Below are 72,089 nucleotides of genomic sequence, written 5' to 3' on the forward strand. Positions count from 1 at the left end.
AGGGGAAGTATCATGCATAGATAATGAAGAACACATGGATACAGATAGATAGTGAAAGTGGGTACGTGCACGTGTGCTCGACATCTTTTTATTACCAGAGTCACATATCCAGTGACGTCTGTGGTGGGTGCGTGTGGAGTGAGCGTAAACCAGCCCTCAGAGAATAATTTCTGCTACCATCAACTACAACAGTAATCATTGGATCACACACAGACAATCAATAATAAAAGAATCAATAGTTTGTGCTGCAGTAAGGTAGGGACAGTAGATGTGAAATAATACAGAAAAATATTCTATCGTAAAAGAACAACAACTTGTGGTATACTGAGACACAATCAATAGATCTGAAATAATACACAAAAAGATTGTATCATAAAAGGTCCATCAGTTCTAGTGCACTCAGATTGCCACATCAAAAGCATTCAGCATGTGCACAGCCAGCGATGATGTGTGCTGCGGGTGGGCCATACTAGAAGTAATATCTGTTGCCATCAACACAGCATCATCTGCAATAGCGACTCGATTTGAATTGTGAACACTGCTCTCTGTAGTGTAGGCCAGAGAGAGCGGTCAGCAAGGACCCACAGCTACATAAGGTGGACTTGAGCTACACAGTTTGTCATACGCGAAGCAACAAAAAGCGTGTGCGGAGCCTGCGATGATGCGTATGTGTGGTGCGGACAGAGCGCACAGCAGCAATGTCTTTTCCTACAGGACTACCTCATCTACAATACCAACTCGATCTGAATTGCTGTCTGCAGTATTAATTGAAGACAGTGCTCACACAGACATCCATGAATATTTTTTCTCACTTCCTCTTCACAAAACACAACAACATACATTTCAGAAAACTCTGCAATAAATAAATCAAAACAATTCAAATTCTGATTTCTGCTGTCCACAGTGTAGACTATTCAGTGCTCCTTTGCACTTGCAAGATAAATGTGGTCATTGTAGTAAACCTATAAGACATTAAAAAAAATGTCTTCAAGCAAGTATACTAAAAGGATAATGTGTATATTTCAATAGAAGTTTTAGTTACTTGACTACTGGATTCTATAATTAAACAATCACCACTCGATCTGAATTGTGAGTACTTCTGTCTGCAGTGTAGCCCAGAGGCATTATTCATTAACGCCTCACAGCCACGTACCGTTGAATTCGAAAGCATGGAGTTGGTTGCAGCAGATCGGAGGGGGTACACAGAAATAATCACAAACTTGAACTTCTGACAACCTCAATCATAGAATCAGGACCCCGTTTCACTGTTCGGATCTGCTGTAGCATGGTGTACTCCACCGACTGGTGTCAACCAAGCACAATAATCATTTGCAACAGTTAGCTACGGAAGGACTGAGTCTGATGCACCTCAACGGAGGGAGTTCTATGAAAACCAAGCAGCAGGTAGTATCGGACATCTTCCATTGTGGAATCAAGACACCGTTCCACTATTGGGACCTAGAGTTGGTTGCACCTGATCGGAGGTGGTACTAAGAAATAATCACAGACTTTAACTTCTGACATCCTCAATCATAGAATCAAGACCCTGTTTCACTTTTCGGACCTGCTGTACCGAGGTGTACTCCACCGACTGGTGTCAACCAAGTACAATAATCATGTGCAACAGTTAGCTACGCAAGCACAGAGTCTGATGCACCTCAACGGAGGGAGTTCTATGAAAACCAAGAATCAGGTAATATCAAACATCGTCCATTGTGGGATCAAGGCACTGTTCCACTGTTGGGACCTAGAGTTGGGTGCACCTGATCGAAGGGAGTACCTTCATCTCCACTCTCAGATGCAGTTCTAACATCGTCCATTGTGGGATCAAGACACTGTTCCACTGTTGGGACCTACAGTTGGTTGCACCTGGTCAGAGGGGGTACACAGAAATTATCACAGACTTTAACTTCTGTCACCCTCAATCATAGAATCAAGACCCCGTTTCACTGTTCGGATCTGCTGTACCGCATTGCAATTTCAACGTCATGCATAGCAATGGCTGCTTCATTTTCCAGTATTGGTTGTCCAAGAGGATCGTAACTACATGGACCACTAGTTTGACTATCTTGAGAACTTTAATTACTTATTTCAGCTGTAATAGTCTTTTCCTGTTCAACTTCATCATTCAACATTTTTAAATATATAGGAAAAATTGTACATGCAACGCTATCTTTACATGCATTAAAAGAATCTTCGTAGCAGTCAAAGTCTCCAAGTAATTCAATTTTGCTATGCCATGGTTCAAACAGTTGCAGAAGTGCTAAATAGTCAAATTATCGCTTATCTGAAGTTTCACAACTAACTTTCTTGTAGTTTATGAGATTACCCTTTGCATGTTTTACTAAACAACCATGACATCCAACTACTGCATATTTTCATTCTTTTAAATTCTGTTTAACATTTCTTTTCAAGCTGCAATGTTGAAGTATTTCATACAGACATAGCTGTTCCAGATGTCGACTCCTTTTCGGATAGTATGTGTCCAACATATTAGTTTTAAGAATGTCTGTACTGTCTGGTTCATTTGCTGCTAATTCTTCAATTTCTTCAAATGATTTCAACACTCTATTTCGTTTGCAGGCAAGACCTAAACTTACCCAAATCATTCCTCGTGACTTTGAATATAAACTTGAAGAGCACAAGCGGTCTGAACATTCATACGATCCAATTTCTCGGTGGCAAAGCTTTTGCAAAGTAAAGCTGTACAATTTTTACTAAGGCTTTTCTCTTGTGCAATTTCTTCCCACATTTGTTTCATCTCTGTTTTTTCTGATTTTGTTATGTACAATGTAACATAACGTGCAACAGCAATTAAGTTATCTGCAACATACTGAATGTCCATGTTCACATTCCGCATTTTTAAAATGACTGGATTGTAATCATTGATATACTTTGACACTTCTGTTCTTTTTAAGTTGTAGGTATTATTTGGAGATTTTCGAGTTATTGTGTGCCTTACAGAAGAAAAAAAAGAATTTACTCTTCCTTTACAAATGACTGGACGGGAAAAACCAAACCGACATCTGGTGTAACATTTTCCTTCAGATTTGTATTTTCTTCTGCAATGCTTTCCACAACGGTGACTTTGGAAATGTAAAACTTGCTGTCTCAAGCTTCTATCTCCTTCTTCTCTTGGAATCTCACATGTCACATACTGTTTGATGAAAGACAATACTATTTCATCAGAATAATTTCCAAATTTAGGTGCATCCTTGATCCATAGTAGCATATTTATATGAGGTGCACCTCTTGCTTGATACTCTTTTCTCCAAAAGAAATCGGTAACTTCTCCAAGAAATGGATTCTTTGTATTGCAGATAAAAGACATCATAGCTTGAAACCTATGATTAAAATATCTGCACTCATTTACAGGATCCAATGAACACAGTTCACCACGAGTCTTTATTTCAACATGTTTTATATTGGAATTTGCTTCTCTTAGAGACTCAAGCAAATCTTCCCATGCATACTCTGCACAGCTAAGTGTGACAAACCATGTTGGCGTACCTAAGTTCCGTAACATACACTTGAGTTCTCCATGACGACGATACCAATACTCATTTGTTCCACATTGACATGCCATCAAATTGATTAAGTGTGCTTCTAAATTTTCATCTGTTTCTTGAACTTTCCTCACGAATTCTTTCGCAGAAAGAAGTGATTGATGAACTTAAGTTTAAAGTATGTGGTTCACTGCATACGACAGAGAAGACAGATCACTTTCAAACAAAAGGTGAAATATGTATGAAATACACTGTCGAAATCTAGGATCTTCAGAATATAATCTGAAATTTCAAGTGGTCAAATAGAGAAAGTGGACAAGTCAAGGACTGAAGATATTTATGAACATTACACAATATGTCCTTTGCATTCAAAAGAAGTAATAGGAAGCAGCATTGAGTTATTTGAAATGAAAAAAGCACAGGGACCTCCAATGAGTGTATGGGAGAAAAGCTTGGAAGGTCGTTGTTTTCCACAGCTGTTTCCTACAGGAGAAGGTGGACGGTATGATGATCGACCTGTACGGATTCTAGCTTCAGAATATCGGTCAACAAGATTCATCTTATAAACGTATTACCTGTTCATCCACATGTACAGTCTTGATATAAAAATTGTTCTCTATAAGATATAAGGTAGCCTTTTCAACTTTATTAACATCCACAAATTCTTGCCATATTTTCCGACTCTTTGTCGGTACACCATTTACTAGAATGACTACTGCCTCATTTTCCTTTTTCTCTACAGCAATAGTTTCAATATTGTTCTTAAAATCCAAAGGTAAGCACACCACTCTTCCTTTCAGCCCTCTTTGCAAGTCTGTTGGTGGTAGTTTACCTGTTTTAGGCTCCATCCGAATTATAGTTTGAAAAGGATGAACAGATTGAATTAGAACAGGCTCATATGTATTCAATTCTGCCAGTTCCTCCGGAAAAGCTACTAATTCTAAGTTATTATGTACTGCTCCAGCAGGCATTTTGTTCTCTTCTAATTTGTTGTAACAATATTTACACTACCTAACTCAAATTGACCTTCCACCAACAAGTAAGTTGCTAATTCTACCCACTTAACATTTTTCTCCTTTTCACTTTTCAAATGCAAATAAATATTCCTACTTTGAATTTTATAATGAGAATGTCAACAACAAACACAAACATAGTTTGGTATTTCACAGCACACTACATTAAACTTTCCAATTTATTCTTCAAACTGATCAGTACTAATCACTTTTCCATCTCCTCCAACATCTGTAATTGTCAAACTTTGTCTTACTATGGACTGCCCTTCTGAACGAAAATATTGCATTTCAATATCATCACACTTTTTTTGAACATCTGATGAAGAACCATATAAAAGACTTGTATTCAGTTCACTTAAACATAATGCAGGACTTTTTACATAGTTTCCTTACAAACGTCCGCATTTCTGAATGGTTGTACTGCTAACATCCTCAAGTGATGAAAAACACTTTTACAAACTTTTCTTGAAAGACAAGCCAGAGAATGCCCATACTTGTCCGTATATTTTCTTACATGACATGTATCTAGTCCTTGTAACAATTTAATCTTCTGTTTAATACTTTTCTGAGTATATTCTCATAGCAAATTTCACATTATATCAATGGATTCCTGTCGAATACTACAAATACTACTACAACCCCACTTATACACAGAAGCTTGTGGACGTTTCCCTTGCACTTCCTCAGCTATTAACTGTTCTACACTTTTACCAACCATTTCCTCCTTTGGAAGAGGACAACCATCCTGAACTTCGTAGCAACACCTCCAGTATCAACTGCAAATGGTAAACTATTTTCCTGGAAGTAACTTTCCTCATTAAAAAAGGCTCAGTATGTCTCCAATGTCCACTAAAGATTTTGCAAAGGTTGATTCTGTTCACAAGTCCCTTTTTTCTACTTTTGTCTTTCAACACTTTGACAATTTTATCCAACAGTTTGATTCTCTTCAAAATCAGAATGAATAACTTCTGTTTTAAATTGAAAGCAGTATCCACTATACTTTCAATACACTGCTTCTCTTTGAATTGCAACACTTTCCTTTTATATTTGCAGCATGTTTTCATTAAATTCTGAATCACTCTTGATCAAAAAAGTCTCTGACGAATTTCTTGAAATTGCTTTTGTCTCCGAGTAACAGATACTATTTCTTTATCATGTTTCCTTTTCCTGGTATTTGAAATTAAACTCTGCTTCCCCTTACTTGAAAAATTCTTCTTTTTGCTTGGTGTGATTTTTTTTCATTAAATGTTCGTAATATTTTTTTCACAAATTGTCTTGTACTTTTAGTAGAACAAACTGTTTCTGTACTACTCGCATTTTTTTCTAATTGAAGATCTTTCCTTTTGCTCAAATATATATTTTTCTTCTCTTTTCTTCTTTTTTCACTTCTTCTAGCCATTTACAAAACTTCCACTAACGACTTCCAGACCCAGTGCTGCAACGTGATGGAGCACGACAGAGGAGCACTAGGATGACAAGTAGTGCCATAGAACATCCAGCAAGTATTTATTTAATTATTTACATACACCTTTACAATTTATATGTAACTGCACTACCTCGTACTTTTAACCTCTCCGCCACACCCCACCACACCATAGCACTCTCTCTGCAACCCACCGCAGACAACTTTATAGATAGTATTTAAAAAAATTGTAATCTATGTACTTAGGATGATATTATCAACCAAACGGCACACACATAAATGAACATTATTAGCCTAACAATTATATCTACAACTTCGTAAATATAACACTGCACCCAGGGCTTTAGTGGGGGGGTGTCTGTGGGGGTCTGAGCACCAGCACTTTAGTTTTGGGCGCCTCGAAACAGGTCTTTATGGGGCTCTATTTTCTGGCCTCGCAAAGCTAATCCGTTTTTTTTCTCCTTTATTGCACTGCAGTAAGACTGTGAGAGCATGCACATTGCTCACTACTTAGAAGTGCAGACATCATGCCAGGTGACTTGCATTGTAGGAGAAGGGAAATCCTTTAAAGAGAGCCATTTTCTCTCAGGATTTCTCTTCTCTGTTTGCAACGCAGGAGCAACATCATAGTGGGGTGATTAGCAGACAGACCACCAGGCGCGCCACGCCCATTGCCCCGGACTCACTGAGACAGCTTCCCGGGTGCACACACAGAGCCGCACCCGAGTACTTCACAGGTCTTCAAAAGACCATTTTTTGGTAAATGAGACTCTGTTCTTTTTCACCCCTTTTTAAAGCCCCTATATCTTCACTCTGCCTATTGCTGAAAGAATTAGGCTCCCCCTAAATTTCGCTCTGGTTGTGCCTCTGTAAACGACCACAAGCAGGCAACTCCAGCACAACCCTGCTCTGACCTTACACACTGTCTTGTTTTAGTGCTACGAAAACACACGCTTTGCCTGGCTCATGTAGTTCTCACACACCCTCTTTAATATGAACATGAAAGCTTTGCAATTACTTTTATATTCCTATACTGTGGTTCACATGGAAATATAGAACTGCAGGTTCTCACCACCCCAAATTAGCTCTCTGGTATAATTTCTCAAATGTAAGAAGTACCGGTATTCAGTATCTGTCAGTCACGGCCACTTTAAAACAGTGTTCCTATATACAACTCGACAAAACGTTATGTTTCTAAATTAACGTCTTACACTGAAAAGCTCCTTTACCTTTCTTTCGCTGCATGTACCTTTGTTTAAAACACCACCAGAGAAGGGTGGTGAAGTATGCTCCACAAAGAGCAACTCAAAGCTTTCTTGTTCTTTATAAGAAATATCTGCCTGTCAATGCTTATCGCCAGCCTTTTCGACCCCTTAAGAGGCTGGGTGGATGAGTATAATACGTCGTATTTAGGATTGGGGCGGAGGATGCACGGAAATAATAACGTATAGTTGAATAAAGGGCGAGTGGATGCATGACCAGATGGATCAATGGATAGGTAGATGGATGGATGTATCAATGTATGGATGGAGGGAAGGATGAATGAATGCAGGGACCAGTACTTAGGATAGACGGGTGGGCTGATAGATGCTTAGGATTGGTTCTGGGACAGATGTATCCATGGATATATAGGCGTATCACTGCATGAAGGGCACAGTGCTTACTATAGGTGAGTGGGCTCATAGATGCTTAAGATAAGGGCAGGAACAGATGTATGTATGTATATAAGTAGGAATGTATGCATCAATTAAAAGATGGTTGGATGGTGCAGTGCTTAGGATGGATGGATGCTGGGCTTTAATTGGACCGGGTCTGAGGACCAGCACTTATTTTCAGGGAGCCTCCAAACGGGTCTCTATTGGGCTCTATTTTCGGCCCTCGCAAAGATAGTATTTTTTTGTTTGTTGTTGTACTGCAGTGAGAGCATGCACATCGATGTATGCATGCTCATTTTGCTCACTACTGAGAACTGGAGACATCATGCTAGGTGAGCCACGTTGTAGAATGAAGGGAAATCCTTTAAAGAATGTTTTTCCGAACGTAGGATAATTGGAGGGGATTTTCTAAAGCACACACTACTTATCTTGATTTAGACCACACCCATACCTGCGCAGCCCACACCCCTTTAAGAGGTTTGCCCCCCTTTTAGAGCACCCCCAGTTTTTCCCACTTAGAACCCAGACTATACCATAGTAACAAAGAAACAGTCTAAGCTTCCATTGAAATCTACAATGGCACCAAGTTTCATAATTTGCCATCAACGCTGGCAGCCTTCTACCACAGTGCAAGAGTGTCTATCAGCACAAAGATTTGTTATCCACAGAAATGTTGTGTATTTGTGTAGCTGTCTGCTGGAACACTCATCACCAAAAGGTATTAAAACATGGGAATTTGCCAGAAAAACAAATACCATACCATAAAGCGATTCATAAATGGGCACACTGCCACTACACCACCCTCTTCCCCATCCTTCCTTAACCTTACAAAATCAAAGAAAGAGCCACACCAAACCTAGTAGAGACACTATAGCAATACACAAACTTAATTTTAACAACTGTCTGCCGGAACACTCATGATCAAAGTATATTAAAACATGCAAATTTGCGGGTAAAGCATATACCATGCCATAGGGAGCTTTATAAGTGCTCCCAGTGGTACTACATCACCTTTAGTAGCTGGACATCTGCACGTTACTAAAATCTGTGTTTTAATGACCAACATACCCACCTCCCCACACCAACCCCCGCCCTTGCTTAACCGTATGAAATCAACCAGAAACCCCCACCATTCCTAGTAGCGCTACTATACCCATACACAGGCTTAATTTTAACAGGTGTGTGCCGGAACACTTATCAACAAAAAGTATTCAAACCTGCAAATTGGCGGGTAAAACATAAACCATCCCATAGCACGGTTTATAAATGGACCCAGTGGCACTTGATTACCTTTACTAGCTACACATGTCCACTTAACAAATATCCGTGTTATAATCAGCAACATACCCACCTCCCCCGCCCCCACCCCTGCCCTTGTTTAACCTTACGAAATCAAACAACGAGCCCCAGCACTCCGTTAGCAACACTATAGCCATACATAGACTTAATGTCAACAGGTGTCTGCCGGAACGCTCATCAGCAAAAGCTATTAAAACCTGCAATTTTGCAACTAAAACATACACCATACCATAAGACGGTTTATAAATAGTCGCAGTACCACTACACCACCTCCACACCCACCCTTCCTTAACTTTACGCAATAAAAGAAAGATCCCCAGCAAACGTAGAAGCGCCACTATAGCCATACATTGGCTTAATTTCAACAGATGTCTCCCGAAACGCTCATCAGCAAAACATACTAAAACATGCAAATTTGCGGCTAAAACATATACCATGCCATAGGGTGTTTTATAAGTGCTCCCAGTGGTACTACATCACATTTAGTAGCTCAACATCTGCACGTTACTAAATTCTGTGTTTTACTCACCAACATACCCACCTACCCCACACCCACCACCGCCCTTGCTTAACCGTACGAAATCAAACAGAAACCCCCACCATTCCTAGTAGCGCTACTATACCCATACACAGGGTTAATTTTCACAAGTGTCTGCTGGAACACTTATCAGCAAAAAGTATTCAAACATGCAAATTGGCGGGTAAAACATAAACCATCCCATAGCACGGTTTATAAATGGGCACAGTGGCACTACATTACCTTTACTAGCTACACATGTCCACGTTACAAATGTTCGTGTTATAATCAGCAACATACCCACCGCCCCCACCCCCACCCATGCCCTTGCTTAACCTTACGAAATCAAACAACGAGCCCCACCACTCTTGTTACCGCCACTATAGCCATACATAGACTTAATGTCAACAGATGTCTGCCGGAACGCTAATCAGCAAAAGCTATTAAAACCTGCAATTTTGCAACTCAAACATACACCATACCATAAGACGGTTTATAAATAGTCACAGTACCACTACACCACCTCCACACCCGCCCTTGCTTAACTTTACGCAATAAAAGAAAGAGCCCCAGCAAACGTAGAAGCGCCACTATACCAATACAGAAGCTTAATTTCAACAGATGTCTCCCGAAACGCTCATCAGCAAAACTTATTAAAACATGCAAATTTGCGGCTAAAACATACCCCATGCCATAGGGCACTTTATAAGTGCTCCCAGTGGTACTACATCACCTTTAGTAGCTCGACATCTGCACGTTACTAAATTCTGTGTTTTATTCACCAACATACTCACCTCCCCCACACCTCCCCCACACCCACCCCCGCCCTTGGTTAACCGTACGTAATCAAACAGAAACCCCCACCATTCCCAGTAGCACCACTATATACCGTCCTTTTACTGTATCTATATTAAAGACTTTAAATGGAATGAAAAAATTGACGAGTGTCTCAAAAAATATAGTGAAGGTGAGCACCGGTAAAACCCGGACCACTTCAACACCTACATATATCCAGCACAGGGACACAGCCTAAAAAATAGTATCACTTATAATCACATGTAGTTCTCTAATGTCAAAAAAGTCATACAGAAAATATACCGCACATTTTCATTTCTTTTTTATCTCTCACACATGTATAAAACATCTCTTCTAAAGGAGCACTCCCCAACCACTTCTATTCCATAAGAACAGACAATCATTAATACGTTTACTACCATATATTTTAGTATATCTACCTTTTTATTATTCACTAGTCAGAAACTACTAAAACTATTAACTATACCCAAATGCAAACAAGAAACCATGTTCATATTATATCTCAACCTATGATCAAATGATTCAAACTATGCATACATATAAAAGGAATGTATCACTTTTAATATCTCCTTCTCCTCTCCATGTAATCTCCAAACACTGTAGACGACCTCACAGTACAACAACCTACCTCGATTTACATTCAAATCTACCTCTCAGTGTCAAAAATGAGACCACAACCTGCCCACATAACATTTCTGGGTTTCGTTTTATCGCTTTTAACTTAATAACACATACATCTCCTACCAGCACCCCCCACCCCACTATTTTCACAAAAAGTATAATTTGCAAACGTGGGATATTTTGTTTATCTCGCCCGAATACATTACAATTCCAAATTAACGCTGTACCTCATTTTCAAAGCCATACCGTCCTATAAAGATGACAAACTACACTTCTTCTTTGTGAAAAATTCATACACATATATAAAGTACTTATTTAACAACAGGTCAAATTGTATGCATATTATATAACCAATATCAAACACCACACTTCACTAACACTATATTACTTTGAAATAAAAAATACTTTCAAACTTAAAAACATCACCTCAAATACTTAATCACTACTACAGAACACATAACACACCTTGTTCGTTTCTAACTCACCCTTGTAGTTGGTGTGCAGATTTCGAATGTCACACACGCATGCAATTCTTTCTTTGTCACATAGTACATGTAAAGCACCGATTTCATCAAGAATGGAACCGGGAATGGCACAATTTCTCTGTCGCTCCACACATAGATACATGTAAAGAACAAATCATAATACTTCATTCCTGCAACGACATTCCAAAATTTATCTCCATTGGTTAATTTTGACTTTTCCATTCGAAAAGCTACTTAATATTCCGCGCCACATACAGGTCACAAGTTCAACCTATTTTATGACCACACTTTCTGGAACATTCTACGACACCTAACCATATACTTTTGCAACATTTTATCGAACATTTAACGGCACATGCAGGTTAAAAGTTCACAATAGGGGTCAGTAGTTCATCAGCTTTATCCCCAACTTCAACAGCAACTCAGCTTATGCCCCCAGCGCCATCAGACCCGTAGGAGTCAGTGCTTTCCACTTTACAAATACCGAATTCATTTGATACACACGTATTTACCTTCACTCTCCCTATATAACACCCCCTAAGCACAATACACAAGCTACAATGCTCGAAACAAAAGTTCCTCCGAGTAGGTATAACTACATGCTTACACTACTTAGACAGATGTGGCACAGCGGCCAGAGCACATGACTTCACAGCATATGACACACAGTTTGGGCTCACGCTTTCATCCCGAGTCTGGCAGCACCTCACCTTAGCAGCATGAGGCTCTAGACAGTACCTCACTTATTTTCCGTACCCCAGGACTTTCAGACCAGTACGGGTCAGTAGTTCGTCCTAGTAGGTATAAACACATGCTGACACTACTTCCACAGCTGTAGTGCAGCGGCCACGGCACATGCCTTCACAGCATAAAACACACAGTTTGGGCTCACGCTTTAATCCCGAGTCCCGCACCACCTCATCTTACCAGCATCAGACTCTACACAATACATCACTAAATTTCCGTAGCCCAGCACTTTCACACCGTCACACCGTTAGGGGTGAATACTTTGCTTCGTACCCCCTCTATAGCACACCCTAAATACCCCCTCATCAGTGATGTCATGAGTGATGTCACTGACCATGTCATGAGTGATGTAATATGTGACATCATCAGCAGTGCATTGCGGGCGCGCGAGTTATAGTTAGCTGAACTAACTATAACGGGGGAATTTCAATGGTTTTGTACGAGTGAAAAGTCCAGCTAACTATAACGCCCCTGAAACCTATGGTTTTTTCAGTGAATATATACATGGCACGGGGGTGGGGCCTAGTGGTACAACATGGCAGACATGCTGTAGGCGAACTACCGCAGCCCTTTCCTTAATCCTCCCGATTCTTACTGGAAATGTGCAGCAGATCCCATCCTTCGCCCACGGCTGCCTCCCAGTTGAGGTGGACGCCACCTGGAGCCTGTCTGAGGTGCTTGGCCTCCACGACGGGGAGCAAGGCCCATACCCGCAGGTGGTCGGATGGGCATTGTGGGCCTCGCAGCCGGTGTGAATCCCGGCTGGTGGCCTGAGTGGATGTGCCGCATGCTGGTGGGGGTGGTCTTCCTCCTCCTGGCCACAGTCTGAGGATTGACTCCCGTGCTGTCCTACGGGGCTGTGCAGGTCTACATGGGCAGCTCAGTGACCGACGGCCGTATCGCGCCAGATAGCCCTGAGGGCTGCTGCAGCAAAGGAGTGTGTGGCGGCAAGGTGTGGATCCGATGCTGACCGGGCTGCTGTTACAGAGGACTCGAGCGGGTCCGCGGTGGCGGATTGCCTGGTCCTGGCCTGTTTTTGCCCGATGTGGTCGAATACCACTGGGGTGATGCGACCACGTGGCTGGATGCCCGCAGATCAGCGAGGGAGGTTCCTGGGCCCTTAGCCCGACGGCTACAACGGGGAATGCTGACCTCCAGGGCCTACGCTGTCTGTGCACCATCGTGAGTGCTGCAACCCTAAGTCACTTACCCACAGGTGAGACGCCCGCTGTAGGGGCATACCCCCATGTGCGGCGGCAGCCAGGCTAGGCCCCGGTGTTGCTTGTGGAGGGGGGAGCCTCTCCTGGCCTACACCCCAGTTTATTTCGAGTGATGTGATGGTGGAAAATGAATGCATCTCCTAATTATCCCTGGAATTGATTGCACCTTCTACAGTCGGAGGTCTGTTTTTTTGTTAGTGCTTGGTGTGGGTCCCGAGACTCTTGGATGGGAGGTGCCACACACACAAGAGATAGCCCTCCATTATCCTCCTTTCCCCCCCTTCATCATGACTTAAGATAAACCCCCAGCGGGCCTCACTAAACAGAGCACTATGGCCCGTTTTACTGGAGACGGAGCCCACAGGCGTAATCAGGGAGAACCACCAACCCCCTTCCAGATAATGCCACCCATTTGCTGTGAGTACACAGTCCAGAGATACCCTAGAGTCTAAAATCGGCACGATGGGTTCAGAAGTGACATTATTGCACCAAGACCTTTGCAACGCTGTGGAACGTATAACTGAAGTCGAGTCTAGAGTCTCTAGAGTGGAAGACATGGTATTCACACTCCGAACACAGGTCTCTACTTTTAAGAAATGCAGGTGGAGGATGTGGAGGGACCTGCTGGCAGGAAAAACCTCCGGTTTCTGGGCTTCCCTGAGAATTGCTAAGGTGATGATGTGGGGAAACTCTTAACCTGCTGGCTCACATCCTGGATCCCATCTGACGCCCTATTCCCCTGTTTCATAATCAAATGCGCACACAGGGCCCTGCTTCAGAAACCTCCCTCCGGCACCCGACCACGACTTGTAATTGCCCGGATCCTAAATTTCCATGACCGGGACATCATCCTTAAAAAAGCACGAGCTCAGACAGATCTTCTTACCGCATAAAGATATTCCCGGACTATACCAAACTGATACAGCAACAACGTCAGTGATTTTTAGCCGCCAAGGCCCATCTACGAGATCCGTACATGCTCCTCTTCCCAGCCTGTTTATGAGTGCTGTACAAATCTCGCACCCTGTTTTTTGACACCCTTGAGGAGGTCTTCACATGGACAGATGAACAGAGACACTTGAGGCCACACTCGCCACCGTGATGTGACTCGTATTCCTCATCAGGGGAATGTCACCAATTGCGCAAAAAACAGACAGGGAAACGCAGACAACGATCCAGGTCCACGTGGAGTTCTAAGGCCCGGGAAGGATGTCCTGGAGATAACTCCAGCAGATGAGCGGCCACTGTCCTCGTGTCGACAATCTGGTGGTCCTTCTCATCATGTGTTTTGATGGCTGTAGTCTTTCTGGTCCCTTATTGGGCTGTATGGTTTGAGAGATCTACCCAGGCCATTCAAAGTAATCTAAGATCTGAACTCTCAAAATCTACTAAAAGTAAGCCAGGGTGGTTCGATCGTAAATGTAGTAAGTCGCATGCAGCCTTGATAGCTGCCCTACACAAGACCACGAGAGACCGGGACGCTATCAAAAGCGCTAGGGCAGCGTACAAAAAGTCCCTAAAAGAGTGCAAGGAGGCTATAAGAACTGACCTGTGGCGAGCTTTAAAGCAAGCATCAGACACTAAAGATACAAAAGGCTTCTGGAGGGCAGTGAATGCCCCGTTTCTGGCCCCAAAAAATGCACCTAGTATTGAAATTTCGATTGGGGAAGATCAGTGGATGTCCCATTTTATTGGATTATGCTGTATTCATGATGACACCGCTTACGGCGATTATTCTGGAACAGCTCCACCATGTCTTCTCTCAATTGATATTGATTTCAATATGGATGAGGTCATTTTAGCAATTAAGGCTAGCATAGGTGGAAAAGCCCTGGGCCCAGATAGCATACCAGTGGACCTGTACAAATCTTGCCCCCTGCTGTGGGGCCCATTATTAACCCTGGTCCTACAGGCCTGTTGCACACAAGCTTTCACCCCGACTTGGACGGAATCCATACTTGTCCCCGTTTTTAAGAAGGGTGACCACAACGACCCGGCCTGCTAGAGACCAATCTCGCTGTTGGACTCCTTCGTGAAGGTGGCCGGGCGTGTCATCTTAAATAAACAACAGTTGTTAGGCGAGGGTACTGGTGTTATCTCAGAGTTACAATATGGATTCTGCCAAGGCCTGGGTACTATGGAACATAGTTTGAACCTATGCCTTTTATTGGGGAAATATATACAGGATAAAAGGGGGAGCTTATACCTGTGCTTTGTCGACTTGAGTTTGGCCTTTGATTATGTTAACCATCGGAAGCTGTGGGGTAAATTAGAGGCCATGGGGGTAGAAATCTCTGTTATTAACTTCCTAAAACAGTCCTACCTAGAGGCCCGGGCCAGGGTCCGCTTTGGGAGAACCGGCAAAATTAGCGATAACTTACCTGTCAGGAAGGGGGTAAGGCAGGGTTGCGTGCTAACCCCCCCTCCTATTTACACTTTACATAAATAGTTTGGGGGACACCTTATCCAGGGAATGTTTGGATTTACCTGCTATTGGTAAACGGCCAATTGGCATACTTTTATATGCCGACAATGCAGTCTTGTTAGCCCTTACCCCAATTGGCCTGCAGAGCATTGTCACGAGTTTTGCATCCTATATGTCTAGCTTAGACCTTAATGTAAACATCGCCAAAACGTTTACGATAAAATGTAGCAAGTCCATTACCAAGTGTTGAGATATTTTTATAGCTAATAATAGGCTGGAATTTGCCAAGTTTTTCTCGTACCTGGGCATCGTTTTTGAAAATAGGGGTTTGTGGGTCAATGCAATTAACTTTAAGAAATTGCTCTTCGCCAGAGCTGTAGGAGCCTTGGTAAACTTAGCTAGGAAGTTAGGCAAACGCCCAATTAGCGATCTGTTGATAATCTGTAAAGCCAAGTGCATCTCTGTTGCCCTGTATGGAGCTGGCATTTGGGCTATGCAAATCTAGAGCCTATCCAGAAACTTGAGAATAGATTTTTAAAATATCTTTTAGCTGGCCCAAACAGTACTGCTACGTATATTTGTCACGCCGAACTGGGACTGCCGTATGTGTCCGACTTAATTAAAATCCAGCCAATATTACTATAGCATAAAGTTTGGACCGGCGTTTCTACCGGCCTCAATTGGGATGAGATAAATGATTGCTTGAGTTTACAAGGGGCACCACGTATTCCCTGGCTTGTTTATGTTAAAAAATGTTTTAATGATATAGATCATCCCGAGTATTTTGTCAAACCAGACTGTTTGACCTCAGTTACAAGAAAGGAACGAGTCATTATGTATTAGTCACCTGGAGATGTTAAGACTTTCTTCTAACATTACAAAAACATCAGTCAGTGCCACCCAACTGATCCTGAGCCATCCAGGAATTCAACCTTATTTAACTTTTAATTTGTGTGCTTATGATAAGATGCTTCTGACGCGCCTACGTTTAGGCAACTTTCATATCATGGTCACGTTCCCCCAGATAAACGATTGGTCACATTTTTTGCGCCCATGTCCTTGCGATGATATTTCCCCACAGTCGACAATCCATGTTATATTTTTCTGAAAGTTTGATTTATTAATCAGAAAAAGATGTTTTATACCTATTTTTAAATCACAAGGCCAGAGACATTGTCGACCTGCGTTCATTAAATTGCAATCTCTAGACAATGAAACCTACACTGTTCATACTGCAAAATATTTAAAAGGGGTGGACAGATTTAGGAATTCAGTGCAAGGACCCCTTTTTTTTGTAACTGTTTATGGATTGTAATTAAATTTGGGACGTGTAAGGAAACTAGCATGGTTTCTCTTTTTTTAAATTATTGTTTAAAAAAAATATATCTTGTATCATTTATTTATACGAATAGTTATATTCTGTTTTTAATGTCTTGTGTTTTCATGATGTGCTTTTATGATTTAATTGTTTTAAATCGAATAAAGCGTCATTTGAATTTTTTTGAATTTTGAGAGATCTACCCCAATCCTCTCAAGTTGCCAACATGACATTGGGGAGATTTGGGATCCATTGGACGGCCCCTGCATCTGCTTCCTGTTGAGGTTGGCATAGGGTTCCTTCCACGATAGATACTTTGGCTGATGCGAGGTTTTTGGGAGGGAAGTGGGAAAGGGGTTTGTAAGTTGCTATGTTGATATGGTTTATGTTTCCTCTGACTACGTAATGTGTGCTCCCCCTCAGCAAAGACCTCGCCCCCTGACAGGATATGACATATTGACTCTCTACCTGTATGCCAGACTGTGATACAATGACCCCCTCTGGATGGTTGTGTGTAGTGAGCTGGAATGTTAGGGGACTGCTTGACAAAGTGAAGCGGGTGAAGTACTCCGCCAGGCCAAACGCATTGGGTGCATATATCCTCTTTTTGTAGGAGATCCATCTCATGGTAACTAAGACTCTCTGTTTAGCTCCTTGTTATGTTATGTTATGTTAAGAGATTTTATATAGCGCACGAATCACCCGGGGGCATCTCAGCGCTTGCTTTGATTTGTTTCTGAGAACGGAAAAACAGGAGAGGAGGTGGATCCTCATTATCATTACCGGAGCGAGGAATAGCCAGGTTTTCAATTTTTTCTTAAATGTAGCAAAGGATGGACATTTCCAAATGTCAATTGGAAGCAGGTTCCAATACCGTGGTGCAAGGCTAGAGAACGACTTAGCCCCAGTGCGGGTCCGCCGGATTCTAGGTGTTTTCAGCAATTCCATAGCGTTGGAACGTAGATTTAAGATCGAGGTTTTGTTGGTTAATTTATTGGCCAGATATTTAGGGCCCAAGCCGTTTAGGGCTTTGAACGTGAGGCAGCAGGTCTTAAATTGGGACCGTTTCCTAATAGGTCGCCAATGTAGTTCAGCTAAAATGGGCAGTTAAGGATCATTTGGGCAGCCGTGTTCTGAATGACTTGTAATTTTCTTAACAGGGAAGAGCCGAGTTCGGCCAACAATGCCGGAAAAACTATTACTAAAACCACAGAGATTCAACAAGAAAAAAACATACAACCGTACCTTCTCAGGAATGGCACCAAGAATCTGGAATGCTTTACCATCTGAAACCAGACTTAACCCCTCTATTGTCTCATTCAAAATGGAAGTAAAATCAATTCTCATGGCCAAATTCACCTGATTAAGGCCCATTGTTCTGTGACGAACTAATACAGCGTGGCCATTACCCTGACTAGGACAAGGGACCTACTAAGCAATCCGGACATCCCCTCTTCCTGTTGTATGTCGCATGAGAATAGCGTCCTATTGTACCTGATCACCTTGCTTTTGTAACATGTTTTGCATATAGATGCTTCAATTTGCCTTTGGTTTATGTATAATACTTGATGTACTGTTAAGCGCTCTGATACCCGCAAGGGTCTTGTCCGCGCTCTATAAAACTTTCAAATAAATAAATAAAAATAAATAAATGCGTTGCCGTAATCAAGGCGGCATATCACCATCGCCTGCACTACTGTTTTCCGGTGTTTCGAGGGAAGATACGGAAGCATCTTTCTCAACAAACGCAGGCTGTAGTAACAGGAGCTGGTGATTCTGGCGATATGGTCTTTCATGGAAAGAGTTTTGTTCAGTGTGAACCCCAGTTTCTTCACGCTTTCCTTCGGGATTGGGGCCGTGCCCAGGTCTTTTGGCCACCATTCTGAAGACCAGGAGAAAGAGGCTTTTCCTACTAGCAGTATCTCCGTCTTGCTCGGGTTCAGCTGAAGGAGGTTCTCTGTCATCCATTTAGAGATGGCAGACATTCCTGCTGCAAAACGTAAGTTTTCAGCCGGGCGTTAGGATTGATTTTAAAAATGAGTTGCGTATCGTCCGCGTATGAAATAATCTCAAATCCACAAGTTTCAGCAATTTTGGCTAGTGGAGACATATAGAGATTAAACAGCGTGGGACTTAAGCAAGATCCCTGAGGAACTCCTTTATCAAGCCCATGTTTGCTTGATCTGAAAGGCCCTAACATAGTTGTTTGGTTTCTTTCTGCCAGGAAGGTTTGAAGCCATTTTAACGCTTGTTCTTGAATGCCACAGTGTCTCAGTCTTTCTGTCAGCTTGGAATGCGACACCGTATCGAATGCCGCGGAGAGATCTAAGAGCACCAGAATGGCTGATCCTCCCGCGTCCATTTCTAACCTCAAGGAATCTGTCACCGCCAAAATTGCGGTTTCAGTGCTGAAGCCTGGTCTAAAACCGGATTGCGATGGATCCAGGTGGTCATTCACTTCAAGGTAGTGGCTCAGCTGTTTATTTATGGCTGCTTCTAAGGATTTTGCCAGCAGCGGGAGTAAAGATACAGGTCGGTAATTTGCGAATGTAAGAGGGTCTGCTGTGGGTTTTTTCAGTAGAGGGCGGACGAAGGCTTCCTTCCAACTCGGTGGGAGAGTGCCTCATTCTATGGAGCTATCCTTAGGCTTATCTACATACCTTTCACACTGGTTTCATTAGGGGCTCTAAAAGGCTGGCTATCCTGATACATATTAGACTCCCCTTCACCCTGGTACAAGCATGAACAGACCCACAGGTCAGATACATGTTTATTAACGGGACCATAGATGGGGATCACATTGTACTGGGTAGTATTTACGCACCGCCACCCCTAAGTCAGGCCTGTGTGGAAAGACTGGTGGGGCTATGGGGTTCCACACCTGAAAGCCTGGCAGTCATAGGCTGAGACTGGAACGATGTAATGTGCCTGAATAGAGATCGATGGCGTGCGTCTAGTGCGAGGCAGACGACCCGGGAGTCCTGGTTGAGGTTCCTGGAAGATCTGGTGGGATGGACGGACATATGGGGAGCCCATCATACCAAAGATACAGGCTTTACCTTTCACTCTGATGTACACAACTCTTTTTCTAGTCTACATTTTCATCCCCTGCGACTATATGCATAGAATATCAAATGCCTCGATTCTGCCCCCGGGCATCGTATTGCTCCCTCGTGGCCATTCAGCTCCGAGCTGATCCGTCTCTACCCCCGTTTCGATGGAGGCTTCCCCTGTGGTATCTACAAGATAGCTCCTATTGGACCCAGATCCAACAAGCCCGAATGGAGTATTTCTCCTTGAATGGGGAGTCTACCCCTCAGTAGGCACTCTATGGGAGGCTATGAAACCTACCATTAGTGGAGTTGATATCAGCTACAGGGCACAGCACGTAGGCGACGCAAACAGAATTTAATTCAAATGAAAGCCTAAATTATGGAACTAGAGTGGCAGGGACATGGAGACGGCAGGGTTGTGGCATGCCGGCAGCTGTGCCTCACACAGTAGCAATATCAGGGGGAACTGATGGAAGAGTTGCAAAGTGCCCAGCTGGCAACTCAAAGCAGAATGTTCTAGTGGGGGGACAAGTCGGGGAGACTGCTAAACAGACACTGCCACCAAGCAACCACACTAGTCCAGCTCCCCTGGGTCTGCGACATGGACGAAGTGGTACTCACTGACCCATCTGCACTAGCGGACAGCTTTGCCACTTTCTATCGGGCTCTATGTAGTGCTAGAGGCACTCTTGTGGTCTGAAACCCTGTGATGACCTTTGACTACCATTATTTTAATTGACTTTGGTGTGTTATTTTACCCTATCCTGAATGTACGACGTCCTGCATATGCGTTGCTTCTCTTAAATGTTTCTTTCTTGTAATCTCGCAGTCTTTCAGTGGAAGCTGTCACGGAGTAGGACAGCCTTGCCAAGAACAAAACGTGTGGGATGTGCATTTGAAAGCATGAGAGGGAGATGGAGGTGTGGAATGTACTTTTTGGCCACAAAAGTGGTGTTGTGAGCAGTGATGTACAAATGTCCTCGGTGTTGTACATTGAGAGATGAAGTATGTGATGCTATAGGACATTGAGAGATGAAGTATGTGAATCTATAAGCAGTAGTGCACAAATGTGCATTGTGTGGTACATTGATGGGTATTATGAAGTTCTTACTATTGGCTTTGACATGGCCTGTTTCATCCTGTTTTCTGACTGCTTGGCTTCAGCTTTTCTGCGTGCACAGCAACGCTTGCAAGTTGTTTGGGTTAATCACATACAAGGATTGGTTTGTGAGATATTGTTTTAGGCTTTTGTGAGCTTCGCCAAGATAAAGGCTGGAACATGCGAGATTGGAGAGGGAACGTGAGAACTCCTTCCTGCCATTGGAATGCTTTCTAGGAAGCTGGCCAGTTCTGGTATGATTCCTCTGGCACGAGGGCAGGTTTCTCTCAAACCTTCTAGTGTGTTTTGAGATTATAAAGCTGATGGTTGTTGACTTTGAGACCGGAATTTTGGAATCCAAACTTGGAATGACGTGTCTACTTCGAGACAGAAGCCTGGCTGCTGAGCTCTTAACCCTGGCTGTGTGAATCCCCCGGTCAAGAGAGGGCTAAGGTGCAGATACAGTGTTTGCGCCAGGTGAAGTGTTGAGTTTTGATTATTGCCATTGTGATGGTTGGCCAGTGGCTTTGATCATTTGAGGTGTTTTCTTTGTGATGTGTGAGTGAGTTGAGGTGCACATCCAAAGTAATCATTTGATGTCTCTAGTGTATATACATCTTTCTGATCTCTTGCAGGACGTCCAGTATATTTGCTTGAGACTTATCTCATATTATTTGCTGCTTGTTTAGTCATCAGTATTATTCATGCATTTAACTGCTGCATTTCCCAAGTGTGTTATTATTGCTTGCCTATAAAAATATATATCTCTATATACATTTGCATTTGGCTTCTGGGAAAGCCATTCTGTTAGAGAGCATTGTGTAAAATAAAACCCCAAGCCTTATTTTAAAAGAGAGAGAGTCTTTGCATTTTGTAAAATAAAACCCTTTTCTAAAGGTGTTTGTATTGTGTTATGTCTCCTGCTTCGCCCTGTGGGTTTGAGCTACCGTGTGGAAGATTCTGTATTTTCTTCAGAGGCGAAAGCAAGACACTCTATACGCTTCAAAGGAAGCAATTAGTGCCTCTCAGATTGAGCAATTTTTCAATGACATACCCCCAAGAACCGTTTTGGGGGAGGACTGAGAGTCTTAGGAAGCCCCTCTGATGCTGGAAGAACTGACAATGGCATTGTCAGCACTAAAGCCCAGGAAAGCACCGGGTCCCAACCGGTTTCCAGGTGAGTTTTACAAAGTTGTTCTGGTGGCGGTCCGTGAGGCTTGCCTGCCTCCAGATTGGCAACTTACCAAAATCGTTGTCTTTTTTAAACCGGGACGTCCCCCGGAATGCCAAACTTGATACCGTGCTATCTCCTTTCTAAATATAGAAGCAAAGCTGCTGACTAAGACCCTGGCTAATTGGCTCCAGCCTTATCTGTCTGCCTTGGTGCACCCAGATCAGGTGGGCTTCATGCCCCACCGGGCAACATCCCACGACATTGAACAGGTCGCCGCCTTGCTGTTAGCTGACATTATTAAGGTGTTTGATTCGGTTAGCAGTACATACCTCTTCATACTCCTAAAACATCTGAATTTTGGACCACGCTTTCTGACATACATTCAATTACACTGTAATGATTTAATGGCTACAGTGTGCGTGGCTGGCAGTGTCTCTTCAGCATTTCTTATTGGTCGTGTCCCCCATCTCTCCTTTTGTTTGCGCTGGTTCAAATGGATACCTTGGTCTGCGGAGATCTCTGACCGCATTGCCCTGTATGCCGACGGTGTCTTATTCTTTATGGATCCCCATAGATTGGGCCCAAAGATCCTACAGATTATGCGGATCTCTGGGGAAATGTCAGGCCTTTACATGAACGTGGGTAAATCTCTAATATGGCCGCTACGGGGGACGCTGGGTGATGGTCGGTGGGCCATGGACATACTGGGAACTGAGGTGGGTCTAAGATATCTGGAAGTTTTCTTGTCTGATACATAGGGGATATCATGGGAGCACAATTTCACCCCTACTGTGGTAAATAATTTAATTACCGGGACTTAATTTGATACAGAAACATAATAAAATAGCTCAGTAAATAAGAGGCAGAATCCGTGGTATTAGAGGTTCGGAATGGGCTTTATTCCAATGGTCGATTATAATCGGTTGCTCCAAGTTCCATCACCACGAAGGTTCAGGAAGTGAAGTAAATACATTATTGATAATTATTCACTTTTATACAATAGGCATTACAGTGAGGCCAATGCAAGAGGCGTAACAATTGATAGCAAAGATAACATTTCACATGCGTAGCTGAAGGAGGCGTAATTGGGTGTAACAAGGAAAACGTCATTGGTTATGATGTCACATATGGGTGGACCTATGAAATAATTTCGCAATGTCAGCAGAAATACTTGGCAGGGATGCGCGCGCAGCAGTATGACGTGTGATTGACGTGCAACTAGGGGGTGAAGGGGACTTGACATTTAACTCTACATGTGGCGACCGAAGTCTGGAGGGTCAAGTCAACCTAATCCCCAAATCATATCTAACATCCTATGTTTAAAGAACCATGTTATCCAAAAGAGAGGTCTCTTAGAGTAGAATCTTATTCTATACTGACTATACTGACTGTTAGTGCGTGTACAAGCGTCTAAGTGTCTACACTAGATGCGAGGGCAGGAATCTTCCATAGTAACAGGGCTATGAATTACTTGCATGAAGACAGAGAAGCCGGGCCTTTGCTCGGTAGCTGGAAGAATGTTTACTGAAACTACTAGACAGGAATGCATCGGGCAGGGAACGGAGCAGATAATTTCGAAGGTAAAATACAGTTTCTTGGCAGGCAACAGGCTGATGTCAGGCTTCGTGAGCCGCGCAGGGAATGAGACAAAGTTCATGGTCACAGATGCAGGCTCAGACTGGAGCTTCAGAGGCAGAAAGCAAGAAAAGCTTGATGACAGAATCAGGGCCTACTTGCCTGGACTGTAAAATGGCATAAGTGAACCATATAAAGCCGGTGGCCTTTCATACTTAGGAATGGAATATCCGGCCTATTCATGGCGGATCTGAAAGAGGACATGTTGACGGTGGACGCACATGGGTTTGCGTCTTCATAACTGGAACTGGAGGGAGCATACATGTACTTGTGATTCATACATGAAACCGTTGGGGTCCAAGATAGGGGACATAACTGATCAGAAAAATCCATATTTCCACATTCCCTCCTTGTCCCCTACTTGCCCGTCAAGAGATATCAATCTTCATCAATCCATTGATCTGTTCATATAGCATCATTTGTTCTTCTTTTTTCTTCTGGGACGAATGAAATCTTGGTGATGGGACACACGATGTGGCACACAGACCACAAATCGCTGGTCCACATTGTAGGCATAGACAGCAACTGAATAGTATGAGAAAGCCAATACCTAGGAAGGATAGGACCTTCCATCCAAAGGTAGATAATACATTCCAAAACCAACCGGACCAAGTCCAGGTGCCTGGATTCTGGTGTATCTGGCTTACAATCTTATGAACGCGAGTTATGGCTTTATATACAGATGGCGAATTTTCTGGTATGAAAATGCAACAACTTGATCAGATGACCCTACAAGCTCCGCCCCTATCGGCCAGGATGACGTCAAGGACAAGACAATTTTGAAGCACAACAATCCGCATAGCAGACTGCTCTTCTGTTAAATTGCCTAAGGCGGAAATAGTTTCGTTCACTACTGCTTCAAGGGTTCTGGTTAATCTACGTATCAGCTTACTATTAGTAACTGTACCTATATAGGGAAAGAGACCTTTATTGAAATCTGTGTATTTTTCCCATGCTGTTTCAGTGTAATCGACAATTGGGAGATCTCTCCTTACTCTAGTATATACTAAATGAGTATTTCTGTGATAATCAGGAGGAGCTAGAAAAACAGGCGGCAAAAGAAATCCAATGTAGCAGGTACCATCCCAATCTAGAGGCAAACGTACATATGCCGTCTGACCACATATGAAATAGGAATGGCGGGAAGCTCTAAATGTAGACTTGCCTTGATCACTAAATTCTACTACAGTGGTGCATCTACTATGGCCCATATGTATGGAACCATTCTTTCTTACACATAATTCACCTTTTACTGGAAATATTGACATAGCGGGCAAAATTGGAGTAGCTTCGGATTCGACATTTAGGATCATAAGATTAAGCGTAAAATTACCTAATCCATACACTTCATTTTCTAGATCAGTTCCTGTTCTCTGGGGAAATCCCTCCTTGTTAGGATAGCAGACCTTAAGTAAAACTAAATTCAAATTTCCCCATACCCAGTTATCTTGATAAACTGCAGAATTCGAATCTAGGGAATTGATTAAGCTAAACCATGCTCCACAGGAGCCGTTGTGTGTGAACGGGTATGGAAAGAGAGGTAGAATTCCTTTATAATTCTGATAGGGAGGGAGTCGGCCACATATCCAACAATTTGTAGCATTGCTAACCTGATGGGAATGATGTAACATACTAATAAACGTGTTATTGCGCAGCGCAAATCTATAAGACAACTCAAGCGGAGGTAATTCACTAAAAGAATGTTCAGCAGTAACATTATAAACGTGTCTAAAAATAGGATAATATATATGCAACAATATACTTGCAGTAATTATTAAAAGACTTAAGGAAAACAAAATTAATAACGTCACTGTACAATGACTACGCAGTGATTTACAGTACGCCTGTCGTTTCAACATTTTTCGGGTGCATTCTCTATTCAGGTCCAAGGGATACATGTCAGAGACAATTCAACCGCTTCACCTCGGAGAGGACTTAAACAATCAAATTGCTTGACTGATTGGATCTGAGTTTTAGTTTATAAAATTCGGAATTACTCTTTTCAACAAAAGGAAGTTTTGAGTCAATGGGTGAGGACACACAAGGTGTGGTGTTTACGTCCGATGGTAGTCCATGAAATTTCTTGATATGACTTGAATGAATCCAGCCTTTTCTGCCCTCGATCTTCACGGCTGTCCTTGTGGTGAGCAAGACCAATTTCGGTGACTTCCACCTAGGATCCAGCTGAGTCTTTCGATCAAAGTTCCTCACTAAAACGAGATCCCCCGGAATTACGTCATGGGGTTTCACCTCAGTGTTGTCAGGAAAAGCTGCAGCTACCTGTGAACGACAAGATTGTAGTGCAGACATCAAGGAAGCCAGGTAATCTGTCAGCATATTACAGTCAATATCAGTTATTTTGCGTGGTATAGGTGTCCCCCACATATTTGGTGGTCTGCCGAAGATCACTTCATACGGGGATAGCCCTGTTCGAGAGTGTGCTACCATTCTTGTGTAAAAGAGTGCAACTGGTAACGCTACTACCCAGTCGACACCTTTCTCTCTGCATATTTTGGACAATCTAATTTTCAGGGTCTGATTATGTCTTTCTACGAGACCTGCTGCTTCGGGGTGTCGGACACAGTGGAATTTCCACTGATAGCCTAACAAAAGTGAAACGTGTTTCATTAATTCGGATGAGAACGGCTGGCCGTTATCTGAGTAGACAACACGTGGTAAACCGTATCGTGGGAAGAATTCTCGAACTAACTGTTTGGCAGTAGTCGGGGCCGTGTAATCTGAAACCGGGTATGCCTCCGTCCAACGGGAAAGAGCACAAACAACTACGAGAACATATTTGAATCCTCGACATCGTTCCATCTGGATATAATCCATCTGGAGGACTTCAAAAGGGTGATCAGGAGGCTGAAATCCACCCTGTTCTACGGGAACGCTTTTTCCTGGGTTGAACTGACAACAGATCATACAGGTACGAACTTTTTGTTTGGCTGCAGCTCGTAAATGTTTATTGAACCAAATGTGTTGAATGCTGTCTAGCATAGCTTTTTCTCCTAGATGCGCTGGACTATGTACAGTGTTAATTATAACCTGGACCATTGAATCAGGAAGGAACCACACAGACTTTTCCTTCATCAACCATCCTTGATCCGTTTGGATCCCTCCTAATTCAGTCCATTTCTTTACTTCGTCTGGTGTAGCATGTGTCTGTATATCAATTACGTCAAGAGTAGGATCTTTAACCGTCATACAATGTGTTGGCGTCGGGACTATTGTCTTTGTCATGTCGGATGTTTGAGTTTGAGCAGTCTGTTTAGCTGTTCTGTCAGCTAGATCATTGCCTTGAGAAATGATATCAGTAACCTTCGTATGAGCTTTACATTTCATAATTGATATTGCAGTGGGTAGATGTATTGCATCTAATAAGGCATGAATGAGGGGTCCGTGCTGAATGTGGGCACCGTGAGAAGTTAAATAACCTCTCTCTCGCCACAGCACGCCGAAGTCATGTACAACTCCGAATGCATAACGTGAATCAGTGTATATGTTGACTTTTTTATTTGTGGCTTGAATACAGGCTTGTGTCAGAGCGACAAGCTCTGCTGCTTGAGCGGACAAGGTATTTATGCAATTTGTTTCAATGATTTCAGTGTCTGTTGTGACTGCGTAAGCGGCCACTAGTTCTCCTGTACCTTTTCTCATACATGAACCATCTACATACAACGTCAGGTCTGGGTCTGACAATGGGACATCTGTCAAGTCTTGTCTGGGTTTCGTCGTGATTGTAATAACATCAATACAGTCATGAGCTAGTGGGTCTGTTCCATTTACAGGTAAAAGTGTGGCAGGATTCAATGTGTTACAACGTCTGATTTCTATATGTGGCTGAAACAGTGTTAGTTCGTACCCTGTAAGTCTTGCTATAGTCAAATGTTGTGTTTGCGTTCGATTCACAAGAACCTCCACTGCATATGGTACTTGTACTGTCAATGGATGTCCTAACACTATGGCATCGCTTTGTCTGATTGCTAAAGCTGTCGCTGCCACTGATTTCAGGCACGCAGGCAGAGCCTGAGCTACTGGATCTAATGTACTAGAAAAATAAGCACATGGTTTGTGTGCTCCTGCTTGTTCCTGTGTGAGTACTGACAAGGCAGTGCCTTCGCGTTCTGTAACAAAGAGTGTAAACTGTTTACTGTAACATGGTGTTGCTAAAACAGGTGCTTGACATAAGGCTGTCTTTAAGCTTTCAAAAGCTTGTGTATGTTCCTGAGTCCAAGGGAGAACAGTCAATGTGGCTGCCTCCTGTGTTGTCAATTGAATGAGTGGTTTTGCTAGAAATGCATACTGAGGGATCCACTGCCTACAATATGAAGTGAGGCCTATAAAAGCCCGCACCTCCTTTTGTGTCTTGGGTATTGGCATGTTAGCTATTAACTGAATGCGGTCGGGTGTAAGCTGCCTTCCCTCCTTGGACAGCGAGTGTCCAAGATAAACAACTCGCTGGACACAGAATTGCAGCTTAGAAGGGGACACCTTGTGCCCCTTTTCGGCTAGAAATCGTAAAATTGTCAGTGATGCTTTCTCACATTCGGGTTCGCTTCTAGCGGTGATCAGCAGATCATCGACATATTGAAGCAAGGCAGTGTTAACTGGCATGTGGATACTGTCGAGTTCTCGTTTCAGTGCTTGGCTATAGATGCTGGGGCTTTCTGTAAATCCTTGAGGTGCGCGTGAGAATTTGAAGCTACGTCCATTTAAACTAAATCCGAACAAATATTGGCTTTCCGGATCTATTGGGACGCTGAAAAAGGCATTTTTGAGATCAATTACAGTAAAGAATGTTGCTTCGGAATCAATAGCTGTCAGTAATGACGAGATATCTGGGACCACAGGGAATTGTGGCACAATGCATTTGTTCAATTCGCGCAAATCAATAACCAATCGATATACTGGCGGGGCCTTAGGATCTGTTCGTTTAAGAATCGGAATTACCGGTGAATTACATACATTGGAGTCTGTTTCTACAACCACTCCTTGGGCAATGAGCTCGTCAATGATTTGTAGTAAAGCCACTACAGCATCTGGTGGTAACTTGTATTGTCGCATTCGTGGTAGTACCACTCCTGCCTTTAGTGTAACTCGATATGGTGTAATATTCATGCACCCAACATCAGTAGGGCCTTGTGCCCATAGATGTGTAGATAAAGTCTGTAGTCGGGGATCCATGTCTCTAGACACATAGTGACCTTTAAAATCACGTAAAAACAATCTTACTCCTTCCGGAGAACAACATATTATAGCTCCTAGAGCTTTCAGTGTTTTTATACCTAACAAGTTTTCTGGACATGATTTAGTAAGCAATAAATCTGTAGTTCTGGTCAAGGGTCCTATCGTAAGTGGAAGAGGCTGTGATACTTCATTAACAATAGGTTTTCCTGAAAAACCAAGGGAAATATTCTGTGAGCCTGAGAGGGGTGCCCCTGGAACTTCACTACGTTTTATGGTTGTTCGACTTGCCCCGGTATCGAGTAAAAATTTTCTGTCTTGACCTAATAATTCACTATGTACATAAGGTCCTTCTTGGTCTACAGGGATCTCGATAAGGGGTAAGTCAACTTCCCTCTCTAGGCTGTTTCATGCATATCGTTGATAATCAGGATAGTCATACTGTGCGGTCTGGTACAGCTGTCGTGTCGTGGTTTGTGTGGCAGCAACAGGCAGCGCAGGTGCAGCTGGCACAAACTGTATAGACTGTTGCGGAGCTGGCATGGACTGTGCATGCTGCAAGGCTCCTTGTTCATTCTGATCCTGTCTAAGTGGCCGTGGTCTTTCTTTTGTAATACCTGTGGCGATATTACGCTTCAGGACTGGACAATCGTGTACATAATGACCTGGTTGTTTACAATAGTTGCATGTCCCTTTTACAGGTCCTGCTGAATCACCGGAATGTGTCGTACCCTTTTTATGTCCTTCAGCTGGAACTGTCTGGGAGACTAGCATTTTCATTTTTGTGTCTTTCATGCGTCTTTGTTCATGATCTTGTTCCTCTCTAATTCTATTGTGATGATACTGTAACATTTGTAACATTTGTGATGGGGTGTTACCTTGCCAGGTACTCTCGAATTTTAATACTCTATTCTTCACTTGGGGCAAGGAATTTTCAACTAATTTTGTCACAAACAGATGTGGGTATGATTCGCTACTTGCTTTTATGCCACTATTTATACCAAAACATTTTTCAAATCGTGCATAGAAATCACTAGTGTCTTCATCTTGCTTTTGTTTACAGGCTGAAATTGCACCCCAGTCTTCCTTTTTCGTGGTTAATAAACGTGGCAGTACCTGTACTAGTAAACCTGGTAGTGCTTTAGTTTTGTCCCCAAGCCCCGAACCTGGACCTCGGGCCTTTTCTTCATTTTCTAATGCTGTCCAGTCTATCTTTTGGTCTCCCACCTCCCACTCTTTTTCCTTGAGTTTTTCATAAATGCCAGCAGGCATCAATACCTTTAATATGGTCATAATGTCGGGATAGGTATACTCTCCCATGAGTAACATGTCTTTAATTTCTCGGTGGAAACCCGCTGGGTCTTTGTCATGACTGGGTACCACTTTCTTCATTTCTAACAATTCTATTTTCGATATGGGCGTATATACAAATACACGTTTAAACTCATTGTCCTCGCCTTTTATTGGGTGTACTTCTCGTAAGGGATTCTGTCTGTCCATGTAATACGTGGTTCTTTCCTTAATGGGCAGTGAGACATGTCCTGGACATACGAAAAGAATGTACTGCTTTCTTGATTCTAGTATTTCTTTAATTAGCTTAGTACCTGAACCTCTCCATCTATTCGTGAGTAATTCAGTCAATATATCAGGTAAGGGACCAGGGTCTGAATGTTGGCTTTTATATAGTATAAGAAGTTGTTGAATCATATAAATCCCAGCTAAACGCTGTTCATCTGGGGTGAGATTCAAGAATGTGTGTGCTACTGTATCATCATCATACTTTCCGGGACTGTCAACCCAATGAACGGCTGACCTGGCTAATTCTTGTTCATCCATAGAATCGAGAAAATGATAACCCCTTCGTTCTCGCAGTAATTTGTCAGCGGTTTGGAACGAATGCTCGGGGGACCTTATATTTATTATAGGTGTTTGAAAATTCCTGTTATTTTCTAGACATATCGGACGTATCGGGTCAGTAAGACATCTAGTACTTTTACAAGATCTTCCTCTACCTACATAGGCTATGGTTTCTGACTGTCCTGTGGGCAGTCCTGATCCTTCCTCCTCCTCATTTTGTTCAAACTGGTCTACCGCTAATCTCTCTTCGTGTAGGCGTTCTATTTCTTTACGGATCTTTCGGCACATGGCTATTATACAGTTTTGCTTATCATGTCTCCCTTCTGATATATTCTGGCTCCATCTGGTAAGAATTTGCATTGCTTCCGGGTCTACCCCCGGTCGGTCTTGATTTCTGATCACACAATTTATGAGGAAACGTAACAGTTCCCCCTGTATTTCCACTTTCTGGTATTCCATAGCTCTGTTAATACATTCAGAATCTCGCCCTGTTTGGACAAAATGGTATATATTATCTAGATGCATAGTCATTCCTGGTAACTTCCCTAAATACACCGCAGCTCGTCTGATACGTAATGATGCCAGGGTCATTTCGTCCTCTTTTCCGGGCACAGGGTCATATCTACAATCTATAAGAAGTTCCTTAAGCGTACGGGCATTTATGAGTTTGGGGGTACGTGAATGTGCTGACTCTTGAAAGGTAAGTTTATTTATTCTGGGTGGCGTAGAAAAAATGTTGGTAGCACCTCCCGTAGCCCCATCTGGGGTATCGGGCGTGAAAGGATTCGTTGAACGCGATACAGCAACTATAGGTGTGGACACAGCTATGGAAGTAGCTGTAGGAACAGATGTGGAAACAGATGTGCTTGCCGGAACTTGTGTCGGAAATTGTTGCTGTAGAGATATAGATACTGGATCTCGGTGTTGAACCTCCCTGGCAGGTGGTCTATGTGGGGCGGAATTAGCGTACTCGGGAGCTGCGTCATCTAAATATGAGGAAAGAAAAACATCTTCTGCGGTTCTAGGATGCCCCTTGGGATGTACCTTTATTGGAAATAATGGGGGTGGCAAGTCTTTTGGTATCCCCGCAGTAGCCTTAGGTAATCCCTCGGCCAGAAGGGGATACATACCCTTCATAAGGGCATGTCTTTGTCTGTCTACTTGTTCTGATTTCACTCGTGCACCTTCTTCAATTAATAGATTTTCTCGGACTTCATTTGAATTCTCTTTACTCTTCTCTTCCTGTCTACGTGCTTTTTCTGTACGTCTATACGATTCTTTACGCCATAATTCAATGGCGTCTTTCTGTGATTGTCTAGCTTTCTTTTTCCATAATTCTTCCTCTACTTTCACGATGCACTCTGCATCCCAGGTCCCAGCCGCGGGCCACCTCTGACTTTCTGGTAATTCCTTAGTGTAGTCTACCCATAAATCAAGAAATAATATAGCGTCTAAGCCGTGTTTATGATACATGAAGTACCCTGGAGTGTCCCTAGGAGGAATAGGAACAGCTTCTTCGAGTACCCCTTTTCTAGTTGTGATCTGTCTTAATTTCGAAAAGAGCGGCATATTGAGAACTGATCTGATACTTGATCTTGAACAAACTTAATACAGTAATCACAATAATGAACAGTCATTCATACCACAATATGCAGAACGTACTAAAAACATTTAACATTTAACATTTAACTGAGCAACAATGATGATACGATCTAAGGAAACTTAATTACTGAACATAATACTCGGCATTAACTGAATTATTCTGAATTTATATACTAGATATACTAGATGTACTGCTAAACAGTACAGATACACTGCTAAAACAGTGCAGACCGGATTTGTGTACCCAAACCCGTCTGGACCGGCACAACTTATGTGCACGCCAGAACGCCTCCCCAGTAATGGTACTCACCGGGTAGCTCGGAACGGAAGGCCTCGGAAACTGAACTGAACTTGAACCGGACTGGACTCGACTCGAACACTTCGGAAACTGGACTCGACTCGGGACTTCGGAAACTGGTGGGCCTCTGTATACCTCGGATCTTGCTCTCTCAGCTAGGCTCTGGTCGGGATACTTCGCACTTCTCACCGCCTCGTCTGGGTGTTGATCGCAGCCTCAGTCGCCCCCGCTTGACCGGAGGGAGATACAGGAAATCCTGCTGGTACGCATTGTTGTCCGTCCAGCTGTGGCAGGAGACCGGGCCTGCAACGCACCACCGGCGCGTGAGATGAGAAAGTGTCCCTATTCGGGCGCCATTCATGTGGTAAATAATTTAATTACCGGGACTTAATTTGATACAGAAACATAATAAAATAGCTCAGTAAATAAGAGGCAGAATCCGTGGTATTAGAGGTTCGGAATGGGCTTTATTCCAATGGTCGATTATAATCGGTTGCTCCAAGTTCCATCACCACGAAGGTTCAGGAAGTGAAGTACATACATTATTGATAATTATTCACTTTTATACAATAGGCATTACAGTGAGGCCAATGCAAGAGGCGTAACAATTGATAGCAAAGATAACATTTCACATGCGTAGCTGAAGGAGGCGTAATTGGGTGTAACAAGGAAAACGTCATTGGTTATGATGTCACATATGGGTGGACCTATGAAATAATTTCGCAATGTCAGCAGAAATACTTGGCAGGGATGCGCGCGCAGCAGTATGACGTGTGATTGACGTGCAACTAGGGGGTGAAGGGGACTTGACATTTAACTCTACATGTGGCGACAGAAGTCTGGAGGGTCAAGTCAACCTAATCCCCAAATCATATCTAACATCCTATGTTTAAAGAACCATGTTATCCAAAAGAGAGGTCTCTTAGAGTAGAATCTTATTCTATACTGACTATACTGACTGTTAGTGCGTGTACAAGCGTCTAAGTGTCTACACTAGATGCGAGGGCAGGAATCTTCCATAGTAACAGGGCTATGAATTACTTGCATGAAGACAGAGAAGCCGGGCCTTTGCTCGGTAGCTGGAAGAATGTTTACTGAAACTACTAGACAGGAATGCATCGGGCAGGGAACGGAGCAGATAATTTCGAAGGTAAAATACAGTTTCTTGGCAGGCAACAGGCTGATGTCAGGCTTCGTGAGCCGCGCAGGGAATGAGACAAAGTTCATGGTCACAGATGCAGGCTCAGACTGGAGCTTCAGAGGCAGAAAGCAAGAAAAGCTTGATGACAGAATCAGGGCCTACTTGCCTGGACTGTAAAATGGCATAAGTGAACCATATAAAGCCCGTGGCCTTTCATACTTAGGAATGGAATATCCGGCCTATTCATGGCGGATCTGAAAGAGGACATGTTGACGGTGGACGCACATGGGTTTGCGTCTTCATAACTGGAACTGGAGGGAGCATACATGTACTTGTGATTCATACATGAAACCGTTGGGGTCCAAGATAGGGGACATAACTGATCAGAAAAATCCATATTTCCACACTACAATGGACAAGATCGGGACCGAGATAAGATCTTGGTTGGGTTTGCTTCTCTCCTTATATGGCCAGTCTGCTATATTTAAAATGGATTCCCTTCCCCGCTTACTTTATCACTTACAGAACCAACCCTACCCAATCCCCTTTTCATGGTTTAGACAGATTAACGCTCTCTTGGGTTAGTTCTTGTGGCGGGGGCATCCTGGGTGGCTGTACCAGCATGCTTTCTTTCTATGTACTGTGGGGGCATCACAACTGCCAATGTTCTATTGTATCATGCTTTACAAACAACAAGGGCAACCCTAGAACAAGAACCTGGGGCAGTATCTACTGTATTCCAAACAGTGGTTCATGAGCTAAAATAACAAACTATAAAACAATTAGGTGCCGATTCCGATCCTGTAAAAGCCGGGTACGAATGGTCGTACGGAGCGTATTCTCCGTCCGACTCGTCCCCGGGTAAAACACCTTACAAACCCGCAAGTACGATTCGTACAGAAATACAATTTCCGTACGAGTCGTACAAAAGACCGACCGACAAAAAAATACCCACAATTCCGATCCGGGACATCGTGTACGTGACGTCCGGACGGAGTCAGGCAGCGTTTTACGAACCAGCATGTAAGATCCGTGCCTACGTCACTCTGCATGGCTCATATTTTACGGCAGCCAAAAACTCCCGGGAAATTGAGGCCGACGCGAACAAGGAACACCGGTACGCGACGGACATCCATGGACCCCATCCTACGTGTCATCCTGGCCCTCATAGCCTACGACCTTGTGTACAGAAACTGACGCAGACGCCGCAGAAGGTCAGAACAACCCCCAGGGGCAAAGGGAGGGGGGTGGGGGCAAGGGGCAGGAAACATAACCCACACACTACAAAAAACATATATATCCTGCACATTAATTACCTCCATGGTCTGGTCACTTCGGGGGGCGTGTCCACCAATCCCACGTCCCGCCACAACAGAAGTGGACGTGGACGCGTACCCGTCACCACCACAATGGTGGTAGGGGACGTACCCATGCCCCGCAGAGTGTGGGTACGGTCCGTACCACCATTGCAGTGGTGATGTAGGGGTACACGTGTACGGACCGTACCCGCGCCCCCCAGAGCGTGGGTACGGTCCGTACACGCGTACCCCTACATCACCACTACAATGGTGGTACAGACCGTACCCACGCCCCCAGAGCGTGGGTACGGTCCGTACACGCGTACCCCTACATCACCACTACAATGGTGGTACGGACCGTACCCACGCCCCCCAGAGCGTGGGTACGGTCCGTACACGGGTTCCCCTACATCACCACTGCAATGGTGGTACGGACCATACCCACGCCCCCCAGAGCGTGGATACTGTCCGTACACGCGTACCCCTACATCACCACTACAATGGTGGTACGGGACGTACCCACGCACCTCAGAGCGTGGGTACGGGCCGTACCACCATTGTAGAGGTGATGTAAGGGTACACGTGTACGGACCATACCCACGCCCCTCAGAGCGTGGGTACGGTCTGTACATGCGTACCCCTACATCACCACTGCAATGGTGGTACAGACCGTACCCACGCCCCCCAGACCGTGGGTACGGTCCGTACACGCGTACCCCTACATCACCACTACAATGGTGGTACGGGACGTACCCACGCACCTCAGAGCGTGGGTACGGGCCGTACCACCATTGTAGAGGTGACGTAGGGGTACGCGTGGTACGGCTCGTACACACCCTATGAATGCAGGGGTACGGGCCGTACCACCCGTACCCCTACGGCCCCATTACATGATGGCTACAAGGCGTACACACCCCACGAATGTTGGTTTACGGCTTGGTGCAGCACATCAGCTGTAAATTGGAGGTGGTGTAATGCCAAGGACAGCAGTGTACCACAGCAAGGGGGCAAGTGGGTGGGTGCAGAGGAATACCAGCATTGGACACAGACATGGGGGTGGGTGCCTATCACTCCCAGCAGTGGACACAGACATGGGGGTGGGTGCAGAGGAATACCAGCAGTGGACACAGACATGGGGGTGGGTGCCTATCGCTCCCAGCAGTGGACACAGACATGTGAGGAGTGGGTGCTTATCACTCCAAGCAGTGGACACAGACATGGGGGTGGGTGCCTATCACTCCCAGCAGTGGACACAGACATGTGAGGGGTGGGTGCCTATCACTCCCAGCAGTGGACACAGACATGGGGGTGGGTGCAGAGGAATACCAGCAGTGGACACGGACATGGGGGTGGGTGCCTATCACTCCCAGCAGTGGACACAGACATGTGAGGGGTGGGTGCCTATCACTCCCAGCAGTGGACACAGACATGGGGGTGGGTGCCTATCACTCCCAGCAGTGGACACAGACATGGGGGTGGGTGCAGAGGAATACCAGCTTTATTCAGCATGAAAAAATAAGATGTAGTAAAGAACACTATGTACAAAGGCCAATGGCCAGTCCAGATATGAAGTCCTTGGGGGGGGGACACATGGCCACGCGTCTCCCCTAGCTTGCCTGCACATCAGAATCCTCTGGTTCGTCGACTGGGGGGGGGCATCATGTGTTGAAGGACCAGGCACCGCAGGGACAGGAGGGGGAAGGGTAGGTGTGGTGGGTGCAGGGACGGACGACTCCACCACAGGGGGTGGGGCAGCGCCAAAGGTGGAGGCGAGCTCAGCGCTGCACACTTCTGCCAGATCTTCAAGCGTCTCCCCTGCACCCGGAGAAACAACAGGCCCCAAGAAGGGTGGGGGGTCGGAGGGATGGGCTGCAGTGCTACTGGGGGAGGTGGTGGACAGGCTGGGGGACTTAACTCCCCTACCCGTGGAGTGCCTTGACCATTTGCGCCCAGGTGAACTAGTGGGGCTGAGGCCCAGCCCAGCGAAGTAGGCCTCCTTCTCCGATTCTGGGGCAGGGGAGCCAAGGGGAGTGACATCGGAGGGACTGGGGAGTGAGTCATGTGGACGAGGACTGTGGCTGCGTGCCTGCCTGTGTGCCCCAGACCCAGTGGGTGTGCCTGCTTCCCCCTGAGTGTGCGTGTCAGGAGGTGTGCGCTTGCCCTTACGTGGTGGTGTGCTGCTTCTGTCTGGTGGGTTGCGTGTGTGTGGATGTCTTGGTGTGCTTGGAACAGGCATGAGTGTGGGACTTGTGGATGGTGCAGGTGTAGGGGGGGTACGCAGCACTGCAGGTGACTCACTGCTGCCGTCAGTGACGAGTCCAGGGACCTCAGCAACATCCGTTGGTCAGACATCGCTGATGACATGCCCTCCATGTACGACACCATCTGGGTCAGCAGTCTGGTGTGGCCATGGAGGACAGTCAGGATCGATGTCTGCCCAACCTGCAACTGCTGCAGAATGTCCACAGACTCGGCAGTGAGGGCAGCAGGGGGACAGGAGCAGAAGGTGCGGTGCCTGGCACGAAGGAGACACAGTGTTGCCTAGCACGGACAGAAGGGACCTGAGCAAGTGGGAGGGCGGTGATGGGAATGGAGGGGGCGGTGACGGATGGAGTGCTGCTGCCAGCTGTTGGAGCAGCCTCCGCACCCTCAGGGAGTTCAGCCTCGGACCCGTCAGCCTCGTAGTCAGTGTTGGTACTGGGCAGGTCCTCCGCCTCACTCCCCTCGCCTTCCGTGCCACTTGATTCCGCCGACTACTCAGCAGTGGTGGCACTAGTGCTCGATCCCTCCTCCACGTCCGTGCCGGTGTCTCCCTCGGTGTCCTCCGATGATGCTGTGGGCAAGGTGAAGAGACAGGAAAAAAATCAGTCACCTGTATACATCTGACACATGCATCCAAACATAATAGGCAACAGTGCATATCAGGAAAGGCATCATGAGTAACATCTAGAATACTCCCCACATATGTAAGCCCTGCACTCCCCAGTTGGTCGACCCACCATGCCACTTGGAAAAAATGAAAATTAGGACACAACAGCAAATAACTTGAAATCCCAAGATCCTGAGAAGCTAGTGTCTGGGATCAGTTGAGCACAGCAAGACTATGACGGCATGCCACCTCTTGTTCACTGTGAACCCAACAGTAATGTCGCACCCAAGGCCAAATACAACATGCCAATGCAGAAGGTGTCCCCACACTCAGAGACCTGTGAGTACTTAGGAAACCCCAAAGAAATACATTGTGATTCCTGGAGAATCACAACCCTTTACACAATGGACATGTCTAGAATGTGTGAATATGCCACTTTGTGAACAGAACACACGTGTCTGTATAACAGAAGTCACACAAGGAGGTGCACACCAAACTACATGTACACAGTCATTGTCTGAGCTGCCAGACTCATTCAAATAAGCCACTGTTAGGCAGAAATGGGGTATCAGTAAGTACATATACATGGCACCACGGTGGTCTGGATGACTTGACACTCGTAAATTGGTATCAGCAACAACCAAGGACTAACCCAAATGCAACCACACTGTGGGAACATGTATATGTATGAAATCAAAACAAGTTTTGTTCAAACTGTGCCTTACTTTAAAATGTGCCAGCGGGTCCCTGGAAAGTGTAAAGGTGGTGTCTTGTGCACTTCCTTGGGAGACATCTGTCATGCAGGCACATTATTGTCCTTCACAACAAAACAACAAGGTCAAGCATATGAAACATTGAGACATGTTGACAGGTGTAGTGATTGGCAAGGGACAATTTCTCTGAGTAACAACTTGAATAATGTAATTTGTCACATGGCTATCCATCACCTGATTACACAGTCGGCTACACATATGACCTACTGACTGTCATCTGGAGTGGCACACATGTCCACACCCAGGACAATGAATAAGCTAATGGGCCTGCAATTGTTTTGTCAAAAAGCCTTGCTGTACTTTGGGGACACCCTCATGGCAAGCCAGAATGTACCCACAGATGTCAGCACACAAAGTCACAACTGTGTAGCATCTGAACCACACACAGGTGCAAACAATGTACAAGCAGGATACATGATTGTCAAAAACTGACACAGGCTACGAAGCACAAACATTAAGCACTGGCCAACATCACGGGGCACTGAACGGTGACTTTCTGTACTGCGAATTATCACACACAAGTCAGAACTTGCAATGAAAAATCAGGGTTGAACATGTACGCCCCTCCCGCACACACCCACCCATACCTGAGTCAATGTGACTGATACCGATCAAGAAGTGACACCTCTTATTCATGGTTACAATAACTGTGCTTGAAAACTAGCTTCATTAACACATAATCACCTTGTAGGGCTGGCAAAACATATTTGTCACAAACAACCATCAAAAGATTGTTGTGAATAGCCACACAGGCACTGCCCAGTGTGAGTATGCACAAGCAAACTGGTGTATCCCTGTCCAGTGGACACATGTAGCACACGTGAAAAATACAACCTAGGCCAGGGAACAATGCCACAGAGGCAGGGCCATGCTGAACCCACAGTGAATGTGCACAGTGTTGGATGACACACATGATTAGGAGGGCAGGCTGTGTCAGGGGACTGTAGTGGGCACACTGCTCCATGGTCCTGGAATGAGCTGACTGTAACAGGAGCAACCGTCCCGGCACTATGCATATCTCCCACTCATGCACATCATGTCTGAGGCCACAACATTGGTAATGCATGCTGCTATTCTGTTAGTTTGAAACCTCACACTCCTATATTGAGACTCAGCATCAGTGCCAACAATTATGCACCCCCAAATGACTGAACAGGACAGGGCACAGGCAGACCACCCCCACACATGATGCTGAAAGCAGTGTGCACCTTGATTAACTGCCAGCCTAGATGACCATGTGCAATAGTGATAACACACAGACCAGGTAACACATGTCAAGGAGGGGAAGGGAGGAAGAACAGCACAGGTTGACTTGGGGGAACAGGATATGCACTGCACATATATACCCTGGCAGTGTATCCAGGCGACTGAGCAGCTACAAAAGCTGGCGACACACAACAAACACACATGTACCTACCCCCTTCCTGCTGCTGTAACTCCTGTATCCACCTATCCAGGTCAGGGAAGACCACCGCCAGGACACGCTTCATTTGGTGGGTCAGTGTCATACCTGTGCTTGAGAGGGAGTCGCGGCAGCCTCCGATCTTCCGCATTCCCCGGTATAAAACACATCGCTTCGGAATGTTTGACGCTTCGCGTTCTAGTTGTTGAATACACACGTCACTTCCGGGTCTTCCCTTCCGCCTCCGGGACTCGCTCGTCAGTGGAGAAGCGTCGCGTTGGATTCCTGTCCTTCTGTTTCGGATCGTAGAGGAGAGTTATCTGAACTGGAGTCCCTAGAAACACCTCGGGTTTGGAAGTCTGGTCCTTCGAGGGAATTTCACCTCTTTAAGGCGGTAACGCGCTCGCGCGCATTAGAGGGGTTTTGTCCCTCCATTGAAGCTCCCTCAGCGGGCCGCTTTGGAGCTCACGTCAGTAGCACTTCGATATTCATTGATCCACAGGCTCCCGTGGTGGGTAAATAGGGGCTTGTTGCAAAGGCGTTGTGGCATCTGCCTCTTCTTATATTTTATCGCCGCTACACATAACTGCACCCCAATTTCTGCTGTGCTTATCAATCCATGTTGTATTGTCTTATATGTCTCTAAACGTTACGGAACGAATATCCTTTTCTTCTATGCCTTACCTTTGATGCTCATTATGGCAAGGAGCCGCAAATAGGTATCGTAGAATTCCATAGGGTTGTGACGAGAACAACCTACATTATAGCATATGAGTGGACATTATTGGTTGTGCTATTAACAACCAAGGGGGATTAATGCTGCCACATGACAGTCCATGTCGACGCTTGCTTTAAGAGGGTAAGAAGAGTAGGTACATACTCTATAAATTCGTTTATAGCACATAGTGTGTGTATACTTAACTTTATTGTTTCTTTATAGGAGCATCACACTGGTCGTTTAAGTTGTTATCACCTTTTTGTTTGGACATCAGAGGAAGAGGGGAGAATTACAGGTAGATTCTGGGACACTTGTTGAGTCGTTATTGGTCTGCCTATTAAGCTGGCTGTCTGCTAATGTAACCTTTTGTTTGCAGGACTTCATTTGGATCTCAGTGGGGCTCTCGAGGTGCTGGAAGTGCACTGGACCTGCCTTGTTTCTCATTCCCTTGTCTCCCCTCTTCCCCCCATCCACTTGTTCTGCTTTGACCTTGTTGGGCGGACTGGTGGTGGAGGGAAGTTGGGAATTGTCTTCTGTTTCCTGTTTCCTGCCCCCGCAGAGACCTCAGGTGAGCCTGACAGTCAGGTGCCTGCGCCCACCATGCTTGCGGGGAGCCTCCTCCTTCAGCATGACCCGGGCGATCCTCCAGGTCCAGCATCGGATGTCCTGCCATCTCTTCCTCACTTGTGGCAGGCGCCGACTGCGACCCTCCACCGATTGAACGGCCTTGACGGCCTCCTTCCAGATCTTCCCCTTCTGGTAGGCGGTTACCTGTGAGGATGACAAAGTGGGACAACATCACTACACCTGCACCATGTCACAGAGACACACATTTGAACATCTTTGATTTTTTTAACAGGGCATAGTATGCTGGCAAGTAATAGCATCTTAGTCATAGGGACATTTGCCACTGTGGACGCACCAATGCACTACATGGCATAGTAAGTACACAGGTGGCATGAAGGGTGCAAACCAATCCCTGATCATGGCACACACTGTGCATCCCAAGCAACACAAGGCTGATGGACAGCACCGCAAAGCAGTCACATGCCCCAGGCCACTGATGAAACCTCAGCAGAGTACACAGACACACACAGGCACAGATCAATCACCTGCCATTGTCAACAGCGGATACAAAGCTCACTCTGCACATGTGCCACTTGCCAGGGGGGTGTCACAGGTGTGGGGCTAGCTCACCAAGTCAGACACACAGCACGGCTTCCTTCTCACATCAGATGGGTCGAGCAGTTGCCTCCTCCATGCAGCTCTGGTGCAACACTCCACATAGACACTCACCCACATGACAAGGAACATTCACACACATCAATGTCCAGGGGGCATACACATCATTTGGACACTCTCACCACTCTCACCACAGCTCCACTCAACTCACACACACCGGGGTGACCACTGAATCACCGCAGGACAATAGAACAAGAATGCCCAAGAGGATTAGCCAGGCTGAATGTGCCATGCACTATGCAGTGAATGTCACAGTAAGCACAATGCAAGTGAGGAGTGCACACATGAACTACATCAAGCCCTGCATGAGAGACATAAGCCATTCACCCCCCCGGGACCCACTCTAAACAACATTGCATGTCTGTCACACCTGGACACAATGCCAGAAGTGACAGACACAAAAAAGGTGCACAGGCAAAGGTAGTGGAGTCAGCACTCACCTGCTCCCCTGGTCGACCATACAGCATGGGGTACTGTGGGAGGATCACATCCAGCAGGGCCTCACTCTCCTCCTGGGTGAAAGGCTGGGTCCTCTCCACAGTCCTTGACATGGTGCCAGAGGGAGACAATACAGCAGCAGTGGTATCGACTGACATGTTGTGCAGGCAAGTGCCCTCTCATGGGTTCTGCCTGCCTTATATCTGCATTGCTGGCCTATTTCATTTACAGGAGTACAGAGTGATTGGTCAGACTCATTTGCATCCTACGTTTCCTCCAATCCCTTTAAACATACACCAGTGACAGCCTTAGCTTCTTTCGAATTTGCAGCATCATGTCAAGTCAACAACCACTTTGCAACAATGTATAATGTGGCCAACTGCTTTTTCCAGACCACATGATGTAAAGTTTTGAACTTGAAACTCGGTATCCATGACAACCAGCATGCATTTATGCCCTAATACTTGTCCCTCATGTGTCTCCATTGTCATTTTTAAATCCCCACACAGGTACGGCGCGTTTCACACGTACCCCTAGGGCACCATCACTACAGTGATACGGCCCGTACTCACGCGTGTACGGGCCGTACACGCGTGAGTACGGCCCCTATCACTATAGTTGTGTTACCGTAGGCCATAGTGATAGGGGCCGTACTCACGCGTGTACGGCCTGTACACACGCGTGTATGGGCCGTACTCACGCGTGTACGGGCCGTACTCACGCGTGTACGGGCCGTACATGCGGGAGTACGGCCCCTATCACTATAGTTGTGTTACCGTAGGCCATAGTGATAGGGGCCGTACTCACGCGTGTACGGCCCGTATACGCATGAGTATGGGCCGTACACGTGCGTGTACGGGCCGTACATGTGCGTGTACGGGCCGTACATGCGTGAGTATGGCCCCAATCACAATGGCCTACGGTAACACAACTATAGTGATAGGGGCCGTACTCATGCGTGTACGGCCCGTACATGCGTGAGTACGCCCCCTATCACTATGGCCTACGGTAACACAACTACAGTGATAGGGGCCGTACTCACGCGTGTACGGCCCGCACACGCAGGAGTATGGGCCATACTCACGCGTGTACGGGCCGTAGACACAGCCTCAGAGCGTGTGTACTGCGTTTCACAGCTTACACTGGTGATAGGAGGCGCACACGAAAGGAATGGAGGTGTCAGACTCGCACAAGGCTGTACATCAAGTCATTGTCAGTGCAGTCCTTCATGTGCAGGGCCTAGGTGTGTCAGGCAGTGATGTGGCACATGTCTCCTCATGTTGTGGCACAATAGATGTGTGATGAGCTGTTTACACATGTCATGTGTGATGGGGCACTACGTGGCACACTTCCCCTTCACACTTTGCACATGTGCGCATGTAGTACAAACGTGTCAAGCACTGCATCACTGGAATGGCACAGTCACCAACACCCGCAACTGTCCCCTGATGCCAGGTACACGGATAATTACACCTGACATGTGACTACCAGCGTGCCACGATGTGACTATGTCATGTGTGTCATGTGTTCCCATGAGCTTGCAGTTGGTGTTTCGTCAACTCCATCTGCTGTTGCAGCATCCAACATGTGTCTGTGTGCATATGTGCATTGCACACCATTACGCACACCATGCCACATGTGGAATCCCACGTGACATGTGTCTGCATGCATCGAACATGGTATTGCGACCTGAGGACATATCTGCGTTGTCTCAATGTCTGGGTTATCAGCATTTGACATGTACCCCTTCATGGAAAGGTGTGTGATCTGCCCTTATTAAATGACATGTGACCTGTGCGTCTAGCTTCCCGCCAGCTGTCTGTATGAGATTACATCCTTCAAATGCAGATATGTGGATGTCTGTCACTCCTGTAATGTGTTAGGCTGTTCACTTACACTGGCACACAGCTCGTTTCATGGCATGTCACGTCGACCTTGCAAATAAACTATTGTGGCTGGCTCTTCGTAGGAGTATCACCTTGCTGGCATACGTGTGCTGGATGTATTGCACAGACCAGACTCTGTATTTAGCAGATGTGTATTAGCTGTTGAACATGTGCTCATTTCATTGACATTGGTGTTGTGATGTACTCACTCTTCGTTATTCCTTCCAAATCTCTGCAGGGCACCGCCTCTCCCCCGACCAATGCCAGACCTGGGTGCCATGCGTGAACATGACTGCATCCGAAGATACCGCTTCGCGCAATAGTTGATTGAGCTCTTGACCACCCGGCTGGAACCACACCTCCAACGGCGACACAGGTATCCTACTGCTCTGACCCCCAAGATGAAGGTGATGGCAGCCCTACATTTTTTTGCCACTGGTACCTTTCAATTCACCATAGCTGATGTCGGTGGCATGTCCCAGACAATGTTCAGCCGTGTCCTGCATGATGTTTTAGAAGCCATGTTGGAGCACCTGGATGAATTCATCCATTTTCCCACTCGTGAGCAGTTGACTGGTGTCAAGGGTGAGTTCTATGCCCTGGGAGGGATGCCTCATGTAATTGGGGCCATTGATGGGACACATGTGGCTTTGGTACCACCACAGGCACAGGAGGTAGCCTTTCGGAACCGCAAACATTATCACTCTATTAATGCCCTTGTGGTGTGTCTACCTAACATGTGGATTTCCCATGTCTGTGCCCATTTTCCAGGGTTAGCACACGATGCCTACATCATGAGGCGTAGCAGGGTGCCAGAAATGATGCTGCGGCTGCACAACGAACGAGCATGTCTTGTTGGTGGGTATACTCTGTTTGTCCTCTGTTTAGCGGTATCTTTGTATCTTACGGCATCTCCTGACCTACTTCTTCACATGATGTTTCCATGTAGGGGACTCTGGCTATCCCAACATGCCATGGCTGATGACGCCTCTCTGCAATCCCAGAACAGCCGTAGAACACCGTTACAACGAAGCCCTTGGGCAGACCAGGCGCGTGATTGAGAGGACGTTTGGCCTCCTGAAGAGCCGATTCCGGTGCCTCCACAAGACCGGCAGGTCCCTCCCACATGCCCCGGTGAAGGTCTGCAAAATCTTCCTTGTGTGCTGCATGCTGCACAACATGGCAGTGGAGAAGGCAGTGCCACTCATCCTGGATCCCGATGAGCAGGAACATCCACCCGTGGAGGATGAAGGGCTTGGGCACCCGGAAAGTGAGAAGGAGGAGGAGAAGGAGGACATCCGGAGTCAGCTCATCCGCAACTTCTTCTCATAATGGTGAGTCCCTGTGCACGCTTTGAGCCTTGTGTGGCATGTGTTGCAATGTCTGTGTCCAGCTGACTGTGTGCTAAGTGACTTGGAGGTGTGTTCTGATGTGTCATTCAAGTGATGATGTCATTCCAAACATTTTAGCTGGGACACTAATTTGTTAAATTAGCATGGTGACAACATCATTCCTGTAGAGTACATGTCCATGTCTGCCGATAACTAGCTCTTTGCTGACTTGTGGTGTGTCTGTAATCCACAGTGTCTTGCGCCTGTCGTCTGCTCATGTCATCGTTGGCCTCCAGCTATTCCTCATGAGTATTGCAACGTGTGCTGAATCAGCGTTCCATGCACGGACATGGTGAAAAGTCATTTTGGGTAAGGAGTGCAGCAAGGCTTTTTGGGGGTGGTACGTGTTTGGTTTATGTTGGGACTGCTCCTGTGCATGTTGTGTTACCATGCATACCTGTCGACTCACCATGGGGCACATGACATGTGGCATGGCTCCCATCCCATGACTTGATATTCACCCTTCCTGACAGTCATCTGTGATGTTTTGTGGAATGTGATGAAGGCATCAATGTGTGTAAAACGTCCCTCAGGAACATATGGGATGCTGATGGTGGACATAGTGTGGGACATCCCCATAAGAGGCTCAATGGTGAATTGCTGACTCTCCGTGTGGAGCAAGGGGTGTTTGGCTCACCCACTTCACTTGTGTGCCAGCCCAGTAAGATTTTACACATCTGTGTGTTGCAGGGGGTGTCCAGTGTAGGTCCCACATGGTCAGAGGAATGACCTGTGAGTCTGTTCAAAAGGATGCATTTCCCTTAGTGTGAGCCTGAGTAATAAAGGTGTTCCTCACACTCCAAGGTGCCTCATCTCTGTCAATGCTGGTCTCTTGCCACTTTGCATGCGGCATATCTGGCATAGTTTTGAAAGATTGTGCATAGGAGTCCATGTGTAGTTTAGCAACATGCATGCAGTTCCTCATGGATAATGATCCCTATTGTGCATGAAGTCCATGGTTGTGTATGTATTTTGGCATGTTGGTCCACACAATGGGCCATCAACACCTGCTGAGGGTGTGTCTCCTGTGCGCAGCTCGGCCTTCAGTTCCCTGATCCGGTGTCATTCATCTTTGGTGTTTGTGCATGCATTGTCTCTGGGTGTGCCATGTAAAACCGAACACTCCTTCCTTTACACACGCCTGTTGCAGTTGTCCTTCTGACATCCTAGTCTTTGTGTGCAAATTGTGGAATATTTTCAAGGACATGCTGCCTGCTGCTGCGGACCCTGCAGCAAGGGCCCACAGAGTATCCTGATTTGGCAAAACACACGCCTCAAAGATGCTGCTCACTTCCTCCCTCCACCCATTAATTTGGCTGTCCTCAGCTTGTCTATGCCACAGTTGGCACCACGCGGTGGCAAAGGCTGGACCATCAGCACATGCAACGTGCACATTGCACGACCCTCATGTCCTTGCATAACCCACATCACACTACAGTCTGATGTAGCAGCCACACTCCAAGCAATGTCCATCCGCAAATCTACCGCCTGCTGTCAGACACGTTTGCATGCTGAGTGTGCAACTCCAACTGCCTACACAGCGCTGCCACGCCTTCCAGGCCCTGTCACACCAACCAGGTCATGTCCCTCCTACTCCCCATCGGCTCTGTTCCCCAGCAAGGCCATGGGAGTGGGACTCAAGGCTTCTGCATGTAGTATGTGTCGCGACCCTCTGGCGGCACACCCGAGTATTGCCCCCATCGGACTCCAAGATCCAGAAGGCCAAGGGGCAGCGACGTGAGGGCCGCACCGAGCGCTGCCAGATTCCGCACCATACAAAAGCCCCGCCTTTTCCATTACGCAGGGCTTGACAAACGTTCCGTTTTTTTCCCCGAGTTCCCTGGGTAAGCGCGCTGCGGATGGTATTCCCCGCGGAGTTCTTGCGCGCTTACCGCTTTCAAGCCCCGACCTTTTGGCATACTCTTCCCCGGAGTTCACAGTGACCGAGACTGTGCTGCTTCAACCATTTCAAGAGCCACTGAGCTCATTACAGGTATTTAGGTTCACGCAGGTTCACGCAGCAAGTGGAAGCGATCCCCACTCTTCCTGCGCTCTTTGTGTTGCTTCGTTTGTTCCTTTTTCATAATCCCCGGATACGAAGGAATTCACACAATTGAGGCGTGTTTCTGCATTTCCCTGTTTTCATTGCCGCCTTGGACTTCCCGGCAGGACTCGAGCCGGATTGCTTTGATGTAACCTCGGTGGCAGATTCCAGACGTACGAGGGAAGGCGTAGTGAAGCCAACACGCCTACTGGTGCATCCTGGCAGAGGACTGCTGCCGCCTCCTCCCCCTTGCTGCTTCCATTCCTTGTGCCGAGAGCGTTCAGGAGTCAACCGTGGGCACCACAGTAAGGAGCTACCAGAGTTAAAGGGGGTGTACACTACGATAGTATCACTTTAACTGTGTTCCTGATCAGGTTGTCTATGTTTCTTCCTCTCCCTGCAGCCTCCCCACGAAGCGGCTCACGTTATACTTCCCCTTCCCGAGACCACCGCATCTACAGTTGGTCCACGCAATTTCCCTTTTCCGTTTGTTCCCCGGGTTGCATCCTCACACATAGAGATTCCAATCCTCTGGGTGGAGTTGTTTCCAGGGGAATAATCGGACCTATCTACACAACATCATCCCTGCTGGCTGTCCTTGCAGGTTAGTGGCCTTTTTGTCGTTGCTCACGGCCTAACAGCCCCGACAGTATGGTGTCGTCGTCTGGAACATGGCACAGGTATCATCTCTCAGCGTGTCAATCTACAATGTGTTCAGGACCCCCCTCTCCACCATCACATGCGCACAGCACCTCATCAGCTCAAATGCCATTGACAGCCAGGAGCTCCTCACCCTCACCAAAGACTCAGACATTGCCAGTTCCATTATTCCTGAATGCATGAGATCCATTGATGAATGGCTGTACATGAGCCACCTGAGGCTGGACTTGTACTGGACTGAGGTGATCATCTGAGGATTGTCCCCTTACAGCTGGGTCAAGTGCTTGTGTCCCACCCGCAAGAGCCCTGCACAAGCAGCCAGTGGCCACACACACAAGATGGTGTGCATCATGTATTGCTCGCACACATTTGCCATGTCAGTCCACAGCATCTGTACCTCATGCTGCAACGCCCTCTGCATTATGCACATGATCCACAGATAGATCCACTCCAAGGAAAGACAGACCATCCCCCATGTCCACGACAACGTCCATGTCAAATACTGCCCTGCCTCTAAAGAGCACGTACATGTAAACTCCCGGGAAACTTGTCCACATCCAGGGTGCATCTGCACACCTCAGCCTCAACATACTACGCCCCAGCCACATCACCGTCCACCATAGATAGCTGCAATGGATCACTGTCTGCTGCAGGATGACCTCAACACTCCCCACCCACACTCAGGAGGCAGTCCACAACCCGACACAAAACCAACCTTGTACGTCTTGTCATACGAGACCCCGTTGGGCCATCTCCGTGCATCCGACCTTGCCCTGGCCACCATTCTTCACATCCACCGTACTCCAGCATGCAGGACATAGTTCTCCCACCTGCCCACACATACCTGGGACTCCCTCCCCGGGAACCTCCACATGAGCCATGACCTCTACGCCTTAATGATAATCTTCCAAATAGGTCTGTCCGCACAGTATTGCAAGCCCCCCCTCAGCAGCTTGTGGCCATCACAGGTGAGGGTTCTGCTCCATGCCTGCTTTGAATGATACCTTGTGATCCATGTGTGTCCTGTACCAGACTCAGATCCCAGGGTATGGATGGCTGGAGTTAGTTCAACACTCAGGCATAGTTTGACATTTACACACACATATGTTGTGGAATTAAGCAGCATGACAGCAACGTCTCATGAACCAAATAATATTTTTATTTGTGGTGGGGTACGTGTTTTGGTAGGTGAAATTAGGTGCTCTACCGGGGGAATAGAATCCAAAGTTCACAGGGGGAGATGGTATCCTTGGCATTGGAAGTCATCAGAGTCTAGAGCACAGTGTTGGTCATCATTGGTCAGACTGTGACCAGCAAGTCCATGTGGCAGAGACTATCATTGGATGAGGTGCTGCTGTTGCGCCAGAGGGCCAGGTGCCAGGCCAGGTGACCTGGGAGATGTTGATGGTCCGCTAACTCTCACGTTCTTTTCCGTGGATGACCCACCTTCCTCCGGGGACCCTCAGATGCAGGCCTTTACGATGTTTGGGACGCTCCGTTGGATGAATCCTCCTCCTCCTCCTCCCTCCCTGTGGCTGGTGCTGGTCTGCACCTGCTGTCACAGGGAGGGTTGCCCATGTTGTCGGCAATCCGATGGAGTGAATGGCTCATGTCCCTTTGCACCGCCAGGAGCTCAGCCGGTCTTGCCTCCATCCGTCCTTGGTGTTGTTGTTGACTGGCATGTTGCTCGGCCTGCATGTTCTTGATCTCGTTGAGGGTCCCCTGCATCTCTGTGAGTCTTGACACTACCTGGCTGATGCCCCTGGTGTCACGCCGGTATGTGTCCAGGATGTGGCATATGTGTGACATATGGGTTCCCTCAGCAGGCTGGTCAGGTTCGCGCCTCCGCCTGCCTCCACTCCCACCACCCCTGCCCACTTGAGCCTGGCCTGCCGTTGTGGGCACATCGGGTCTACGGGACCCCTGAGGGATGGCATTTGCAGGGTTGCCTGCCTCCTCCTGGGTGCCCGGAGAACCTTGTCCCTCCTGGTCAGACTGGCTCTGTTGTTCAGTGCGAGCAGTGCTCCTGGGTGTCTCCTGGGATGTGGCAGCAATGGGGGTGGTGGTTGGCACAGATGTACCTGACGCAGGTGCTGCAGGGGCTTGGGCACCAGAGGCGCCAGGTTGGTCGGGATCATCCACGGAGTGGTGAGAGTCGTCGCTGCCGATGGGGTCATCTTCACGCCGAGCCGGGGACTGTGATTGTTCCCCCCCAGTGTTGGGGGGAGATCCACGACGTTGCCCTGTGTGTGAGAGAGAGACAATGTTAATGCTGTTTCATGCGACATCCATGTTTCATACATATTCAAGTTGTCACAGTTCCTCCAGGTAGCTGGATGTGCCTAGCATTCCTCTCAATGTCCACTTGGGGATGGGTATGTTGCGGGGGACAGATTGAGATATTCTCCTGAGTGTTTGACCTGTAGAATTTTGGCTAGGATGCTTATTTGGCTATGGATTGGTCTTGTGTCACATGTCCATTGTGAGAGTGTGTAAATCCGTTGCCTGCCCCGGGGGTGTGTGCTTGTGTAAGGGGGGTGTGTGTGACCGGGCCTGCTGTTGGGTGTAGTGTGATTTGTCATTGGGTTTCCCAGGAGATGTGTCTGTCCCCTCATGGTGAATGCTGGCATGACAGTGAGTGTGAGTTCCTGTGCTAGTTACCTGTGCTTGTGGAGTTGGTGTTTGAGTGTACAGTGGTCCCAGGAAGGCCTTGTGCTGCATACAGCAGGGCCAAGTGTCAGCTACCTTGTCAGTACTTTGCCAGTCCCTGTACATTGTGCATGGGTATGTACCTATGCCATATGGGCTGAGGGCATTGGTGTCTGCTTCTCATTTTCACAATGTGTTGTGTGAGGCCCACCCTCCCAGCCTCCCGGACATCCAGTCTTGGGTTTGTGGTTGGTGTAGCCTGGGACATGGCATTGGCTTGATTTGTGAATGGTGCATGGAGATGTTGGTGGCATGAGCGTGGTTTTTGAGTGTGGTTGTGTACGGTGAGTGCTTGGGGGAAGTTGCGTGCATTTGGTGTATTTGTGGTGTGGACCCCATTGCCCACATGTTACGTAAGTTGTTTGTGTACTCACCAGGCTCTGCGACTCCATCAACTCCGTGTACTCCCACCGGCAGAAGCAGGGCCATCACCTTCTCCTCCCAGGGATGGTAGTGTACGGGTCTGTGGGGCAGCCCGCCTCCAGTGATGTTATTCTGGGCGTATTCCTCATTCATCTTCCTCTTGACTGCCCTGCGCAGATCGTACCACCTGGCTTGGCATTCATGCCTGGTCCTTCGGATGGGCGCAACAGCATTCACCTTATCGACGATCCTCTGCCACAGGCTGGTTTTTTGGGCTATGCTGGTCTGTCTGACCAATGTTCCAAACAGCTGTGGCTCGACTCTGATGACTTCGTTGACAAGGAGCTCCAGCTTCGCCCTTGTGAACTTTGGATTCTTGTCTGTGGGCATGGTGTGGGGTGTGGGTGTGGATGGTTGTGGGTGTGTGGGTGTGAATGTGACAGTGTGTGTGTGAATGTGAATGGGGGTGTTTGTGAAGGAGGTTGTGTGAAGGTGTGTGAGTTAAGATGTAGTTAAGTGGTTAGTAAGGTGCAGTTGTTTGTGTGTGGAGTCTGGCAGCAGTAGGTCTGTTGCAAAGGCTCATGGGTTGTGTGTGTGGGCCCTTTTTATTGGTCCATTTTTGGGTGTGGCTGTGTTTGAATTTTGGTGGGTGTGTTATAAGAGGTGGTTGTGAGTTTGGGCCTCTGTTTGCCTGTTTGGATGTGCCAGGTCAGTCTTTGAGATGTATTTTGTCATGTAGACGTGTTTTGTGGTGTTGTGTGAGTCGAATTGACCCTCCTTGTGCTGTTTTACAGTGTCCTGGTTCTTTTGTACGAGAATTTTTCGCGTAGGTACGGTCCGTACATACGCGATGCTGGGTGAGGGTGCTGGGGTACGGGGTTGGGGTGCTGCGCGTACATGCGGTGGGGGTAAGACGCGCACAGGTGCGGGCCTGGGGCGGTGGGGGTACGGTGCGTACAGGTGTGGGCCTGGGGCGGTGGGGGTACGGCACGTACAGGTGCGGGCCTGGGGTACCCGAGTACATGGGGGGTACGGTGCATACATGTGGGGGTACGGCGCGTACAGGTGCGGGCCTAGGGCGGTGGGGGTACGGCACGTACAGGTACGGGCCGGGGGCGGTGGGGGTACGGCGTGTACAGGTGCGGGCCTGGGGTACCCGCGTACATGGGAGGGTACGGTGCATGCATGTGGGGGTAGGGCGCGTACAGGTGCGGGCCTAGGGCGGTGGGGGTACGGTGCGTACAGGTGCGGGCCAGGGGTGGTGGGAGTACGGCGCGTACAGGTACGGGCCTGGGGTACCCGCGTACATGAGGGGCACAGCACCTACATGCGGGGGTACGGCGCATACAGGTGCGGGCCTGGAGTACCCGCGTACATGGGAGGTACGGCGCGTACATGTGGGGGTATGGCACGTACTGGGGGGTACGGCGCGTACATGCAGGGGTACGGCACGTACAGTTGCGGGCCTAGGGCGGTGGGGGTACGGCGCATACAGGTGCGGGCCTTGGGTGGTGGGGGTACGAAGTGTACAGGTGCGGGCCTGGGGTACCCGCGTACATGGGGGTACGGTGCATACATGCGGGGGTAGGGCGCGTACAGGTGCGGGCATGGAGTACCCGCGTACATGGGGGGGTACGGCGCATGCATGTGGGGGTAGGGCGCGTACAGGTGCGGGCCTAGGGCGGTGGGGGTACGGTGCGTACAGGTGCGGGCCGGGGGCGGTGGGAGTACGGCGCGTACAGGTACGGGCCTGGGGTACCCGCGTACATGAGGGGCACAGCACCTACATACGGGGGTACGGCGCGTACAGGTGCGGGCCTGAAGTACCGACGTACATGGGGGGTACGGCGCGTACATGCAGGGGTACGGCGCGTACAGGTGCGGGCCTAGGGCGGTGGGGGTACGGCACGTACAGGTGCGGGCCTTGGGTGGTGGGGGTACGGAGTGTACAGGTGCGGGCCTGGGGTACCCGCGTACATGGGGGGTACGGCACATACATGCGGGGTATGGCGCTTACATGCGGGGGTATGGCACATATTGGGGGGTACGGCACGTACAGGTGTGGGCCTGGAGTACCCATGTACATGGGGGTGTACGGTGCGTAAATGCGGGGGTACGGCATGTACTGGGGGGGTACGGCACATACAGGTGGGGGTACGGGGCGTACATGCGGGGGTACGGCGCATACAGGTGCAGGCCTGGAGTACCCGCGTACATGGGGGTACAGCGCGTACATGCAGGGGTACGGCGCGTACTGGGGGTACGGCGCGTACAGGTGCGGGCCTGGGGTACAGTGCGGACAGGGGGGTGTACAGTGCTGACATATTGGGGGGTGGGGGGCTGTACGGCTCATACATGGGCACAAGTTTACCCGTGTACATGTGTGCTACTGCGTTGGCTCCGTACGGGGCCTTTTACATGCGGTTGTGTTTTCGGACGGGCGGTATGAATCGTGCTTGCGTGCTCGGACTTTTGTTTTAGGATTTGCACGTAAAAATGTCCGGCTCCCTCTCGTACACTTTTCACGAGGCCATTCGGACGTAAAAAATTCCGACTCCCTCTCGTAGACATTTCCGGACGCTATTCGTAGGTATTTTTCACGTCCGAATCGTACTTGGCCGTTTGTACGGTACTTGTACGATTCGTACGTGAAAAAATACGGATACGAGTCGTACGCAAATTTTTTTTACAGGTTCGGAATTGGCACCTTAGTGTGAAAAGAGAAAGGAATTGTGCAAAAAAGAGAAAGAAGCTGTGCTGGCTTAATTTTTCAAAAACCTTATACATAAATAATCTTAGAAAATAATTTTTAATATAAATTCAATAAAACACAGAGGAAAAACAAAATATTGAGGGCGCTCATACAGTTACACCAACAATGATAACATTGTGAACATTGACAAGTGTAGACTGAACAAACAATGGCAGAGAAAAAACATGGAACAACACCAAATAACAAAATACACAATATAACAATTGTGTCCTCTCTTAGTTAGGCCACAATTTTAAGCGTCAGCGCCGTTTCGACCCATGGGTACTTTGAGGGTCATCTTCAGGACAAAGACTTCAAATATGAGAGCATCCACTTCCTTTTCTACAAAAATTAAATGTATTCATGGACTTGCAATAGAAAAAAAAATATTTGTTTTTATACTCAGCACCAAGAATGTGACAAAAAAATCAGAAAGGGTGATTTTAAAGACAAAAGCAAATAGATAATGACCTAAAATCCCAGGATTCCAAAGTTTGATAAAAGAATCTGAAAACTGTGAAAAAGATGAAAAAAGAGAATGTACAAAAAAGGGTTAAACAGTCACCTCACTGATCTCCGTAATATACATGAGGGCACCGATCTTTGTGTGCCGGGCAAAATTGCCGGGTTTTAAGAGGAGATCCTAAAGCTGTCAAAGATTAAAAAGATAAAGGCATATGTTTACCCAAAAATTGTAGGTTAGGGATAGATACTTGCCTAAATGAAGGTTATAAGAATATAAACCCTCATACCTGTCGGTATGCCAAAAAGTAGTCTCACGGCATAATTTGGACCTTAATTAATTAGAAACAGCTGGCTCGGGCTGCGAAATGAGTGAGAAGGTCAGGATGTCCGTATGCCTAACCGTCAGGTAGCAGAAGTCACAGTCAGAGTGAATAATTCAATTACTGTAAAAAATTCAAAGGAGAAATTCTCAAAAAATGTATGAACTCCCAGTAGATGAAATAGAAGACCCACTAGATGTTCATATCTAGTCACTCCTATTATCCAAGCCAAACAACCTGTGATAGTGGTCCAAGGGTTGTGCTTAAAAACCATGCGCATAGACAGAAATAGCTCGCCTTAATATTAAATTAGACCAAAACATACACGGGCTCCTACAGGCTGGAATAAGAGCAGGAAACCATTAGGTTACCAATATCTCTTTTATGGCCACAGATGCAGTAACTAATATCTAGACCCGAGAAGAATCTTTATAGCCAAGGGTCTCTACTGATTTCACAAAACTCTAAACAAGGCCAGAAATGAATTACACAAAACATACATACACATAATGAGACATACTGTGAAAGAAATCCTAGGAAGGGACAATTTCTCCCTAATAAGACCATCCGGGCCGTAATTTATTACAGGGCCACGATGGACGTCAAGTGTTTAAAAAAATAAAAGATGAGATGAGTTTTAAAATGAAAAGCAGTTCAGCAAGTCATGCTTCTCCAAGAATTCACTTACTTCCAAACTTTCGTAATCTTGTATGCCGCGTCTCATCAGCATTTCGAATCCGGAAACATTAGGAACGATACAGGAAGTGGACCAGCACGTCGTTTTTAAAGCGTGCCGTCATAACCATAGAAAGAGTACTTGGTCATGGCATTAAGACTCGGTTCAAAAACACAAAATAATCGAAGCGAGTCGAAGCTGAAATAATATTGCCAAAAATTGTTAATGAAATCAAGTGACTCGAGGGTATTAGAATATGTCAAGGAAATGACATTCAGGGGTCGATCTCAACCATTGTGTGCAAGTCTAAACACCGCGGCCATCTACCGCTGGGCAAAAAGTACAGAAAAGTTGAGAAAAAGGGAAAAAGAACCAGATTCCCCAAAGCCTTACAGTTTTAAACGTGCAGAATATTAGACACATTAGCAATACAACCCAGTTTGCTTATATTATTGCCTGCTATGTTGCCAAAAGTAAATATTTGTTCATGAAGTGTGGATTATTGGCATTTTGGTACAGTGTAATCTACTGGTTTGATGGAAATACGTCTGTGTCATGAGTATATTTTCCAAATATATTGCATTTGACAACAAGGATTACATTTAGCGAAAGGAATAGAGATGTAATACAGCAATGCCCACATTCAATCTCATATATAATTAATTAAACCTTTTCAGAGAGAAATAGGAGACATTATTACCCAAAAACAGAAAACTGCATATCAAAAAGAATTCGATTTGAACAATTAGAATCACAGAATATTCGAAAGCAATAATGATATCCACAGTATTGATGGTTTTGCATTAATTCCAAGGAAGCTCTAGGGCACACACATGAAATAAGTCAATACCCATATCATAGATACGTTTTCGTGTAAAGCTACTCGAACAACTACTCTTAGCAATAAAAACATTATTGCATCCAAATTAATAAAAAGAATTCAATTTAAAACATCTTCCTTTCTCTTTTCTCTTTTCACACAATTGTTTATAGTTTGTTATTTTAGCTCATGAACCACTGTTTGGAATACAGTAGATACTGCCCCAGGGTCTTGTTCTAGGGTTGCCCTTGTTGTTTGTAAATCATTGCAGTGCAGCTTTTTGCTGTAAGGGCTCTGTTGCCTTGACATTGGGTTATATTAAGGATGACTAATGTTTCATTGCCGAAGTATTCTGAAGAATATATTTCTAAAATAATAAGTGGTCCATCTCTGCTGGGACCATCATTATCAATGCCTATTGTGACCGAAGCACAAGCTTTGTTAGATGAACTCGATAAATGTAAGAAAAAACATGTACGTACGAATCTCCATGCATTAATGATGATGGATTATCTAAAGAAAGATGTGATCCCTATCGGTTTACAGGTCCGTAATGTTTCTGTTATCTTTACTAATGATCCCAAGTTTATCAAAGGTTTTTGTCACATCGGTGTCACATGCTCCTGCCATTGGCTAGTCCATGGCCAAGGTTTGTGAAAAGGTGGTCACAAATCAACTCACAGAGTACGTCGAAGCCTCGGGTTTGCTCCAACCGGATCAATCTGGCTTCCGGGCCTCGTATTGCACGGAGTCGGCATTACTGGAGGTGTCAGAAGCGATCCGTGAGTGTCTGGATGTCGGCGGGAGGGCAGCATTGGTTATGCTGGACCTCTCGGCGGCATTCGATACGGTGCCCCACTCCCTGCTTCTTGATCGCCTCTCGGAGATTGGTGTTTCCAGGTTAGTCTGGGGTTGGATCAGGTCCTTCTTGGAGGGTTGTTCGCAGCAGGTATGGCTTCCACCTTGTGCCTCTGCTCCCCAACCAGTGGCCACGGGTGTCCCACAGGGGTCATCCCTTAGTGCCCATCTTTTTAACATCTATGTCACCCCGTTGGTCTATCTAGCGGAGGCATTAGGGGCTAAGGTGATGGCCTATGCTGACTACACCCAGCTTCTGTTCACTTGGGGACGTGACAATGATTCAGTTCTCTCTGCCCAACACTGTTTGTCTCCTGTCTTTCACTGGCTTGCTCAGGCACAACTTAAGTGCAATGAGGAGAAATCTGAGATCCTCTTGTACGGCACATTTCCTGTCAACTTCAGAGAGAAGCTGTGGCCCCCAGGTTTCCCCTTACCCAGTTCATAGAGAGACTCTGTCAAGAATCTGGGGGTTTGGTTCAGTGAGAACTTGACCTTTTCATCTCAGGTCAAGAAGTTGGTTGGCACCTGTTTTAGCATCCTGAAAACTCTGAGGAAGTTTCTCCCTCTTCCTTCCCAAATCTGCAAAGGAATCTGTTGTCCGTGCCCTGATTCTTTCCTGTCTAGATTACGCTAATGCTCTGTATGCTGGCATCCCGGGTTACCTCTTGAACAAACTGTAGGTGAAACAAAACTCGTCTGCCAGACTCCTGTTGGGCCTTTCCAGCAGGTGCAGTGTTCGTTCTCATTTGCGATCACTGCACTGGCTCCCGGCGGAGGCTCGAATAAAAATTAAAATTCTATCCATTGCCCACAGAGCTCTCCATGGTCTGGGACCCATCTACATGCAGAACAGGTACGCTTTCTACATTCCGGTGAGACTGTTGCGTTCTTCCTCCCAACTTATGACGCAGATCCCTCGGTTCAACTGCCAAAGGCTTGGCGGGAGCTCTTTTGCCCAGATAGCGGCTCTGGCATGGAATGCATTGTGATTGGCTTTGCGCAGCGACAAAGATTCTGCGATTTTTAAGAAAAAGTTAAAAACCTTTCTCTTCTAGCTCTGCCTTTTGACTCTGACCCCTTTTCAGGTTCACGCCAGGACACTCCTTGGAGTATCTGTGCGCACTACAAGTTCATATAACATAACAACATAACATAACATGGCATAGATACAGCTTTGGAGCATAGTAAACTCGAACTTGAAATCTTTTGAAGTTTCTCTGTTGAGTAAGGGCCTACGTTTTGTCCCCACTGAGAAAACCTGCTTGTTTGATACCCAGATTGAACTTTTACAGTTCTTTCGAAAGCTGCGTTTGAAGTATTTTTTTATGGACAAACCTTACAATGTTAATTTCAACCCTTCTAATTTGAGGCTTCCATCCAGATTTAATCCTCCGACCCAACAAATGCCTGCTGAACTGCTGGCATTTGAATTGATGGTGCTAAAGGACATGACAGCTCTGGACACTAGTTTTGAATACATCCCCTATAATATCACTTTTTCCGAAAAACAGGCGCTACGCACCTTGAAAGAGAACCGAGATGTGATTATCAAACCCTCCGACAAGGGCGGCGGGATTGTGATTTTACCAACTGAGATGTATAAATCTGAAATACATCGCCAACTTGCTAATACAAATCACTATGTTATTCTGCGATGTAATCCTCTTCCTGATCTGCAAAGATTGATTCTGAGAACCACATCAGCAGCCAAACTAGCTGGATTTCTCAGTCATAAAGAATGTGACTTTTTAAATGCTAAAGCTCCTCGCACCCCAGTGCTGCATACGTTACCTAAGGTGCACAAGGATGTCACAAACCCTCCAGGCCGACCCATAGTTTCCGGCTGTGGGTCGGTCCTGGAACCCTTGTGCAAGTACATAGATGTATTAGCTGGCTCCTCAGACTCGGAGGTATGTACGAGATAGTGGCGATATCATCTGCCAATTGGAACAAATGTAATTTGATCCATTAACTAAGTTACTAGTGTCTTAGGACATCGAGTTCTTAAACACTAATATACCACAAATGGAAGGAATTGAAGTCATTCAACAGGTCCTTGAGACTTGACCAGGTCCAGTGACAGTACCTACTGATTTTATCATTGAGTTATTGAGCATCTCACTCACACGGACTTATTTTGAGTTTGATGGGGTGCTCTATCTACAAATTAAGGGTACATAAATGGGGGCTTCTTATTCCCTCAATTTTGCCATTTTGTATGTTGATAACTTCGAACAAACATACATTTACAATCAGGCTAATAATCCCTATTTTTTTAATGTGCGCCATTGGCGCCGTTATACAGATGATATTTTCTTTATTTGTACTGGTGATGTTGTGACCCTGAATGACTTCCTTAAATGGCTGAATACTTGTTCTCAGAATCTTAGGTTCACTTCACAAGCCAGCAGTGAGAGTGCTGACTTTCTACACCTGACTATAATTCCAAGCAATGAAAAGTTGGCCACTAAGCTCTATACCAAGCCAACGGCCTGGAACACCCTTTGGGAATATACTAGCCATCACCCAAGGGGCCTCAAAGATGGCCTCCCCTTTGGCCAGTTCTTGCGTTTATGCAGGGACTGCCATATTAGGGAGGATTACTTTAGAGAGGCCGAAATACTTGCAAAAAACTGGAACATCGTGGTTACCCAAACTGACTGATCAACCGGTCGCTTAAGAGGGCTTGGTATAACCACCGCGGGTTTCTGCTGACACCACGTATTCCAAAAACATCTGAACGTGTACCTTGTGTCTCTACTTTCGAGACCAAAAGTAATCAAATTGTAAAGATTGTGAAACGTCATTGGCCCCTGGTGCAGGCAATTGGAATTACCAAAGATATGCCCCATTTTTCTTTTAAACGGGGTAAAAATATACGTGACCAATTGGTCTGTGCTGCTTTACCCGTTAAGAGCTCCCCTGATTTGACTACTTTATGGGGCCTCAATAGGATCCTGGTTCACTACTGATGCGGTAACTGTCTCATGTGTGACTCCACTATGAACACTAAACAGTTCATACATGGTAACATCAAACATGATTTGCGTGACCACACCAATTGTAATTCGCAGAATGTGGTGTATGCCATCTGGTGTCCTTGCAATTGAATTTATGTGGGGCAGACCACACAACGCATTAAGAGTCGTCTTTCCCGACATAAAAGTCGCATTCGGTGCAGAAATGAGCATGCACCTTTGGTGTCACATTTTCTGGAATACAATCACACCTCAGCTGATCTAAAATGGCAGGTGATTGAATTGGTTAAGAGTCCACGCAGGGGCGGTGACATTACTGGTATGCTAAATCAAAGCGAATGTCGCAGGATGTTCCGCTGTGACAGTATTAATAAGGGGCTCAACAGTCTGGAAGCATGTACAGCTGTACTTTTCAGCTAGCTTGTTAGATACACTGAGATCTCCTTTGATATAGAGACCCTATTCTGTCATTGAAGATGTTTTAAATTGAATTCTTTTTATTAATTTGGATGCAATAATGTTTTTGGTGCTAAGTGTAGTTGTTCTAGTAGCTTTACACGTAAACGTATCTATGATATGGGTATTGACTAATTTCATGTGTGTGCCCTAGAGCTTCCTTGGAATTAATGCAAAACCATCAATACTGTGGATATCATAATTCCTTTCGAATATTCTGTGATTCTAATTGTTCAAATTGAATTCTTTTTGATATGCACAGTTTTCTGTTTTTGGGTAATAATGTCTCCCATTTCTCTCTGAAAGGTTTGATTAATTATATATGAGATTGAATGTGGCCATTGCTGTATTACATGTCTAATCCTTGTTGTCAAACGCAATGCGATATATTTGGAAAATATATACTCATGACACAGATGTATTTCCATCAAACCAGTAGATTACACTGTACCAAAATGCCAATAATCCATACTTCATGAAAAAATATTTACTTTTGGCAACATAGCAGACAATAATATAAGCAAACTGGGTTGTACTGCTAATGTGTCTAATATGCTGCATGTTTAAAACTTTGAGGCTTTGGGAATCTACTTTTCTGTTCTTTTTGCCCACGGAAGATGGCCGCGGTTTATAGACTTGCACACAATGATTGAGATCGACCCCGGAATGTCATTTCCTTGACATGTTCTAATACTCTCGAGTAACTCGATTTCATTAATAATTTTTGGCAATATTATTTCAGCTTCGACTCGCTTCGATTATTTTGTGTTTTTGAACCGAGTCTTAATGCCATGACCAAGTCCTCTTTCTATGGTTATGACGGCATGCTTTAAAAACGACGTGCTGGTCCACTTCCTGTATCGGTCCTAATGTTTCCGGATTCGAAATGCTGATGAATACGAAATTTTGGAAGTAGAGAAGCATGACTTGCTGAACTGATTTTCATTTTAAAACTAATCTCATCTTTTTTTTTTTAAAACGCTTGACGTCCATCGGGGCCCTGTAAGGAATTACGGCCCGGATGGTCTTATTAGGGAGAAATTGTCCCTTCCTAGGATTCTTTTCACAGTATGTCTCATTATGTGTATGTATGTTTTGTGTAATTCTTTTCTGTCCTTGTTTAGATTTTTGTGAAACGAGTAGAGACCCTTGGGTATAAAGATTCTTCTCGGGTCTAGATGTTAGTTACTGCATCTGTGGCCGTACAAGAGATATCGGTAACCTAATAGTTTCCTGCTCTTATTCCAGCCTGTAGGAGCCTGTGTATGTTTTGGTCTCATTTAATATTAAGGCGAGCTATTTCTGTCCATGCGCATGGTTTTTAAGCACAACCCTTGGACCACTATCACGGGTTGTCTGGTTTGGATGATAGGAATGACTAGATATAAACATTTAGTGGGTCTTCTGTTTAATCTACTGGGAGTTAATCAATTTTTGAGAATTTCTCCTTTGAATTTTTTGCAGTAATTGAATAATTCACTCCGACTGTGACTTCAGCTACCTGACGGTTGGGCATACTGACATCCTAATCTTCTCACTAATTTCACAGCCTGAGCCGGCTCAGTTTCTTATTAATTAAGGTCTAAATTATGCCGTGAGACTTCTTTTTGGCATACCGACAGGTATGAGGGTTTATATTCTTATAACCTTAATTTAGGCAAGTATCCATCCCTAACCTACAATTTTTTGGTAAATATATGCCTTTATCTTTTTAATCTTTGACAGCTTTAGAATCTCCTCTTAAAACCCGGCACTTTTGCCCGACACACAAAGATTGGTGCCCTCGTGTATATTACGGAGATCTAGTGAGGTGACTGTTTAGCCCTTTTTGTACATTCTCTTTTTTCATCTTTTCACAGTTTTCTGATTCTTTTCACAAACTTTGGAATCCTGGGGTTTTAGGTCTTGCTCTATTTGCTTTTGTCTTTAAAATCACCGTTTCCTATTTTCTTGTCACATTTTTGGTGCTGAGCATAAAAACAAAAAAAAATGTTCTATTGCAAATCCATGTATACATTTCATTTTTGTAGAAAAGAAAATGGACGCTCTCATATTTGAAGTCTTTGTCCTGAAGATGACCCTCAAAGTACCCGTGGGTCAAAACGCCATCGACGCTTAAAAACGTGGCCTAACTAAGAGAGGAAACAATTGTTATATTGTGTATTTTGTTATTTGGTGTTGTTCCATGTTTTTTCTCTGCCACTGTTTGTTCAGTCTACACTTGTCAATGTTCACAATTTTATCATTGTTTGTGTAACTGTATGATCCCCCTCAATCGTATCATGCAGCTTCACAGTTTAAGGTACTCAACGGCTGGTGGTATGGCTCCAGAGATGATCCAGCATATGCTGTGGAGCTGTGGTCATTAGGAGAGCCGACTCTCCACGCATACTTAACTCAGATATGAGAGTCCTTCCTCCTGCCACTAGAGTGGTGATATTAGCATGGCACCAATCTCTTTGTCGGATGGGGTCGTCTTACACACATAACCCTGCTGTGGCGCAGTAGACTTCTCCCTAACTAACTACTTTATGTGGTTTTCGGGCTGGGAAGTGATCGGGATCTCCACTCTAAGCGATATCATGCGTGGCTGCACCCTTAAGTCGTTTCAAGACATGCAGGAGGAATATTCTATACATCGCAGTCAATTCAATAAATACCTGCAGTTTTGTCATGCATTGTTGCCATACATCTCTGACTTTACAACTCTCCCCAACTTTAATCCACTGGAGGGCAAACTACTGTTAGGAGAATTCAGGGCTCCTAAAATTTTGAAAATATATCAGACACTCATCACTCACAGTGCCTTGACGCTTGAGGCCCTTAGGGAATCTCCCAGTTGGCCAGCGATCTCGTCACGCCTCACTTATTGCATACGGCCTGCTATATGTGCCATAGGCTTTGGAGAGCGCGGTTAGTGTCGTCTTTAATATGCCTGCGCTGTGGTACCGATGAAGGCACCTTTCTACACAAATTATGGTTTTGCACGGCCCTAGATAGATTCTGGAAGGGGGACTGGCCTGCCTTACGGAGGTACTGAAATGGGTACTCGCTAGGTCCCCTAGACTGACTTTACTCCACAACACGGAAGGGATAGGGGAGACAGATACCAATGCCATCTCCTCTTTCTAGCCCTCACACTTGCTAAGCAAGACATAGCTACAGTCTGGATGGCAGAGACGCTGGCCCTTGTAGGCATCAGGAAGAGGGGAATGGATTTTTGCATGGGATGGAGATTCCAGTTCCTCGAGCTAGAGGATGCCCCCAGAAACCTTTCAAAAAATTTGGAAGCAATGGGCAGAATACCGGGGTCTCACCTTTGCCCCCCAGCCATCTCTCACTCAATCTCTTGATGAGGAGGCCCGATCCTATGGTCCGGATGCATGATATGTTATGTGGAAGGACAGTTGGGGGCGCGGCACAGTAGGGGTTTGGAGCATAATACCATAGACAAGTTATATTGCAGTCCATTCTCTGTTTGATTAATTTTGCAAAAGGAAAAACTTGATGCCATGCTGATAATTGCTAAATTCGTATGTAAATGTGTCCTTTCTGGACCATGTAATGGCATGAACTCCCAAAAATATTTTCCGGGGAAAAAAAGGAGGCACAGTTAGGAGGCAAAAGTTATGAAAAACAAAGGAGGCGAAACTTATGGGAAACGAAGGAGGCAAAACTTATGGGAAATGAAGGCGGCAAAAGTTATGAGAGTGAGGGAGGCAAACGTTAGGGGATGAAAAAAGGTAAAGTTTGCGCTGTAACAATAAATTAATTACAAGTAACGATAAGTTAAGTACAAAGGTGAAACAGACTGGCAGTGTGGTGCAGTTTCGAGTGAGGCCCGGTCTGCAGCAGCGGAGGGGAGCTGGCCCGGGGACTTGCTCAATGTGGTCACGCTGTGGCTTGCATTAAGTAGGTTCCTGGGGGATGGCGGGGTGCTGCACGGTGTCACGGGAAGTGGGGAAGCATGCGAGGACAGGGTCACAGGAAGGGGGAAGCATGAGAGGGAGCTTGGGAGAGAGTGGGAGAAAAAGGCAGCAAATTCAGCATTTGGCTGAAAAAAGCAGCACAACCAGGAGGCAAAAAGTTAGACTTGGAGTAAGAAATGGGGGAGAATTAGAATTAGACTGTAAGGCAAAAGTTATGAAAAACGAAGGAGGCAAAACTTATGGGAAATGAAGGAGGCAAAAGTTATAAGAATGAGGGAGGCAAAAGTTAGGGGATCAAAAAAGTTTGCGCTGTAACAATAGAGTAATTACAAAGGTGAAACGGACTGGCAGTGTGGTGCAGGTTCGAGCGAGGCTCGGCCTGCAGCAACTCAGGGGAGCTGGCCCGGGGACCTACTCAGTGTGGTTGCGCTGCGGCCTGCATTAAAGAGGTTTCTGGGAGGGGTTGTGTGTAGGAAGCTGGCTCTGTAAATATACCAAACTGAGGTACAGTGTGCACAGAGTCCAGTGGAACCCCAAACGTAGGCAGAGGTAAAAGTAGATAGCACCTTACTCTCTATTTGTGGCAGTGTGGGCGAGCAGTAAGGCTTTATTAGAGGGTAGTGTTAAGCATGTGTTGTGCACACTCAGGCAGCGAATGATGTCACACACTCAAAGACTGAACTCAGACCAATGTTGTTTGTATAAAAATATTGTTGTTATTTTATTTCTAGAACCAAACCAAGTCTGGCACAGGTACGTGAAATAAATGCTTTGCAAAATATTATGCAGTGTTTACAAGTGAATGCAAGTTCAAATGCAGTTTTTTGAAATACAGGTAAGTCAAGGTATTGAAATTACTGTACAGATTACTTTTTAGTTAATTGTTAGATCACTTTTTAAGTTAGTTTTTCTACTCAGTGTGATAGGCCTACATTTCACACTGGGACATTTCCTAGAGAAAAGGTAAGTAAAATAAATTGTGCACAATTGTTATTTTTCAGGTTTCCATACAAATCAACTCCACACTTAGAAAGTTTTTCAGAGAAAAATAGTCAATGGTTCCTTTGGAGGGAAATGAAGTTAACCGTTACCAGGTTAAATACTCAGTCTTTGGGGTTGAGTTCCTGGGGTTAGAACAAGGGTTCCCTCAGGGTCAAGGATTCACTCTCGTTACATCCTCAGCGGCACTAGGGCGGCCGGGTGCAGAGTGGTGCCAATGGGCTACTGACTTAGAGACCCCTTCGGGATTCTTCATAAGGGAGAGGATGAGTTGAGTGTCTTCGGTGTAGGATACTATGCTGAGCCCATGCTGTCTGACGATGGTGGCGAGGGGGGCCATGTAGGTGTTGAAGAGCGTGGGGCTGAGCAATGATCGTTGGGGTACTCCGCAGTTGATCTCTGGGTTCGGAGAGGAAGAGTGGGATTCAGATTCTTTGGGTTCTGCCAGCGAGGAGGGAGCGGATCCAGTCGAGGGTGGTTCCCCGTATGCTGGCATCATGTCGAAGGGTGGCTGACCCTTGCCAGGGCAGTGGGTTGTAGGCATGGCACAAAGGGATGTGTGCCATGTTGACTCTTCACTTTGTTCTGCACCAAAACACGCAGCATACAATGGCAGTGTGTGTGTGTGTATATTTACAGGCCTCTAAGTGGCACAATAAGTGCTGCAGCCCTTAGAGGCCTTCCCTGGCCACAGTGCCCTTGGTACCCATGGTACCTTTTACAAGGGACTGACATGTGGCCAGAGAGGTGCCAATTGGGGGCACAAGGTACAGTTTTTGGTAAAGAACACAGGCCCTGGGAACCTGATTGGCAGGGACCCAGGCACATCAAGTCAAAGTGCATCAGTGGTCTGGCAAAAAGTGGGGGGGTTACCAGTGGCGGCTCCCCCATTGGGGCATGGGGCATCGCCCACTGCTTTCTGGCAGTGCGAGAAGGCAGAAACATAAACAGTAAAAACTACCATTTATGTTTCTGTTTCTCGCACTGCGAGAAACCAGAAGTGCCTCTGTGCCTGGTTGGGGGCGGGCGGGTGGGCGGTCCTCCTTAAGGTCAGGGGGGAGTGGCTTACCCACTGTTGTGGGTACAGACTGTTTGGTCAGCCCCAGGGCCGAACAAAGCAATTATGCGCACTCCCCCTTTTTCTCTATGTAGGCTGCTGCATGCAGCCTACATAGAGAAAATGGCCGGCTAGGGCGCTCTCCACTGCACCTCACCAATCACAACGCTGCCATTGCTTGGGTAGGGGAGGTAAGCTGCCTGCTGGCTACTTCCTGTTCCTGCAGCAGGAACATGCGGACCCGGCTGCCGCTGCAGGCCGGCTCTCGGTTTTTGAATGGCTCGATTTACCAGGAGCTCAATAGAAAGTGGATCATTGGTGTGAGAGGTCTGTCTGAGGATCATTAAATGCCTCCTAGCACCGAAGTTACCTTTATGTGCACAATGGCTAAACAGCAGTCACCATTACAGAGTTACCGGCCTTGAGCGGACGCGGTGCACTACCCGCCACTCAGGTACGTTTTATTTTTATTTTTTGATTCCCCACCGCGACCCCCCCCCCCCCCCCCGCCTCCCTCCTTCCCTCCCCGCAAGCATGCCGGCCGCCGTGACTTCCTCTCCTGTCTTGAACAGAGCTATTCATTTTCTTCTTTTCAATATGTATTTGGCTTTTCCCACAATAGGCCCCGGCCAATCTCCCAGTGCTTTGTTTTGCTGCCTTCCCCTTTATTAGATCTTAACGCTGCAAGCAGCCTTGCACCGGAGCCGTGGTGCTAGCCCGGAAGGAAACATTATTTAAAGTCAGTCCGGGTGCAAGACATTCAGCAGAGTTTCATAAAAACACAGAAACTCCATTGGGCCGTTATCTGTTCAGGGCTTTACAAATGCCAGGTGAGCAGGAAGGAAGAACAGCGCCGCTTATAATGAAAAAACAAAAAATCAATGCAATAAATGACGTGGTAATGTAGACAGATACCCCCGTGGGATAATGCATTGCTTGCCTTATTTATTAACCTAGTCTTTATCAAGACTGGGCCTTCCGGTGAAGAGGACTATATAAGGTGTTAACATAATTTACTTATCAAGTGCCCCGGCCTTCCACGGAAGAGTAATAATCTCTGTCTCTGACAGCGCGAAGACGGAGTGAAGAATAAGAGGGTAAACGAGGGGTAAGAAGAGGCTGGTGTAGGAGGGGTTAGTGACTTTTACATACAATGCGATTTACTAAAGAGAGTGAGACACAAAAGCGAGAGAATGAAATGCTTGTAATGAGGAATCTTAAACAGTGGGAATTCAGCGGAACATATTCCATTGCATCGTTTTTAGTTCATCTGTACAATTACTGAAGCGAGTCAGCCGCATGCAGTCTTTTAGCCTACGGTTGGTGATGGCCATGTGCAGAATGCGATGGAGTGAAATGGCCGTGTAGTGTCAGAACAAGTGGGGTCTACAAAGAGGTTGGGGAGGTAGTAGGTATGTGACAAGGGGAATACGGGTTACAGTGGAAACTGGGAGGTGAGAAGATGCTAAAGAGAGTAGGGAGGGGTGGAGACAGAAGAAGTGTAAAATGAGTTGAAAACTTTGAGCCGGTGGTTTCCGGTGCTTGGTTGGCACCGGCGCTTCCTTGCCCTCAGTGGGAAGTATCAAGCGCTGCACTCTGCATCAGTGGACTTCAGTGCACTGGACTCCATTGTACACACACATACAGGTATATATCCCACAGTATGCACCTAAAAATAGATGCCTGCGTATAGCATACACCAAGTGATTGCCCCTTGGCACAATGAAGAAAGTAAACAGACTCTACATGGATTGTTATTCTCCAACAACACAGCACAAAAACAATTAAATAACGCAATTTGCATAAAATTTCTCAAATTACGTAGACCAATGATTATAACAAATTTTTACCATTACTTTGAAATTTAAAAATAGGAAAAACGAAAAATCAATATACATATGAATGGACTTGGAACAGTGTATAAATGGAAAAATTGGAGATTAGACATATGTTAAAAAACTCTATTAATAAAGACTCTATTTATATGGTTCTTGGGTTTTATATTTGAAAATCTATTGCTGGTAAATAAAGTGCATAAGTGTTGGTTGGAACCCCTGCATAAACAACTAGGTTGAATGCCATTTTGAAAGAATGCGATTCTAACCATTGAATAGATGATAATAAAGTGCAAAGTGCAATTCACTTTTCATTTTGGCACACTACATTAGTTCTATTGCCAACACACTGTGCAAAATAATGCAATGTCATTCATTCCAATGTAAATAAAGTGAATAAATGCTGATTGGAACCCCAGTATGACCAACTATTTTGAGTGCCATATGGATAGAATATGGTTCTACCCATTATAGTAATGATAATAAAGTGCATTTCACATTTCATTTTGGCAAACTGCATTGGTTCTATTGTCAACATACTGTGCAAATGATGCAAATGTATCATTCATTCCAAAAAACTCCGGTCCCATCCTATTGTATATCTAAGCAATTTCAAAATTCAAACTTCATTACTGTAAATGCAGTGTGATAAAAATCTAATGTAATGAAACTATTCAGTAAAATGTAAAATCCATGTAAGATAGTCTTTTTAAAATAAGAAAGTGCAAAATAGTGCTGGTGCAAATATATGAATAAAGTGCTAAAAGTTGAATTAAAATATGTCAGCTAAGGACAGAAGGGAAGGACTGGCAGCAAATTCACCTAACATCTTGGAACTTCTAATATACTCAGAATAAACAAATCTCTAGATATCACAGCGTGGTATAACAATTATAGAAAGTTGTGGAGTTCCTCCCCATGATTCAATCCGTTAGGTGCTCTGGTATTCAACTATAAATTTGGATTCTAGTTTTCTTAACAGTTTCTCCCTGTTTCCACCTCTTCTCAGTGGGGGCACTGCACCAATGACGTAATATTTCAAATCACTCAAGTTGTTACTGTGCACAGCTTTAAAATCCCTCGCCACTGGGTATGTCATGTCTGAATTAACTATGGCTCTCAGATGTTGGAGGATTCGTATATATATATATATATTATCTACTGGCGGTCGCCAGTAGATAGTTATAGTTAGGACCGAGTTCCCATAGGAAATCTGAAAATTCTATTTTGAATAACTTTGGCGCTGGTTGACGAATCTTCGTGAAATTTTCAAAATTAATGGGGCGCTCCGCTCAGCTCCTACCCTGAAAGTCTCGGGGTGATTCGTCAAACGGGGGCTGAGAAAAAAGGGGGATCCCAAAACACTTTTTCCCCATGCATTTTCCCATAGGACCTTTAGTCGAAGGTACAGCCCGAACGGCTGAACAGAATTACTTGAAATTTGGCAAAGAGGTAGTTCTCAGGTCAGGGATGTGCCTTTTGCATATATGGTGTCAATCTGTTCAACATACTGTGCAAATGATGCAAATGTATCATTCATTCCAAAAAACTCCAGTCCCATCCTATTGTATATCTAAGCAATTTCAAAATTAGAACTTCATTACTGTAAATGCAGTGTGATAAAAATCTAATGTAATGAAACTATTCAGTAAAATGTAAAATCCATTTAAGATAGTCTTTTTAAAATAAGAAAGTGCAAAATATTGCTGGTGCAAATATATGAATAAAGTGCTAAAAGTTGAATTAAAATATGTCAGCTAAGGACAGAAGGGAAGGACTGGCAGCAAATTCACCTAACATCTTGGAACTTCTAATATACTCAAAATAAACAAATCTCTAGATATCACAGCGTGGTATAACAATTATAGAAAGTTGTGGAGTTCCTCCCCATTATTCAATCCGTTAGGTGCTCTGGTATCCAACTATAAATTTGGATTCTAGTTTTCTTAACAGTTTCTCCCTGTTTCCACCTCTTCTCAGTGGGGGCACTGCACCAATGACGTAATATTTCAAATCACTCAAGTTGTTACTGTGCACAGCTTTAAAATCCCTCACCACTGGGTATGTCATGTCTGAATTAACTATGGCTCTCAGATGTTGGAGGATTCGTTTATATATATATATTATCTACCGGCGGTCGCCAGTAGATAGTTATAGTTAGGACCGAGTTCCCATAGGAAATCTGAAAATTCTATGTTGAATAACTTTGGCGCTGGTTGACGAATCTTCGTGAAATTTTCAAAATTAATGGGGCGCTCCGCTCAGCTCCTACCCTGAAAGTCTCCGGGTGATTCGTCAAGCGGGGGCTGAGAAAAAAAGGGGGATCCCAAAACACGTTTTCCCCATGCATTTTCCCATAGGACCTTTAGTCGAAGGTACAGCCCGAACGGCTGAACAGAATTACTTGAAATTTGGCAAAGAGGTAGTCCTCAGGTCAGGGATGTGCCTTTTGCATATATGGTGTCAATCTGTTCAGTAGTTTCTGAGAAAATTGCAGTTAAAAGTACATAAATATCTATATGCGCGCACCGTGCGTGCACGGTGCCGTGCGCGAGCGTAATTCTGATTGGTGGTTAGATGTCAGTCAACATTCAAATCGGTCAAAATCAGGAAGTGTCGGATGCCATTTTGTGTGTGGCAGTGAAAAACAAAGGTGGAGAATGTGAAAAGGGGGCAGGGTAGAGAGTTCCTGACCCCCTAGCCTTTGTCAGGGGGTCCCTGAAGGAATCATTTTTTTTTTCAAAATCTGTTCCCTTCATCTGTGAAATGTACACCGTCTCCTCTATAAATGCCTTGCCACTCCCCTCACTATTTCTTCTTATTTCCTGGGAAAAGGAGCTGAACAGGTATCAATTTTACTTGAAAATGGCAGAACAGCAGTCTACTTCAGGGAGTGAGGAGGAGATCTGGATGCACTCAGAAGCATTGGTTCATAGTAGTTTGTGTTCCAGAATCTTCAAACACCACACCCACTCCCCTCACTATTTCTTCTTATTTCCTGGGACAAGGAGGTGAACAGCTATCAATTTTACTTGAAAATGGCAGAACAGCAGTCTA

The sequence above is a fragment of the Triturus cristatus genome, chromosome 4_2 (genome assembly GCF_964204655.1).
Source record: "Triturus cristatus chromosome 4_2, aTriCri1.1, whole genome shotgun sequence".
NCBI classification, from domain to species: domain Eukaryota; kingdom Metazoa; phylum Chordata; class Amphibia; order Caudata; family Salamandridae; genus Triturus; species Triturus cristatus.